The sequence below is a fragment of the Idiotropiscis lumnitzeri genome, chromosome 17 (assembly GCF_059441095.1).
Source record: "Idiotropiscis lumnitzeri isolate Australia: NSW breed Sydney's pygmy pipehorse chromosome 17, RoL_Ilum_1.0, whole genome shotgun sequence".
Classification (NCBI taxonomy): Eukaryota; Metazoa; Chordata; class Actinopteri; order Syngnathiformes; family Syngnathidae; genus Idiotropiscis; species Idiotropiscis lumnitzeri.
Window position 1 is genome coordinate 5,236,912 of NC_142407.1, and position 65,556 is coordinate 5,302,467.

The following is a 65,556-nucleotide window of genomic DNA, read 5'->3' on the forward strand; positions in this document are numbered from 1 at the left end:
AAGCAGAAAAACACACATTTTTAATCATCACAGAGGGCGGCCATTTTGCCTTGTCCTGACACATGCTAGTGACTAAAAATGACATCAGCGTGTTCAAGGAATTACCTGGTGAACATCACATGACCAAACCCAGAAAAGTGAGCCTTGGGCCCAATCCCAATACACACAATTGCACCCTTGGGCCCCTCAATTGCGCGTTTCTGGCGAGGCTACGTGTGTGTCGGTGTCCCAATTGTCAAAGTGCTGTGGCCACGCCCCCTTTTGCCCTTATTCCTCACTTGGACTGAGCCCACATCCTCGACCCCTTTACTGAAGCATATTTCACACAATTCATTGCCGATTTGACCAAAATAGGAGGAACTGGAAACAGTGGATTTCCTTTACCTGTGCCAAGAAATGTTTTTTCAAGAGTAAATAGCACCGTAGATCGCGCTGGAGCCTCAAATAGTACAAATAATGACGCCATAGCTCCCATCAATTGGAAGACTGAGCCAGAATTTTTATTTTACTACTACTTTACTGAAGTTTTAATGTAAGTTTAAACAGCATAATTACAACATTACAGCATTATTAGTGTGGGGACTGGGATTTGGCCTTTGATGTGCGTTACCTGAACATCGAGCAACTGTGATGACATTTTCAGTCGACAGCAAGTGGCAAAATGGCCGCCCCTGAGATGGCAAAAAACAAGCTAATTTTTCAAATTCCACAAATGCGTTATTAGTCAAAATACATTGTTTAGACTCATTTACTTTTGCTATTGTCAAGCATATTTTTATTTGACTTCCCCTTTTAATTAAAGCATGAAGAAGATAGATATATAAAGAAAAATATAAATAAATTGTTAAATCTGTAAATTGAAATGTTGCCCCACAGTTTCTTCTTGACTGAAACAATGGTAATTTTAATGTTCATGCCAGAAGAAACGGTCTTAAACAGTGATCATGAAGCTGTTCTTTTACGAGTATGTTTCATAAAAATTTGAAACTTCTGACAAATTTGATCTGTACGAGGCAGCAGAGACTTTGTGCGAGGTCATGTAACTGCGTGGCTGAAGGTGCAGCTCTCTCTGACAGACCCAAATATGAACATTTAGAAGTGTTAAGTGAATTACTTTTTTTCATTTCGACTGTCTGCGAGGCCATGAAAGTATCTGAATGTACGTAACTGGATGAAGAACAGGACAAATGAGGGTGAGTGAGTAAGATCTTCACACATTGACACCATTCAACCTCTGTTATGTCTGTGTTACGACCAGAAGGTTGCCAGGTGACCTTTAATTAAGAGAGAAAGATGGAAAAGATGACAAATTTACCATGCAGGTAGTGTCAAGCCAGGCTGTTGTTCTCAAAGCTTTAAGCTGCAAAATAGAGAGCCATGTGTAAATTAAGGCACTAAAAAATGGTGAACGGTAACTTAAAAAAAAAAAAAAGCACTTTCTAACAATACCAAAATACAAATTTCTTCATTTGTAAATCAAACAGCCTAACTCCATCCATCTACAACACGTTTCTCTTTCCTTCCGTTGTCCGCTGTTATGATCACTGTTATATATTTTTTTTAATTTGGGTTTTCAAGGTACGTTAAAACTGTGCAAATGCTATTGTTGCAAAAACGTGATAATTTGAAGACCTGAATTGAACAGTCGTCTGTGATGCTAGCTTTTTACGTTGGCTACCGCTTGGAAAATGTAGTTTGTAAACACTGTGATTCATATTTTAATTCATTTTATTGCTCATGTTGTTCAGACGCTACCCGGTTGCAATAGGTTCCACTTTCCCGTTCTGCAGTTATCACACCATCATTTTGTACTCTTCTACGAGGTCACACGCAATTGAACTCCCAAGTTAAATTTGCATAGTTTTCTACATAATTTGGATTGAATTCCATTTTTTTTTTCTTTTTAATTTTGGGAGTTCCACTCAAATAAATGTTCAACTTCCAGGGTTCCACTTAAATGATTGTTCAAATTCCGGAGTTCCACTGTCAGAAATGAGATTTCACCCCCTTTGTCCGTTGGTTACTTGATACTTGAACTATAGATATTGACAAAACTTTAGTGACTCACAGAATTCCATCATGTTTAACCTCCACAAATGTTGGAGCCAACACGTCAGATTTCTTTTTTCTTTTTTTTTAAACCAGCGATGATGTTCAATATCCATGAACATGGAGTGCGTTTGTGTGTGAGAATGTAGTGTGTATGTAGATGTTTTTGCTGTGGTAGTTTTTCTACTATATTCATGTTTGTCATGAACAAATCTGAACTCTGATCGTCCCTCAGGAAATGACCTGAAAAGAAAACACATCTGATGTGTGCTGTCTGTGGACTATTTTGTATCATATATTTATGTTTTAATTCAAGGTTGTGGTTGAAGCCACAAAATGGATTCCGCTTCCCCTCCAGCTAGTTTCCTTGTGGCTTTCTTCTTTTTCTTCTTCAATGTTGCCTTTCTTGAAGAGGCAGCGACAGTTCACACAATTTGATGACATCAGAGATGTTTTTTTTCCCCACCCCAGCTAAGTCACACGTGCCTGTTTGGAGTTGTAAATTCCACTTTGTCTTACTGTCAATAAATTAAGAACATTTACCTTTGAACGACAATAATAATTGTCTCGTGATTTATATTTTTCATTTGGGACTTTTTGGGGGTGTAGTTAAGCAGTTAAGAGCCTGAGAGCTTTTGAGGATTATTGAGGTCTTGTGCGCCCTCTGCTGGCACTGCAACACATTGACACAGAATTTAAAAAATAAAAATGTAAATGATATGAAATGTAATTTAGCAAAATAAAACAAAATACATGAAATTGGATGTATAGAATAACAATTGTAAAATTTTGTTATAGTAATGTTAATTTTCCATGGATAATTATTTCAACAATGGCTATGATTTAATGTTAATCAGCGTCAACAACCCCTTAATAAAAAATATAGAATAAAGAAAACTAGACAACCTAATGCATCTTCTTCTTATTCATATAAATTGTGACCAAAATGTTTATGTATACCTCTAGCTTCTTCCTCGTTCCGATGGCCCAACAACATAGTGACACTCCAACGGATTCATTTCATCATTATTATTATTATTAAGATTAATATTATTATCACACTGCTCCAGGGTGTTGGTGCCTTCAGGGACAGTGAGTAATTGTAAAATAATCATGTGAATCACTTCTGAATCACATTCACATGCAACATGCGCATACCGCAAAGGTGCAAAAAAAAAAAGTGGTTACACTACTTCCTTGTTTCAATATTTTGTCACACCGCTAAAAATCAAATGCTGGTTTTATCTAACTCATCGATCTTTTGACAAAACTCGATACTATACCCAAACAAATGACCATTAAAAATTTGCTTGATTGCATGCAATTATTTGTCGATTAAACAGGTTACAGACCCAGATAGAGGTTTCTCACAGAACTTCAGTTCAACATAGTTCTTCGGCAAAATCATATCACAAGATTGCACTGACTCAATATTTTTATATCAGAGATGGCTTTGGTCGCAGCACAGAAATTCAAATTTGTGATTGCTGAATCATGACAATACATGATGTCATTGTATTTAATTTATTTATGACTATTTACATGGCTACAAGAACTAATTAGACAAAAGCATCCGAAGGGAGTCGTTGCCTGAAGGCTCCGTCATGTCGTTGGTCTTGGGGCTCATCCCTCAGCGAGTAGAACGCAGGCCTTTGCTTGTGCTTCCGCCGTTGGCCCGATTGATGCGGCTGGAAGAGGCGACTTATGGAATGCAGACCTTTAGGCAGGTCGAAGATCTCAGCCTCCTCCTGCCTCTCGGGTGTTTTCTGGGATATGGGTTGTCCTAGCATCTCCCTGATGCTCTGCGCGGTATCCCGGGGTAGGTAGTGGTACGCCCTTTTCCCACCGTTGTCCCGGACCGTCACGTCTGCGCCGTACTCACTCACCAGCATGGCCACCACGTAGTACTGCTGGTGCAGGGCGGCTACATGTAAGGGTGTGTAGCCGCCGTGGGTCTTGGTGTTAATGTCCACGTCTGTGCCGGATCTGTCCAGGATCTTCACCAACATGTCGGTGTTTCCACACTTGGCCGCCCAGTGCAGGGCGGTGAACCCCGACATGAAGTCTCGCTTCTCGGCCAGCTGGCCGTCCCTCAGAAGAAGTCCGTAGACTTGACTCCAGTGGCCCGCAGCGCACTTGACCAACCACTCATGCTCCGATGGCTCCAGCGGCACCACCGAGGGGATTCTGGACTCGTCAGACACCTTGGCGGTCTTTGCTTTGCATTGGAAAGGATCCGCTTTGAGGGGCGAGTCCTGGTCCACTTTTGGTTTGGGGACCTCAGGCCTTTTTGTTGGGGGCATCCTCAGGGGCAAAGCGTACGGTTTGGGATTCACCTCTACATTGAGCGTCGGCTTGATTCTCATGTCGTAACATTGGCTCCTCTGCAGGGCTAGTTGAAAAGGAGAGAGATGCTCTGTGTGTTCCCGTTCCTGTTTGGCTCGGCTCTGTGAGTCCCCCGCAATCTCAGGTGGATCCTGTCCCAGCTCACCTGCCTCCAGGCTCGCTTCATCTTCTTCTCCAGCACAACTTGTGGAGTCTTGCGCTTTCTGTTCATTTTCCAGTTCCTGTCCAACACATCTCTTTGTGTTCACAGAACTCTGCTCCACAACACCTGTCTGATGACAGTAGTCCTGTTCCAGTTCAGCATGGGTCCTGAAGTCCACTCCAGTTTTAGCCAAGCTCTCTTCCTCTTTCTGTCCAGCACAATTCTTGGAGTCTTGCTCCTGCTGCTCATCTTGTTTCTGTCCAGCATTTCTTTTTGAGTTCCCAACCGTCTCAGGTTGACTCAGTTCCAGCTGCTCACCTTCCTGCTCTTGTTCAGCGTGGCTCTTCTTCTCCTCCTGCGGTGTCCATGTGCGGTAGACCTTCTTGAGCAGCACGTACGGCAGACCGTCGTCCCCGCGTTTGACGTAGGCGACGCTGTTAACTAGGCTCTTGAAAAGTTCCCTGTTGCGAGCCTTCTCGTCAAGGTCGTCACACTCGAGCGCGCCTTGAAAGGTCGCCAGTAGCTTGGCTTTGCTAACACGGCCGCCCTCGGACAGAAGTACTGACACAACGCGCTCCCGGGTCAACGACATCTTATTTTTTCAGGAAATAAATGAAGGAAAAGACGAAGCTTCCTCTCCAGTGGAGCTGTCAGTGCACCTTGACCGGCTCCTCCTCCTGCCTACCTGCGTCTTTGTCTGACGTAATTTGCATAAGTACATTGTTACAACAAACAGTAACTACTGTACAACTTTTTTCTACCACATTATAAATTTAATTCTTCGAAAGATATAAAAATAAAATATAGAACTAACCTTCTAAACTTGTGTATGAAGTGAAAAGGGGAAAAAAATCTTGCTTCCTAAGGTGTATTAATGTGTAATAAGAGTAATGTAATAAATTACAGGTGTATCCAAGCCAAAGTTTATTCATCAATACAAATAAAAATGATACTTAATGTTGAATTTGAAAATAAATTAAAAATTTGAAAATAGCTTGCCATAAGATGTATTGAAATGACGACTTTCTCTTTTTGGAAAACAAAATACAATTCGAACTAACATTTCTAATTTACAAGACGTTTCCAGACCAAACTGGTAAATGGCCATTTGAAATCAACAAATTGATGCGTAAATACCTAAAACTGACCTTTCAAATCCTGGAGATGAAGTAAATGTAATTAAGGCTGCTTTTTATCTCAACTGACAAAACGAACCTTCCATATATAGTTAAGAAAAAAAATCATGAAAATAAAATAAAAAAACGTTAAAATATCAAATTTGAAATAAATATATATGGATCGTTTCAAACCATAAGACGGACACAAGAAAATTGAAAAAAAAATTTTTATTGATAAAACAAAAAATACCTTTCAACTGTGAATGGCGCAGCGTCGTTTTTTTATTTGCAAAAATAATTTGAATCTACACCAATACAACGCGAGGAAATAGTTACACATGTTTTTTTCCCATCCATCCATTTTCAACACCGCTAAACCTGCTGTACCGTCAAATGAGTTCCAACACGAGAACTGAAAATAAGTTTGCAAAGGATACTATAAGAAACATCAGTTTGAAAACATTACAAAAAAACAATAGTTCAAGAATGCCTATTGTCTATCAAAACATTGTTCAACTGGACTTGTGTTACATTTTTACATTGCTAATACTTTGCAAAACCAACGCATTCTGCCAAAAGTCCTGAGTTGCTCAAATGTCCCCTCAGTGACACAGATTTCTCCAGCTCCTGTCGTGGCTTGCAGCAGGCAGCTTCTTTCACATTCTTTTTGGACGAGGAGTGGGAGGTTGCTGACGTATGACGCCATGTTGGGACGGACCACGGACGATAACGAAAGGATGTTCCCGTCGTGCACTGCTTCGCCAAAGACGAATCAGAAAAAAATATTTGTATATTGTTTCAAATGAAATATTATGCAACGAAAGAAGGCTGATGCAAGATCTGTCTGAGTTCCATTTCGAATGAATTGTTTTTATTGTGAATAAATGACTTGAAGACGAATATGTGACACTCAACGCGGAAGGACAGACAATAAGCCTGTCGAAGCGACGCGACCGTGACGCGTACGTGAGTGCTCTTGTCCCTCTTTTCTCTTGTATTATCAGCAGCAGGCGAGCATTAGCGAGAGACGAGGGCAGCGCTCCTTTCGCCCCCCACTTCTCACTCAGTCCGGCTTAGCAGCACGCCCAAACACCGCACGTTCCGCACTATGGCTGCTACGGACGTGGACGTGTTTTCGGTGAGTGAACCCCACTCCCGTCTGAGGGTGGCATTTTCTCATTTTAATCCCCCTTAAAAAACGGTCGCGATAGAGATTTACGGAGAGTGTTAGCGGGTGTGTGGCTAAGCCTCTCCCCCGCTTTAGGAGCCTCCAATGTGGGCTGTCTGTGGGGGCTCAGCCCACCACACGGTTGGAAGTGGTCTGTGGAAGCAGGTTAATCCAAACAAATGACTCCTCTTTAAAGTTATTTTTTGGTGAAGTTTTGCATGTTAGTGTCGCGCTATACTCAACACCGCGCGTGTGTGTTATTGGCGTGGGTGTTTTTTTTTTTTTTTTAAATAAACGACTGCATTAGAAACAGGACAAATGGGAGCTAGCTTGCAGGTAATGCTCCAAATTTTGCATGTGCCTGCTGCTGAAGCGCATCATAAAGATGCCTCCGCATGTCAACTTCTTGACTAAAAGCTGTCAACATGTATTTCATCCTGGAATGTATTTGAAATATTTCATATAATTGGGGGCTATAAATCAACTGCAGTTTTTGTGGTGCATGGAAGATTCGTGGACTTGATTGAACGCTTACAGCTCTGTGATTATGACTTGTTGATATTCAATAGACAATTGTATAGTGTATTAGAGTTCTTGTAAAAATAACTTGTTGTAATATTTTCACCTCGTGCATCTAACCTTATGACTATATTCCCGTAATATTAAGAATTTATTCTGATATTAAATTCTTGTAGGATTCAAAATACATTCTCATATCCTTAAACTACATTATCATAACATTCTGACTTTGTTCTGATCACATTAGGACAGACTTTTGTGATTTTCATAACATTGCTCAGCCCCCCCCCCCACACACATGATTCTGACTTTATTCTGGTAACATTCTGACATGTTTGCACCTAATGTAATTTTATTCTTATAACGTAACCAAATTATTCTTGTAATACTACTTTGCAACGTTATTTTGTAACATTGGTACTCAAGATTTTTTTCATGTAATGATACTATTTTGTAACATTTGCACTTTTTTGTCAAGTCAATTTTATTTGTATAGCCCTTAATCACAGACAGTCTCAAAGGGCTTTACATAACCACAATCGACATCCCCGATCTTAACCCCCAGGAGGGCAAGGAAAAACTCAAAACCCCATTAGGGGAAAAGTGAGAAACCTTGAGAAGGGACCACAGATGGGGGAATCCCCCTTCCAGGTTGACCAGGCTGCAATTGTGAGTTTATTCACATAGATTGATTAAGATCAATCAAGATTAATTCTCGTAATATTTCAATTTTATTTTCATTTCACAAAATGCTCTATATTAATAAAGTTGTATTGTATTATTGTAACTTTTGACTTAATTGCCTTAACATTGTGTGACAGTATTCTGGTAACACTGCGCTTTTTTCGCAATGTAATAGTATGATGTCATTTATGTAAAATTCTAACTTTTTCCCAATATTGAAATTTTATTCTCATTATGACTTTGTTCTAATAACATTATGAATGCAATAAATTAACATTATGACAAAGTATTTGTGTAATTTTACAACTTTTTCTAATGAGGAACAAAACTGAATTCACATTGTGACTTTTTGAATAGAGTAATATTGCAACTACTCCTCTAAATGAACTTTCCCCCCCAACTTTCTGTAATTTGGAGCAATTTGTATCAATTCTGTGTGCCTATTAAGTCTTGTTACTTCGGGGCTTCTTAAAAGTTTTAATGCATTTTGTGAAGTGGACACTCGGCAGGAGTGCGTTAGAAGGATAAAGGGATTAACAGGAAGCTCTGGGCTACTCCTTGTTTGTGCAACACACGTCTGTAAAAAAAAAAGAAAAAGAAAGCAACGGGATCAAAAGCAGTTTGTGCTGCTGAGCTTCTAGCACACACACAAAGTTGTACTGCTGACTGGGTTTTTGGCATAAAAAAATGGGGCATTGATTATGGGGGAAAAATGCTGAGAATGCAGAGCAGCAGGGCCAGCGCAGCGGTAGCGCCTGCACAGCTGGGGCCTGCCTGACTTCCTGTCTGTTTTTGGGAACTAAGTGAGACCATATTGAACAAACCGACCCCGTTGGTGTAAAGGCCACACGGCTATTGATACGGCTGTGTCACTGGCACACGTCGCGGAGTGAGCGGAGCTTCTGCATATATAGGCCAGGCCAGGCGATCAATGCAGCCAATTACCCTGCAACTGTTGTTTTCTCTCATCGAACCCAGGCCAATGCATCACGGCACACCGCTCGTTTAAAGAAGCCCTCCAGTGATGTTTGAACCCACGTGCGTGTCAAGTTTGCAGAATAATTTGCATCTGTTTTGTCGATGAATAATGATCAAATCAAGCAGTTGTGTTGTCCTCAAAGTAAGTGCAGGTGATGTACGCTGGCACAGTTGAATTAGTGGTTGCTCGCAATTTGAATTCAGCAAAGGTTTACATTAATAGTAACGTTTATTATTTTGACACAAATAAAAAAAATATTGTGTGTAATTGATGCAAACCTTTGTAATTGCCTTTTCTTATTTCAAACATTTGATATAACATTATCTATGATCCTGACACAGTTTAATATCACTTCAAACCCATCTTACAAAAGTAATATTAAATGGATAATAGATGATATAATGAAGTGTGCATGTACTGGACATGCAGCAACGACTGTTTGCAATGTCCGCTAACAACGCTGGCTAAACGTAGCTCCTCCCCATCATACACACCTTGTCCCTCAGTGGAGATGGTTAACTTCAGCGCACTTCCTTGACACCAATCTGTGCGAGGAGTTAAACAGATTAGCCGACTTTACTACTCCACATCGCCGTTCGAAGCTTGAAACCAATCACATTTTTGGCATCTCATCTTCCAGTCGTCCAATTTGCATACACTCACCAAAAAATGTTAACCATCCATCCATCCATCTTCTGTACCGCTACTCCTCACTAGGGTCGCGGGGGGTGCTGGAGCCTATCCCAGATATCTGCGAGCAGGAGGCGGGGGACACCCTGAACTGGTTGCCAGCCAATTGCAGAAATGTTAACCAATGAATAACCATTTTGGTGTATGTCATCGATAAATAATTGTCACGGGGCTGAAGTTATGCGAGATTCACTGATGATTGTTTAAATTTTTACTTTTTTTTTTTGTTAGTTTTTTTGGGGGGGCATGATCTGTCCTGAAAACGTTACATCAACATTTGACTTGTGGTTTGGTCCATGGTGGGTGTTGTACCAGCCACACTCTCTGGTCCCCAAGCATACTGCGCCGCTGTTATATAAGGAAAAGCCCTACAACATCGTCACCATGTAGGGTGCTTACTGACCTCGAAGACCATTGTCACCCCCCCACCCCCCACCCCATCCCGTTAGGCCTGCATGCAATCTGGAATTATCATCATGAACAACTCAAGGCAAGAGACCGTGCAGTCATGCCATGCCACAAGATTCTTGCAACGCTCCTTTGCTTATATGGACTGTACAGCAATGAGAAATTCTCAGACGCATTCACGGACTGAATTATTTAACACATTCGGGTCAGACGGTATGCGCTGAATGCAGGATGTAGTTTGTCATCGTTGATGTATTGCGGTGCTTATGGAGTTACCTTCCCACGAGCACCTCGAGGCGAGGTTGTCAGTCAATGTTGTGCATGAAGAATGGCATCAGCGTTGGCGCCGCTGTGTGAATGAGTCGATATCTATGTATAGAAGAGGTCAGAGGCTCTCAAAATCTGAGACGTAGACCTCAAGTGATTGAGGTTCTTTAAAAAAAAAAATGTTATGCGGTGCTCCACGACAGCGTCACGCATTCCGATTTATTTAGAATGCATTGTTCCTTTTAGAAAAAAACCCCAAAGATGCATAAATCTGTTGTGAGGTACAACTGTGGTTTTAATAAAATGTGTCGAAATACATTTTTAATATTAAAAAAAACAACATGCGTTAACTTAAAACTCTTGCGCAGCGATCCCGCAAAATGGTCTCGTCCTGCTCAGTGTGCTTCTCTCACAAATTGTCTGGTTTGGCGGATAAAATGCATGTCAGACCACGACAATTGCTTTCAAAACAACAGGCCGGGATGACAATTCCGACAAATAGTTGTGCAAATGTTTGATAAAAGGAAAAAAAAGGGAGGCTGCACTGTGGAGTTGAAGACTGTTTTCATGGTGGATTCCTTCACTGGCCTAGATCATTCAAATATTTGATCTGGCATTTGGATATGAATGGTTTTTTTTCTGTTCATTACTGAGGACAAGTGGAAAGCTGCATGCACTTGCATATTTTCACGTTCAATCTTTTCCACATGCTTTTCTGGCTTCTGAACTGTGCAATCTCATCTTCTCCAGTCAATCAATCCTGTCCCTTGTGCTCCAATAAATCACTGGAAAACCAAATTGTAGTGTGTCCACGGTGAAAAAAAAGGCGCCATAATCTGCTTAATTGACAGTTTCATAGATTCACACTATTATTTCTTTTTGTATGCTGCTTCAAATGCATTCTTTAGGTGAGCAGTGAGCGATTCTGCATTTTTCTCACGATTTGTATGTTTTCTTCTGAGTTTCGCGTTAGTGTCAGCAAAGTCTCACGAAGATAAACATGTCTGGTTAAACAATTCCCTCATTTATTTTGTCTTTCCTGTGGGCTGTAGATGAGTGAGGGGGCGGGGCTACCGCGGCGCGTGAGAATTGCGGAACAGGAAGGGAGGACACTTGAGTCATTTAACAGAGAAAAATATTTTCGTGTCATCACTGTCACTCGAAAAACTGTAAGAACTCACAAGTGCAGGTTGATGGCGCTTAACTTTCGCCATCTTCTGGGCGGGGTGGACATTTCTACCGTCATCCTTTACTAACACGACTTGAAAATGTCCACTTGATGATATGTGGCACCGAAAGGTTGCTTGACTAAATCTGCATGATGGAACTTGGATGAGAAGCGAGCCCTCTCATCTGAGGACGTGCATGTGCGTTTGTCATCGAGGTTATCAGGTGGTGTCCTGCCCTCACACGTTTGAATTACGTCCTGAGGGTCTCCAGAACCCCCCCCCGCCCCCACCAATCCGACATCTGTTCTCGACACCTCATGCTGCGGTCCAGTTGGGCCTCATTTTCCACGTGGCTTAGCAGCCACATCAGACTGCTCTGGAGTTAGTCTTGGAAAAAAAATAATTGCTAGTTATATAATAGATGTAAAGGGGGCATTTTTGAACATCTCAACTGATTTTTATGTTTTGGGACCCCACAAACAGGTGTACGGCTACGCAAAAGTTTAATACGCATGCACACACACATGATTCTATGACCAATAAAAGAAATGTATTTAGTGCTGAACACCATTTGGGGGTTGTTAGGGGAAGCCTTGAGAAGGGACCACGGAGGAAGGGAAACCCCCTTCCAGGATAACCAGGCCAGAATGGATGCTGAGTGGGCAACATTTGTCACACAGTATGTTGCTGTAAAATATTCTTCACAACTGCATGAGTTAATTTAAGAGTAAGAATAAGTCTGAAATCAGATTTAAACAGTTCTAGCCACTCTCCTGTGGGGGGGCATTACACAATACTGGAGCCTATGCTTTTGACCTCACCGACTTCTTTTGAGCTTCCGGAGCTACCATGGGACCAGTATGATGAGGATGTAGGTTTTGGGATGGAACATACGGTACCAGCGAGTCAGCAAGTTGGCCATGTAATATTTTACGAGCGGGTAACGAAACTTTTAAATCACTTTTCAAGCCAAGGAGGAGTCAGTGCAAGCTGGAAGTTTGAGATTTCTTTTCACTTTGGGTAATAGTAGTTGTTGCGTAGAGCCAATATTCCACTTTTAAGTTTTCTCAGTTTTAAGACGCAAAAAGTTACAGGGATTTCTTTGTCTAATCTCAATGGGACATTCCTCCACATAATGACAATCACATGGTTGGTTAGTTTTAAAGGCATGTGTAGTTGGGAATCATCGACGTAACAGAGAAAGTTCAGCTTCTTCCTGTCTTTCAGTCATGGCACAATGTGTATCTTACTAGCCCGAATGTAAAAATGCACAGCAACACTTGCAAGTTCGCAACAGCCCCTGCGACGTTCCATGACAAGTTAAAGCAAATCACCCAGGCAACGTCAGAACTTGCTAAATGTGTGTGTGTGCGTGTTTGGTGGAGGGGAGAGTATGACCGCCTGTGGTAACACCCCGGTTCGTCCTTCTGCTTTTGTCACGTTTTGTCATCACGTTTATTCAACTCCAAATGCTGTCTGGATGTTAGTCATGCTACTCTGCATTTACACCCTTGAAATAAATATTTTAGCAACCAGCAACCTTGGCAGCTTACTATCTTTACAAAGTCTGATAAAGGCTTGCAAAAGGTCTGTAGTGACTTTTGGCAAACAGGAGATTTTGCATTTAGTGGTTGTCGGAATGAATGGGGCCAATAAAATAGAGCAAAGAAAACCACACCTAATCAAATGTCGATTTGCCTGGTCAGAAAAAAAACATTAGATGTAGAAACAAGACCAAAGAACCAAACCTATATTAAAGGAAATCTGATATCCTCTCCTTATTGTGTCTCATACTGTTTTTCTTTTTTTTCCGGGACCCACCGCGGCCACTCCCTGCAGCCATTTCCTGTTGTCCTTCGCAACACATTGGCCTGGGAACTGTTGTTTTCTCAGGGATGGATGACCTTTGACCATTCACTCCAGTCAATGCTTCCTCTCATAAACCTTTCGTCTGTTATGTTTCAAAACCAATCACCATGTACCTGAATACACGACTCGGAGTTCAAGGTTTATGATAAATGTGGGGCGGCGTCATGTATGCGAAGGTTGCTGATGCGGTCACGTCTAGCCGAGCTCAGCTCTCAGGCTGACATCAGCCTTCAAGAATGCGGCCGTTTGGTGACTCGGCCAGATTAGCAGCGCTTAGCTTGTAGCCTCTTTCATCTCAAGGTTCTCATCTGCGGCTTCGACACGTTCTCTTTGTGCTCACTTACTGACTGTCTCGATGGTGACGTTCGTGTTCACATCATTAACAGTCTGTGATCCAATATAAGAGCTGTATCAAAAATCTCCAAAAATAGTTTTTCGTCCCTCACATATATATATATTTCTTTGTGTATGTATGTGTGCGTGTGTGTGTGTGTGTGTGTGCTGCAGAACGAAGAGAAGCGCAGCCTCAATCTGGGTGGCCATGTCGGATTCGACAGCCTCCCCGACCAACTGGTCAGCAAATCGGTCACACAGGGTTTTTGCTTTAACATCCTCTGTGTAGGTAAGTAAATACAGTTGTACCGTGACGTGTGTGTTTTAGTTATGTGTCCAAGCTTGCAAATATTTTTGGGGGGTATATTAAATCAATTTTTATCCCTGTGAAATGAATTTAATGCCAGCCACACAAAAAACAAAACAAAAGAAACCAACTCATAAACATTTGGTGCCGTTGTTCAGATAATTTGCTCCTGAGCGTCTCTGCGTGAGTTTGTTTTGGAAAATAAAAGTTGCGTCTTAAACATGTCTTAAACACCAGAGTGACCCCTTCTTCTTCATTATGTATTTTCTCGACTAGTGCAACTTGTACTCTGGAGCGACTTGTCATTCAAAAAAATATGGTATATGTACGATAAAATGTCATATTGTTTATTATAATGCAGTTCCCAATTTTGATGGGGGGGGAAATTATTATAATTATTATAATTATTATTTTTCAAATTCATTCAGTCTAGTCGGTACTAAAAAAAATTACGAAACCCTGACAAAGATGAAACTGACCATGTCATTTTGTCATTGAGGTCTCCTATCTTTTTCAGTCCACCATTTTAAAAAAACTGTTTTGGGTATTTTGCAATGTAATGGAGTAGCTCATTTGCTTTCAGAGAAATGGTGACGCAATCACAAACATTTTACACTGTTAGCATTTTTGTTTCACTATACCAATTAGTATGACTGCCTGACTCTCAGCATTCACCCAATATGCTGCACAGAGGCTCATATTTCTTTCGTCCGTTACAACACCAACAGTGCACTAGGCATTGAGCATTTTGCATAACATTAAACACCAAGTCTGAGTCGTGTTTGTGAAAGTAAAAGCAGCGTTTAAAAGCAGACGTATTGATCTCGTGTGAGCTGTTGAACGCACCACGCACTCCATGTTGCTCCGTCTTACCTTTACGTTACTTCCGATCGTCCTCAGGGGAGACGGGCATCGGCAAGTCGACGCTAATGAACACGCTCTTCAACACCATGTTTGAGAATGAGGAGGCCAGCCACTACCAGAACGGCGTCTACCTGCGTCCTCGGACGTACGACCTCCAGGAGAGCAACGTCCACCTCAAACTCACCATTGTGGACACCGTCGGCTTTGGGGACCAGATCAACAAAGATGACAGGTAAGGGTGTAGTAATAATCAGAGCTTGGGGCGGAACAGTCCGTCCGTCCGGGGATGTTGGAGGGGAAGTGGGTGGTGGAAACAGGGTCGGAGGCCGACAATTTTTATGAATAAGGCCAGAGGTTTGAGGCCGGAACGGTACCGAGATCATGGCCGGAGGGTGGGGGACAGAGTAAAAAAGAGTCAAGAGCCCAACTCTGGGAATAATGAGATACCATTTTCAAAGAAATGAGCTCCAATGTTGGAATGCTCCAAAAGTGGTCTTGAACATATGTTTTTTATGGGGGGAAAAAAAGCCTCAATAGTCCAACAAAACTTATATTTCAATCTTTAAGTAAATATGTATTAGTTTGGAAAATAATTTAAAGGGGAAGTCAACCGCCAGGAATTTGTCCAATGCAGGCCCCACAAGTCAAAGCATGGCATTCTCCTTAATATTTCGTTTGTGGAATATGAGTTAAGGTGTAAAATCCACGGATTTTTGTCCACCTCAGAGGCGGCCATTTTTTCCACTTTTATTGACTAAAAATGACAACACAGTTGCTCAGGGCTCAGCTAACGACCAGTCATGGCTCAGCATCAGAAAACAGGTGAGCCGTGATTGATCATTAGCTGAGCCCCGCACAACTGTAATGTCATTGTCAACCGACAGAAAGTGACACAATGGCCCACCCCGAGATGGCTAAAAAAAACGGTGAATTTTTCTGCTTAACTCATATTCCGCAAACACAATATTCATAAGAATGCTGTGTTCAGACTAGTGAAGGTAGAATTTTTTGGGGATTGACTTCCCCTTTAAGTATTTAAAAAATATTCTATCATTTCCCCTCTAGTAAACTGCATAGTAAGGACGAATCTGGTATCGTACTTGGGCATGAAAGTGATGGATATCGACACGTTTTAATTCGTTCAGCAACTATTTTTCTTGAGTGGTTGCCACGTTAGGTTCATGTTGTTCTGCATTCAGATGTGAAAAGCAGACATCAAATTTGTGCACGTTCCCGCACATTTTTCTTTCCCCATCGGGACTGAAAATAATACAGAGAAAGCGGCGGTGAGGAAGTCTTTACATTGAGTCGAGGAACCAAGTCCTCTGCTAAGAGTTGGAGCCCGACCAACAAGCGGCATTCTCACGCCCTTTGAGAGCAGCCTCCTCAGTAGGCCACGTTAAAGTGGCCCACTAAAGGCCAGACCCCGCAGCGCTTTGCAAATGCACGTTCAAAGGTCAGCGATGGCACATTCCATAAAAGAAGATTGAAGATTCGTTCAGAGGGATATCTGTGAAGATGGTGTTTAGAAGTAATTGAATCAAATACTGCATTTGATAGGGCACATTTTTTTACTGAGAATGTTGATCAAATTCCAAAATGCTCAACGCCAGGCTGTTCCATTGTCCTGAGGCAGATTTTTGGTTCAGCTCTTGTGACTTATGAAAACGAGTAAATAAGCCCAATTGGACTGACTGTGGTCACTGGTGTGACTTCAAGTCCTCCACTGGCCTTGCGAGAGAAGGCTCAGAGGGTGCAACAACTCAACACAAGTCTCTTACAACACTCAGCTATGTAGCCTCTAGCTAAGATCTTGGCAAAGAACCGGCTCACAAAAAAACAACCAAGCTTTTACCCTAGTGACAAGCTTCTTAAATGCTTGCATTCAGCACCAGCACATATTAGCAGACACGTGTTTCTGCTTTTACTGAAAAACATGAAACCTTTTGTTTTTGTCCTGCCGCACAGTTACAAGCCTATCGTGGATTACATCGACACTCAGTTTGAAAACTACCTGCAAGAAGAGCTGAAGATTAAACGCTCGCTCTTCAACTACCACGACACCAGGATCCACATCTGCTTGTACTTCATCGCCCCAACAGGACACTCGCTTAAGTCCCTGGACCTGGTGACAATGAAGAAACTCGACAGCAAGGTAACCTCACCAAACCAGTCTTAGTCACTGTTAGCCCATTGTTAAGCAAGTAATAGTATCAGGAGAGTCAAATCCTGATACGCTTTCACTAAGAACGGTGTAACTTTCATCCCCTTGAGCGCTTTTGCCCAGGTGTTGTTTTCATTCTCGCAGTTTAAAGGAGTTTGAGTCAAACTGCAAGATTCCACCTCCATTTTGTAGGACAGGGGTGGGGAATGTAATATTTGAGCCAACACGACAATTCTAAAAAACATATAAAAGCTCAGAGGATGTTATAAACAGTCCCAAAGTCATTTGTTTGATTTGTGCATCATATTTTTTCATGAATTTAATGTGTCTCTTGGAAGTATATATAAAAGTGGCGCCTTACAGGAAAGATGTTTCCTACCCCTGATATAGGATTTCTTTTATTTGCTTTTTCTGACTGACCCATTTCTGCATAGGAAAAAGTTTATTTTGGCATTTAAGAGCTTCTGTCGCTGGGGAGTTTTGGGAAAGACCTGTTGGTGTCCCTCTTGAAGCCAACATGTTTCTTTTATTACAATGATGAATTTCAATCTGTCTCTTGACCACCACAGCCACAGAGAATGCAGCATGGAAAAATGGAAGGAAGAAAAAAACAAAATGAAAAAAGAAAACATCTGTATAATTCAAGGAACATGTTCATGTTTTTCCACACCATCCGACACTTCACTGCTGGAAACTGATATACAGCACAGAATGGTAACTTAAGCGCGTACATATATAATCTAACGTTGATTTACGTTATTGTAAAGTGGTAGATTTATCCCTTTGTGCCTGGAGATGCAGTGCAAATAAATCAAGATGAAAGCAGATGGTCAGCTTGTGACCAAAACCTGCTGGCGTACTTCAGCTATCAACGCATGGCTGCACTCCCCTGCCAAATGTCTTCTGTTGCTATTTAAAACAATGACTAGTTTCCATAGCCAAACTTTGTCCTTTGTGGGAGAGAAGAAAGAAATGCAGACTACTCAGGCATTTTTTTGTTTATTAGTTCCAGAATTGCCAAACCGCCGAGTGTTGTATTGAGCACAACAAATTAGGTGTTGTGCTATAGTGAAGGTGTGTGTTGATGTTGCTTAACCTTCAGTTACAGATGAATGAAACATGAATTAACAGTGCCTCTGTTGGTTGAATTGATTATTACTTCCATTCTTTGTGCACAAACGCGGGCTAAATGTGTCAAGTGATCCCAAGCTTGCTGTGGATTGTCAAACGTGAGTGTGCCCTTATTGTTTCTGGACAATGTGGTTGTCCACAGAGACCCTCCACTCTTGATTTCAGCATCCCCGTCACACAATTCTCACCACAATGTGAAAGATAAATATTGTTTCATGTGAAAGCGAGTCGCTGTTGAGTGAACTCGGCGGGGCTGTGATACTTGGACCCATTCATCACATTGGTTAAGACATATTTTGACCTATGATTATAAAGAGACATTTTTTTTCTGGCGATCTATCACCACGCGTCATTGTAAGCATTGCTGTTGTTGCGTGAGCCACAATGGAGTTGGAGGTGCCACTGACCACAAGTTTGACGAAAATTCATTCTTGAATGCTGGTCAGCTTCGGATTAGTTCAGATTTGGAAGCTAATTCGGTGAATTTTGTTGTAGATGTGCTTCACCTTTTCTATTTCTTTATTTTGTTTATAAACGATCTTAACACCTGCGATTCGCTGGCAACCAGTTCAGGGTGTACCCCGCCTACTGCCCGAAGACAGCTGGGTGAGGCACCAGCACCCCCCGCGACCCTGGTGAGGAGAAGCGGTATAGATAATGGATGGATGGATAATTTTAACACATGTGAAACAACAAAACAAGAAACAAAAAAAAACCCGCCTTTCATAGCAATGCATATAACAGCTAGCCAGTCGACATCACTGCTTGGACTTCAGTCTGAGCTGTAGTACATGGAAAGTTGCGAAAACCCCCCCAAAAAAAACAAGTTTTGATTTAGAGGTTTCATTGTCGTATGTTTCCCTTGTAGTGATTATGTGCTTGAATGTAGAAGCTAAGCAGACACGGATCTCCTGTCAAGCCAGGAAGTGCTGTCACGAGAAGAACAGGGAACGTGGACCAGAAACAGCTTTTCCCTCGTGGTGTGTACAATTTGCTGTCAACGCAAGACAATGGTGTTTTTTCCCCTCATTAGCGGAGTGTAAAAATTGCACCTCCCTCGCATGCAGGCACACACGCATACACACTCTTCCCTTGCATCATGAGCCGAGTGCGCTGCTTGGAGGCACGAACACAGATCATCTTTTTGTTTTTCAATGGGCCTATTTTTGTTCTTAAATGACGGGGAATCTTTTCGAGGGAAGCGTCTCAGTACACAGATTCCTTCCTCTACTAACCTTTAAGATCGCTCTTTCCCGATGCATTCAACTTTCTTGTGTTTTAGGATGAAATCAGAGACGGTTTACTGGTTTTGGTTGAACCAAGCCCGTTTATTTTTGGTGACTCAGGAAATCTTGACTGTGTGCCTGCCTACCCAGAATCCAGAATCTGTGTTTAAATTTGACAGTAGATACAGTATTTATCCACCAATGCCTTTTTTATAGAAGCCAGGGTAGGATGGCGTCCCGCCTCTGTCACACCTCTCAAATTGGTGTTGCAGTTTTCTCGTAACCTGACCCCACAATGAACAGCAAGGAATTTTCCCCTGTCAACGTTGGGATAATACCAAATATCTTAACTCAGTTTTTCCACTTGAGGACTATTCTACAAACAAAATTATGACTGTAGATGCTTTCTGATATTCCACAAATGTCCTCAAATAATCACCTCTAATGGATGCTAAAATTATGATCCACTTGATTAAATGAACACCACACCTCAAATAGAAATTATGAGGAAAGAAAATAGGTTGATGTTATTTTCTGTGATGACTCATGACATTACACGCACTGCCACTTTCTGAGGCAAGTCTGGAAATATACACTTCTAATTCAACACGCCATTTCCTTTTGGTTGGTTTCATACCGTAAGAGCGTCATGGGTGAAACGTGGGAATTGCTGGGTTAATTTGTCCCCTCCGTTTGATGTCACGCTGTTTTATACAGAAGTGTGACACAAAAACAAGATGGAAAAATGACAAGAATGAGGAACCTTGTTTGGCCAGCTGGGAAGTGTACAAGTGTACTTCCGGTTCGCTTCAAGAAATGTGACCTTCTAGTATCGGTCACAATCTTAAGGTTTTTTTTTTTGTTTTTTTTTTAACCGTCATAGTATAAATAAAGTTTTTCAAGTCCCTTAATGAGTTTGCAGTGCTTATAATGTGACTCACGAGAAGCATTTGTTGTTGTTCCGAGGCGCACTGATGTGCGACTGTGGGAATCTTTGCCGTCCTCCCAGTGGGGAAATTTGAGGAGCATGTGATGTACATCGGAGATGATGCCCTGTTTGTTTTTACAGTCGGGTTTGTTTTGGTGTGTGTGACGAGCTTGTTTACTGCATATCACTGCACATTTGTGACCTAGGGAAGTCAATTTATGTTCTTTGTCATTCACTTCAAGTAAGTTGCCTTTGCAGTGAAGGTCGATGCATGCAAACATCATGTCAGACATGATAATCGTCAGATGTAAGAATGCATGTCAGACGTAACTCATTGCTGTGTGGGATGCTGCACTGCGGCCACCTTGTTGACATTTTTTTGTGCGATGCGGTCTTCGTATGTCTAATCTTCCTTCCTCCCTCTTAGGTCAGCATCATTCCCATCATTGCTAAAGCTGATACGATCTCCAAGAGCGAACTCCACAAATTCAAAATCAAGATTATGAGCGAGCTAGTGAGCAACGGCGTCCAGATATACCAATTCCCAACAGACGACGAAGCCGTCAGCGAGATCAACTCCTCCATGAATGTAAGTGGTTGTGAAAAGTGAGGCAAGCATATTCCCACATTATCATTTATCTGTGAAAATCTCGTATTCCATTGCCCGCCTTTTAAAAGCTTGAACTCTTAAGAGTAAAGAAAACATTTGGAAAAACTCCACCCCCCCTTTGGATAAATAAAGCTGCGTTTGGTTTGACATCTGGCTCATCCTCGCCTACTTTCCCCATCTATTCGCATCGGCTGACATCACTACCATTTTATTCCGCTATATCAAAACCAGGCATCCAGCGGGCATCAACTCGCCACCTAATTTTTGGGGTTGTGGGTTGGGCACATCTACCCGACGAAGCATAGCTTTCTGAAAGTGTGTGTTGAATCAGAACACCAAAATAGGCCCATCAGCGCCCCCTGAGCCACATGTTGAACAAGTTACAGAGCTGCGGTGCAGCTCACATGACCACATGCTTGCACATCTTTCTCATGTGAACTAAATGAGAGATGTCGTCTGTTGTTAAACAGCCTCCATATTGTTTCTTCTTTCTTTTTTTCCCCCCGCCACTGTGTTGCTGCACAAGACACGAGTAGTACATGTGATTGATGGCTTAGGCATGATGTCAGCGACACTGTGACATCTGTTGTGTCTGCAGGCTCATCTGCCCTTTGCCGTGGTGGGAAGCGTGGAAGAAGTTAAAGTTGGGAACAAAACAGTGCGGGCCAGGCAGTACCCCTGGGGTGTCGTGCAAGGTGAGTGTACACAAGCATTGTGTCTGTGGATTTGAGGAGGTTGCGTTTCTGGGTTCGTGAAGGAGTCGGCGGCCCCTTTTACACTGCTTGTAAAAGTCTGCATTTTTTTTTCATTTGGCACAGACAGGAAATGGAGTTGAGTCAGCAAATTGTTGTCCTTGTGAGTAGTACCATATAGGGAATGTCGCAATGCTGTGACAGGGGTTTAAAGTTTCACACTTCTCCCACCCTGACGTGTTGTAAACAACCGTCGTTGTTTGACAACTATTTTATGCATCACAACAGACTGGCAAGGATAATTATCTGTTTGTGGTGGGCTGTGGAAAAGCTTGATTCTGCAAAGGTTTCTGCTATGATGGCGATGTACCTCGAATGTGGAAAATGTCTGAATGCGGCGTATTCCATTACTACTTTATGTGAATGCAGTATTAAAGAATCAGTTTTATTGGTTGTTTCCATTTTCCACTCACAATTAAAAAAAATATACTGATATGATATGTGAGTGAAATGATGGGATTTTGTTTTGCATCATCCATACATCCAATATCTGTACCGCTTCTCCTCACAAGGGTCACGGGGGGTGCTGTAACCTATCCAGCTATCTTCGTACACATCGAACTTGTTGCCAATCGCAGGGCACACAAAGACAAACAACGATCTGCTTTCACACTCACACTCGGGATAATTTAGTGTTTAATCAACCTGCCATGCATGTTTTTGGAATGTGGGAGGAAGCACACCGGGAGGGAGTACCCGGAGAAAACCCACGCAGGCACGAGGGGGAAAACATGCAAACTCCACACAGGCAGGCCGGAATCATACTTTGCATCGGTGCACTGTGAGGCCATCGTGCTAACCAGTCGGCCATCGTGCCGCTCTATGCGCGGATCAAAACTATGAAATCGAAAATTCGCCACAGGACCACAAATTGGCCATTCCTAACTTGGAAATGTTTTATGTCTGTTAATTTTGCATTGTCTTTATGAAAGTGGCTTCACTTGAACACTACATTGGGTTCATGAAGGAGTCTGGAGCCTCTTGATCACAGATGCCGCAAAATCGCAACATTACAGCCATGCGGAAAAGCCAGTATTTACCCGTTTGTGCCTTTTAATTCAGAACCCAGCAAAGACGGGATATTAGTGCAACACGGTGAAACAGCATCCTATACTTTGATAATTAGATCCTTTCAGGTGCAATTGCGGGAGAAGTGTACAATTTCACAACCGTGTCCTGCCATTGTCATTCCCTTATACACGACTGTCCTGCCTCGATTACGGTGCTGATACTTAAGTTTTTGTGTTCCATGTTTCCAGCATTAATCAAGAAAACTTGAAACCCAATATACTACAGCACTAAACTAATAAAGTCAGCATTTTCCTTTTTGCCAGCCTTGACAGAGATGTGCACTTAGTAGCAGTCTTGACTCCTCCCTGCTGCTATCAATTTTGGTTTTCTTGTTGTCATGACTACTCTGACAACTAAATGAAAAATGTGGTAATTATAGAATTATGCAGCGCAAATCATTTCTGCTTGTCAAGAGGCGGTGGTGCAGATCCCAAACCACGGCACACTACGACCACAATAATAAACGTGTTAAATTTGTAGCTCAATGACAGTGTCAGTCAAAACATTATCTTTGTCAAGGTGTTTTTTTATTTTTTTATTTTTATGTCAAAACAGCTCTTGTATTGGATCTCATTGCATTGGGCTGTGTTTCACAGGGTGTCCTAAAAAAAAAGAAAAACTATTTTCATTTATATATCATCTCCGCCCCACCACCAGTATAATTTCTCCTCTTACAGTTTACATGGATAAACTAAAGATACTAACACTAATTTAGCGATCCCCCCCCCCCATTGTTTATTAAATCAATAATGTATAGAAAATATAGCACAACGGGGGCGCTAAATTTTGACGTTCCACTGTACAAGTCCAAAAGCATGGGATGTGCACTCGCAAGGCCAACTAGAGCGCTTCTGGTGTAAACCTTATATATTATTAGCAGAGGACATTATCATCTGAAGGATATTTTTACACAACGCCTGCAGCTGTGACTTTGACTTCATGCTGAGTGACAGGCGCAACACTCATCAGGAGATGAGCAAAGGGGACATTTTGTGCAGATGCCATGAGTCTTTTGCCCGCTTCCATTGAACTGCAGTGAAGTCAGTAGTGAGCTGTCAAATTTGAAAACCAATTTGTTCACCTTTAAAAATAAAATTCCCCTTCAATAATATTTGAGTTCTTGGCTCCACAGTCCATTTTGGGTCTTCATTAGGGTGATCTAAAGCCATTCCTATTTCCTCAGTAATAGTCCAATAATGTCAGCAACAATGACCATACTGGTCTGCTGCCAACACCATCGTCCTCGTCCACCAATTTGGGCATACCTGTGGACAATTTAGTCTTCAAGTAGCCTAACAGGATTGTTTTGGAATGTGGGAGGAAGCTGGAGAAGCACCGGGAGAACATGCAAACACCACCCTGGAAGGTGGCAACTGAGATTTAAACCCTGAACTTCTGCAGTATGAGTCACATGTGCTAAAAATCCAAACCGCTGTTCACAAAAAGCTGGTCAAAATATTGGCTCTGACTGCAAGTCCCATTACGTCCATGGCAGGAGGAACAAAAACAGGAAGTCCAGACTTAACCACTATGTGTAAAAGAGCTTCATCAGTTGAATTTCCCAAATTTCTATGACATTTTTTTCCTCATTGAAAATCATTAAGATGTTGCAAGCTTACCACTGTAAATGGAATCTTGTCTGCAAAAAGTCATTAATTAGAATATTTTTTTGATTTTTTTATGTAGCAAGCAAACTGATGACTCAGCCCCCATGAAACACATTTTATACACAGCAAGCTCATGTGAAAGGAGGCTCTGCGCGAGTGGAAACAATGTGTGCAAGGCAAATGTCATATAGATGCGTTATGCTAACCTCTGCAAGAAGCCATGAGAAATTTTCCCGGAGGAAAGGAAGGACAGAAGGACTGCTGACTGGAGAACAGGCTTTTGGGCTTTCGGGGTGTGTGCGTGTGTGGGGGTGCGTGTGGGGGGGGGTGTGGGTGTGTGTGTGTGTGTGTTTTCCTTAAAGAATGTTATCTCTGAGCTCCAGATGTTTTCTCAGCTATTTGTCCACCCGTACTTGAGTGTCTTGTATGCAAACGTGGAAACTATTAAGCACTTAGCTGCCATTCGGTTTCTTGGCAGACCACTGTTTTTTTTTCCTGTGAAACTGAACTGCAAGACCAATCTCTTTCTCTCTACTGTCTGTGTTTGCATGCTTCTGTTTTCCGTTTGTGTGTGCGTGCAAGCCTGTGGTCAGCACAAATAGAATGATATAAATGAAGAGCGCTTGCTCGGTACCCCAAGTCAATCCGCCGCAGAACACATCCTGTCTGTTTCTGAACGCGTTTGCTGCATCAACACACCATTCGTGAGAACAAAGTCACCCTTACGCCGTCTTGGCAATTCAACTTAATCCGGTTGTACTTCAAATATGATGCCAAAGAATTGGTCCAGTCTGGTTCCTCGTTATGTTTTTCTTTGGCCAGAAAAGAACAATCAAGGTCTTTAGAAGGCACATAGATTTAAAGATTTGAACCACCATTAAAAAACTTTTTTTTTTTTTAATCTTCTTAAAATGATTCATAACACTGTGGCATATATTTGTTTTATGCTCAAGCTCAGTAAAAAGCATGTATCTCCAGATTTTGTTTGTTTGTTTTTCGGGGTAACGCATTTGAAGATGCCTGCTTTTTATATGAGGGGTATATCATTTTTATAGATCTAGACAAATATAGGTTTGAAAATCTTTTAGTTTTTAATTAATGAATTTCCAAGTACCATTATTCTTTTAATTCCGGTTATTTATATCGAGATCGGATGGATGATAGCATTATATGATTGTAAATATTTGTATTTAGTGGTGCATTTCTTCACAATTGCTTGCCAGCCCACTCTCTGGTTTCCATGTTGGTTACACCTCTAACCCCATTGTTATTAGTCAACAGCCATTTTGTCTGTCAAGCAATTGATCTCATTTTTGTAATCGGGGAGCATATACACACACACATCCATTTGTAGGTGCTCTTGAATAGGCCCGTTAGTTCTTCCTTTTTTTTTTTTTTTTTAATGTTATCTCACCTCACATCGGAGGTTGTCCTGTACCGTTCATAAATCACCCCACAAATTCCTGTCGTTATGTGGTAGGGCCACATGCCACCATGTCGCATTTGTCCTAGACCAAACAGCAGATATGATGTGACAAAGAAGCTCTTTGATAACATCTCGCTGATTTATTTATTGATTTATTTTTCTGACTGGCTGATTGAATTACCGCCTCACATTTTTTTCGCTTACTTCATTGACAAATGTTCAAGACAAAACATTGCCTCGATACTTGGCTGCTGTTGTGATGCAGTCGCTCCACTTAAGCTTTTTCTCTCCACGTATGTATTAGCATTGAGTACTCCTGCACAATCAACCATCATTATAACTACAAATTAGATTAGAAATGTATCCCAGCAGACCTCTGCATTTTGTCATTTTCTTTTCTTTTTTTTTTAATTGGCAAGATTTAGGCGGATTTCAGTCATTAAGCACATCTGAGTAAATAATACAATTGTGAAATATTTCCCCCCATTATGGATTTTTTTTATGAATTACACAGGATGTTGTCTTCACATTCCTTTTGGAAATGTTATTAGAATGATGTTCTTTTTTGTTTTTTGACTGGGACGCAGAGGAAGGGAGGGCCACAGCGTGACAGATGGACTGTTGGAATGCGATGGAAAATGCAAGCCGGGAGCAAAGGCCTGGCAATAAAACCATGGTGTTATATCACATTTGTTGCGCCAAGGTGCTGGTTAGCAGATACAGGGACTGTATTTACCACAAACTCCTTTTTTTTTTTTTTTTTCGGAAGGATAAGAAACCGTGTTATCCATTCTTCACGATAGTACACAAAAAGTGTGGAGTTTAAAACCCAATGTGAAGGGGTGATCTGGAGGAGGATTGCCGTGAAGCAGCAAGTACCACGGCAGAACTAGAGCTCCGTTGCACATAAAAATGGACCCACACAATCTTGTGGACTGAGCGCATTGCAAACATTTGTAACACTGGCTGTTCCTTCCTGGTGTCGACAACCTGAATTTGTACACAAGTCAGAACTCCCTCTAGTGCAACATTAACCTACGCTAGCACAGTAATAAAGTCATGCTATACAGTATCACAAGTGATAAAATTCTGCAAGAGAATCACCTTTAGGCCATTAATATGAAAGTGTTGCAGGTCAATGAATAAGTCCAGCAGTAACCAAGTGTGGCATCTTAAACCAAGGACAACTTGCACTTCCCAAATAGCCTCACTTGGATTAATCTTAAAAACTGTTGACTTACAGGTGCTGCTGTTTTGCTTTGCAAAACTTAAACAGGCTCAGCAATGAACTCTTTAGCATCAGTGTGTGAACAATATCATTCACAAACTGAGATAATTAGTCAAGAATGGCATCTACCTTAGAGACAGCCACCATTTGAGGAGGCATGGTAAAATAATAAAAGGCCAATGGTAAAGCGTAGCGTGCCATGTCTTTTTCTTCAAGTGGAGAACGAGAGCCACTGCGACTTCGTCAAGCTGCGGGAGATGCTGATTCGAGTCAACATGGAGGATTTGAGGGAGCAGACGCACGCCCGTCACTACGAGCTGTACCGGCGCTGCAAGCTGGAAGAGATGGGCTTCAAAGACACCGACCCAGACAGCCAGCCCTTCAGGTACTGGGAGGAGGAAGCCAGGGCATCACGGCAAGCTCCAAAACCTTCGAGGCGAGATCTAATTGATTTCCACTGTGTTGTCTTTGCAGTCTTCAGGAGACTTATGAAGCCAAGAGGAAAGAGTTCTTGGGAGACCTGCAGCGTAAAGAGGAAGAAATGCGACAAATGTTTGTCAACAAAGTCAAGGAGACAGAAGCGGAGCTGAAAGAGAAGGAGAGAGAGGTCAGTGTCCACATTATTAATGTCAGGTGCACAACATCCTCTTTTTCAGAGATTCTGCCACATAGCAACAACGGTCACTCGCGTGACTAAATGACATCATCACCGGTGTCAGGTGTGATGATGGACACAAATTGTGAGCACACAATTTTTGTGTCCATATCGTATCACTTCCCCCCAGTGAACTCATTTCATAAATTGATTTTCTTGCCCCCCCGCAGCTTCATGACAAGTTTGAGCAGCTGAAGCGCATGCACCAGGAGGAAAAGAGGAAAGTGGAGGAGAAGCGACGGGATCTGGAGGAGGAGATGAATGCCTTCAACAGGAAGAAGGTGGCCGCCGAGACACTTTCCCTATCCCAGCCGCTCAAGAAAGACAAGGATAAGAAAAAGTAAGCACGCTCGCTCCCCTCGCTCTCTTCATAACACTTCTACTTTTCTTTTCTTTCCTCCTTTCCTATCCATCATCATCCCATCCCACAGTAGAAGCTCCCAGTTTGAAAGCTGAGAGACGAGCATTCAAAACGAGATTTTCTGATAGTAACACCTTTTAGCGCTACCTGCTCGCAGCACTGCCGTATGGAAATCTTAGGAGCTACCTATGCCCGTGACATTGGTGGGGAGCATACGGCGAGGGGCCCATATACTGTATGACTAGTCAAGACATGGCCGTTATTAAATTATAAAGGGCCCAAAGTTAAGTGGGATAGGCTCCAGCTCATTTGCGACCGTAGTAAGGAGAAGGGGTGCAAGAAATATGTGAAGGGATGGATTCATATTTATTAGTGTTTCATGCTGTACATGAAACAAACTGCTGCAATACACTGTGTATACAGTATGTACGTATATAATTTACACGTTCAAAGAAAGCATAGCGCCACATAAATACTCACCCAGCAAAAACACTCAAAGGCGCAAAGTAGTGATGTCATGGCATCTTCCAAATGTCCAATCGGATTGCTTTTTTATCAATTGTTTGCATTGTATCAAGGAATTAACCTGTTATCCTGTGAGGTATCCCCCTGGGATCTAGTGCTCGATCCATTTCTTTCTTTGCCATTTGGGCTCAACATCTTAGCATTCATAGAGTGGCCTGTACAAGTCGACCAGACATTTGAATTTCTGTAGAAGGCCTCCTGGCAATGTGCAAAGGGAAGCTGTCACTGTTGTGACCCTCGCTGGACACTTCCTGTCCTCTCGCTCTTTCCTTCCTCGCTCAAGTTATTAGGAGATTGGCCCGCTCCTCTCAAACTTTGCACACAGTGTGAAAGTGCCTTTGACGACGCGTGACGTGGCGCTTATCATATGTCCACACACAACGACCAGACAGGATTTTCTTGTTTTAGATCATAATCGCGTTTCCAGTGAGGCGCTAGTTGTTGCTTTGTGACCTTGCTGCCAGCTATAACTGTTCATTGGAGTCTGACAGTCATCTTAAAGGGACAGACGGCGCGTCTGTCATCCAGGCGTCACCACGCTTAGGCAGTGCCCCCAAACGAAAATACACATCATAATGACTTGTGTTTTGTAAGACTGTTTTAATTTTTAAGTGCAGTTCAGTTTTTATATTAGACGGTGATGTTTTGGCCGGGGTGCATGACGGACAATGGATCTCATTTGCTTGCAAGCATGTAGACTTCACAAGTGATGGTGAGCTTTCCATAAAGACGGAGGTTTATCTGGCTTTAGATCAGCGTCTAATCTCTTGCAGTTAATAACAGCTGACGCCTCAACCATGCACAATATGTGGTAGCTTGTGGCTCCCTCTAGTGAGCTTCCATTTTCTCACCCATCCTTTTCATGATTTTGTTTCATGCTTTCCCTTCCACCTCCTCACAATTTGATTTCTCCCTCTCAATGGGTGTTTTTTTTTTTCTTTTTTTAAATGTAATCACTTTTATGTTTTTTTTTTTTCAGTTAATTTATGGTCGCCGTTTTCCCCTCCCCACACACGACCATGGATTTGTCCTCCATAACAACATCATCGACAACGAGAACACCATTTTTCTTTGTGTTTTGACATTCCATCTTGACATTGTGCACATGGACCAATGATGATGGTGAAGCATGGTGAGAGTGTTCACTTTGACAACAATGGCCATCATTTATTCAGGATTTTCTCCTCTTTATTATTATAATTATTTTTGGACACTATATGAATATTTTGTGATTTTGTTTTGTCTTTTTTTTTTTTTTAATCAACACACCAGAGATTCATACCCACTCATGAACAGCTTGAGGCTGTTTGGTACTGCAGTGTAACTCTAACAAAGTAGGTGTGTGCTTATTATAATAATTATTGTTATTTTCATATTAGCTCAGTGTATGTGAATATTGTTAGAGCTTACTCAACCTACTATGCAAAATTGTCTTGGGAGTATTATATTGTAACAAGTCCATAAGCGATATTACTCAAACATTATTGTAAACAGTAGAGAAAGGCAGTGGATACACACGCACACACATTCAGGAAAACCTCAAAGCCTCAGCTTGCCGAAGAACGAGAGCAGCTGTGTTTACTGTCGTTGGAAATAAATGCAAACATTAAACTCCCCCCTCCTCCACCCGCTGTCCCACTATGTTGCATGTCTTAGTTAGCACAGTATTCTTCATGTTTCCACCCCGTGGTGCAGACTTCAGCTCCATGTGTTTGCCACAAGTGGGGTGGAAAAAAAAAATCCCACCCACTGTCTGCAGAGAAAGCGTGTGACGGGAGAAGATTATGGTTCGTTGACAATATTCCGGCTGCATTTGTGAACAGCACCTGCAGCTGGCTGTAAACAACCCCCCCCCCCTTTCTGCTAAACTTCCTTATTTGAAGAATCCACTTGTATGTACACACACCCGGCATTTCACCAGGTATTCAAATTTAGCCTTTGCATTTTTGATCAGCACTGTTTGAGAGCATTTAGTCAGAATTGTACTTATATTACTGGGTGTACCCCTGAAAAAAACCCGTAAAAATGAAGTAACAATAACATGTCCAAGACAAACTACATTAAATAGGGATTTGTGTTAAAAAGCAAAAGTTTGATTGAAGTTCCAACAACATATTGAAGCAGATAATTTATAACCGTGTTGCAACTTGCGTCTCTTGGTATTTATTTTGACAAAGGCATTTTCCCCAAAATGTAATAAGAAATTTGAAAATGTTTGAAATGGTGAAAAAAAATGTCTCCTTTAAAATTGATTTTTAAAAATCACATTAAAAAAATGTAGATCTTTTGAGTCAGAATTGGCTGTTAGACTATGATGTGAATTTTTGGGAAACCTTGTAAATGATGTAGTTAAGTTGTTTAAAAAAAACATGCTTTAACAATACTATAATATCAACTCAAAAGAAACTGTCAACTGTAATCCGGAAAGATGAATAAATATGTACAAATAATAAAAAATTCCAAATAATATAATACATTTACCGAAATATGAACATTACAATTTTTTTTTCAAATCAAGTAATGGCTTAAAAAAATGTCTTTTCCTTATAGTTCATATCACCTAACATTTTAAATAAAAAATGTGAGCACTTAGCTAACAAGGAAAACCAGAAAACAAAATACACCCATTTATTACTCCATGTTGGCTGATATCTTCGTTGTATATATTTTGTATCCAGTTTACTATAACTTTAACTAAATTGTCTTATTTTGTGCTTTGGTGGTGTTACTCCAATCAACTGAGGAGCGTGACAAATATTTTACTAGGAGAAAAGTGTCTTTTTTTTTTTCTTTGTCGGACATTCATTAGAACACTCTGCGAGGAAACAAAATAGTGAGCACCAACCTTTGTAGAGGCCCTCGGTGCCAACGCTGCCATTATTATTCTGCATGCACACCACCAGCAGGGCTCTCTGGAGCTCATCCAGCATTACAATCTGCTCCCACCACATAACTGAGTGGCGTTTACAGTGCGTTTTGGACCACAGTCTGTCCAAACACCATACATGACATTACAACTAAAAAAAAACAAAATACATTTGACTTGTGAAGTCGGAGCTTTATTTTGTGGTACAGTCAAAACAAAGAGAGTATAGCTGCCTGGAGAGGTGAGGAAGAACACTGGGAGCTAGTTTAGCTCCGCTGTGAGTACAGTAACTTATTCATACTCAAAAATAACCAGGTGAGTAAATTGTGAGATTTTAGTACACATTTTTTTTTTGGTGTGTGTAAGTAACAAGCTTAAGAGTGGAAGCATGATTAGTGTAGCAGTTGAAAATCACCTGATCTTGCTCTGGTGGTGAAGAAAATGAGAGGAATAATGAATTAAAATCAGTTGCAACATTTAAGTTATAAAATTAAAGCTTTTTTTTTTAAAGAAATGGTTGACATCACTCAAAATAAATGTAATTAAATAAAAACATCTTTTGAAAAGTGCTTCTTGAACAAATAAAATCAGGATTAAAACTCCCAAAAAGCATAAAAAAAATAACATTCCTGAACTCAAACACATGACTACCTCAAGTTTATCCTTCACACAAAGCAAAATCTTTTTGTGGCAAACGCGAACAAAAAACGTCTGTTAAAAAAGTACAAAATAGTAAATGAGAACTTAAATGGACCACTCTTCAGTCAACCAGCTGCTTATTGCATCACATACGATTTCACGTGGAAGTGAAGGTGAAGAAGGACCAAAACGGTAACTCAATACAGCGTGGAGTCAAAGTGTAAAACTTGATTTCAAAAGTAGAAGTTTGTTGCACCTACATCTTCAATGTGGTGAACTCTGAAAATGATAGGAGTTACAGTATGCTTGGCCCTAATGTGCTGTGACTTAACCTGGGGGGTGAAGTGGTGGGCAGGGCGAGGCGCTCTCCTGCGCCTGCAGGGAATTGAACGGCGACCCCTCTACGCAGCCGCCCTCCGCTTTCGAGCTCAATTCTTCGCCGTACAAACGCCTTAAACCGTCATAATACTCATCCGAGTCCCGGAGCTGGTCCGCCGATCGCACCTTCCTGATCTTCCGTCGGAGGCGGCGCGAGGTGGGCCGGACTTTGTCTACCTCCCACTCGTGGATGTTGGCGCTGTCAAAGATGTAGACTGCGTTGGTGGGCAGGGAGAACTCCAGGCTGCGGAGATGCTCGTCCACCGTTTCTTTGCAGTGGATGAACTCGACGCTGTCCACCTGGATGGGAAGTCCGCAGGATTCAAAATGAATATCTCAGGCAAACTAATTTGCTGCACAAGTCGAGATAAAGCACTATTTGTTCTTGAATGCATCATTTCACCCCTGCATGTACCATCTCCATTGGATGTCGCTTCAGTTATAGACTCTCATAAGCAGAAAGATAAATGTCGACAAAGGATGGAAAAAAAAAAAATCATCATTGCAGGTAAAGTATTGTAGCGTCATTAAGTCATCTGAAGTCATTCTAGGGGAATGTTTCCACCAATGAGCGCACTTCAGTTTAGTTTTTCATTGTGCACACCAGTCTCGCTTTCTGCGACTCTGAACACTTATAGAAAAAATCATGTTGGTTCTAGATCAGGGGTGGGCAAACTTTTCGCTTGGTGGGTTCTAAAATTTGTTCGAGGGGCCGGAGCAGGAGCAGATGGATGGAGTTTTGGTAACCTCACCTTATCGGAGAAAAAAAAATACATTTAATTTTAAAAGCAAAACAAAAGCATGACAACAAAATATTTGTCTTTGACACACCCCTGTATTTACAAAATAAAACATAAACAAGGTTTATTCATTTACATTTTTTTCCAAGTTCAATGGGTCGGATTAAAATGTTTAACGGGCCGCATGTGGCCCCCGGGCCGTAGCATGCCCACACCTGTTCTAGAGCATTCTCTATTCAGGCTGAAGAGTTCTACACTCAACTCGGATAATAGCATGGCTCCCTCTGTAGAAATGTTTAGTTGGACTTAAGACTTATTTCTAGTTTTTTTTTGTTAAACTTGAAATGTTATTAGTATTTTTTTCCCGGCCTTACGTTTGGATTTTGGCCAGTTTTAATGCCACTTCTCTGTTTTTGTTTGGTGGTGTTTTGTGACTAAATATGTCAAATATGTGCCTTGGCTCAGTAAAGGTAGGGAAACGCTGATTAAGCCTTATGTTACGCTAGCTTTTCTGGTTATTTATTTATCTAGAAAGTTGTTGCTACCTTCAGCGCATAATTCCGTTGAGGGAAGAGCCACATCATGTAGTTGAGAGGCGACAAGATCCCTTGTTGTTAATAATGATTTCATAGTGTCAGTTGCGAGGTAGTCTAGCTTGTTTGCAGTGTTATTTCCGCAAAAGGTTTTGGTCCCTCAGGTTTGACATATGTGACAAATATGGCCATCAATGTGCTTATTGCTACGAAGCAGACAGACTGCAACGTGTCTCGCTGTTAGAGTCTGTAAGAGGGCCAAGAAGGCTACGGATCAGAGTATCAAACTGAACAGAAGTGTCTTGCTTGGTGGAAACTGTCCATGTTGAGTCACAGGCAGTTTTTTTTTTTCTTACTTGTGCTTTCTTCAGCAGGTCCGTAAAGACGGAGAACCAGTCAGGCGTGAGCGCCTCCAGCTCTAAGGTGATGATGGCCAAGGCCAACGTGGAGCCCTTGAACTGCCAAAGCTGGTGGCAGGCCATACAATGCTGCACCTGCCTGGTCCACAGCGCCACCTGGAAGCCTGGAGGCCTCTTTTGACGGCCCATGGACGGAATGAGGTGAGGGTGGCCGTTGACCAGCAGGGCGTGGAACTGCCACGAGAAACGAGGGGAAGACGAACATTAACGCGCATGATGTCATTGTCGTGTCTTTGTAATCATCCTGGACCTCTCCCGAACATTGTCAGTGTAACAAATTGGACAACCGATCGTCACCTCATCACACCTTCACGCACACGTTAGTATTGTATTGTATGTGCAGTGCTTTTCTGTAATCTGACCGTAGGCATCAAACCCAACTTGAGTCAGGCCTAAACGGTATGAAAATACTTTCACTGGAGCGGCCATTCATACATTCTGGACATTTACTGGGTGCAAGGATGGATAAGGTACAAGGTGTTCATCTCTTTCGGAGCTGCGTTGTAATAAGCCATGTTTACTTTGTACTCTCAAGTGGAATTTAGGGGTTTTGATTGAAAATCTGGATTCTTTTTGTTGAATTTTGCCTCTTCAAGATGGCCCACACGTAACAGAATCTCACTATTGACATGGTGATGTGTCCGTGACAAATTATCCAGAGATTTTATTGACAATGAAAGAAATTTAGGAAAAGATATTGTTCGGTCTGAGTCGAGAGTATTTATTTAAAAAGATTTATTTAAACAGTATATATATAAAAAGAAATGTCTTTATTTTTTATTATTATTTTTTCAATTATTATATTGTCTCTTTATATTGAAGTCTTTGTAATAACTAAAGAGAAGTGTTGTGAGATGCCCGTAAGAATATAATGCCACTTTTCTACTGGACTGGACTGTTTTGCTTTGCTTCCCCCCCCCAGATACACTAAAGCATTTTTTTCCACTTAGTTCTCACCAAGACACAGAAACTGTGCACGATAATACAGCAGCAACAGGGTGATCTAACTTTTTGCGTGTTTATTTTTGTCACTTCTAGCCGTATGATACTTAACCCACCAGCAGTGGTAGTTTCTCTTTAGCTATGGAGAAAAAAACATTTAATAAAGCAGAGCAGAGTCTGTACCATGCGGTGGGAAAGGGGCATTATTTTAATCCAAGATGGGGAAAAGTGTGATTTGTTCTGGCGAGGTTGTGGCTTTAAGAACTTCCCATCTGCACGCTGTTGATTCTTAGGGAGGAAATGTAGGTTGACGAGATCAACAGCTCTTCGGGATGCACGGCGGCGAGATTAGACACATCAGATGGTAAATCTGTTTAAACCATCACCGTCTGATGTGACAAGAATGCGTGTGAAAAATCTTTGCTGGAAATAAAACTGGTCTGAAGCTGAATAAAATGATTTCTTTTTTTTTTTTTTAAAAGTTCATGATGATCTTACAATGTGAATGAAGTCGACTGGCGTGGATGTGTACAAATCCCAGTGCAGTTTATCCAGAATGATGCGCTCCATCCGAACGATCTCCGCCGTCGAAAAGCTGCAGCCGCTCTGTGCAACCAAGTCGCTGACCGAACCTATGACCTGTTTTCCAATGCAAGCCCAATAACAAATAAAAGTGTTGTTCGGAAGTAGCGCCAAAGTGTGTGTGTGTGTGTGTGTGTGTGTTTAAGTGCCTCATTACCTCATCTTCCTCATTGATTTTGGCAGCCAAGACCAGTGAAGTAAAAGCGATACATTTTAAGTATTTTGGCTGCGCCTAAAAGCAAAATGGACAGAAAATTAGTATTGTAAAGCTGGGAGAATTATTTTTGGGGGGGGATAATGTAATTCTTATACTTTGACAGTGAAGAGCATCCTATTGAGGACGCACACGCCCAATGCGAAGGTCTCAGGGCAGAAGTGGAAACGTCTGTTCATGCCACCAAGCCACACGATCATGTCTTGGTGTTGTGATGACGAGATGTCAGCACCCTAAGGAGACACAAAGTCAGAAAGGGTTTTAAGTTCTGGTTTCATTTAGTGTTATGGTGCACGACTTCCTGAGCAGGTCCTTGAACGGCAAACGCACCTGGACACATCCGCCCTTGAAGACGGGGGGCTTCCAGAGACGCGCCTCGCGCACCTGAGCCGCCTTCAGCAGGTCGAGCAGGCGGCGGTTCTCTGCGACGCCAGGACCCTTCATGGCCAGCAGCGCCCGAGCCACAATGCAGTCGAGGCCCACGCACCTGGGGGAGTGGTAAAAAAAAATAAATAAATAACTAAAATCAGCATCAATTCAGCAAGCGTCAGAAGCATAATTCACTTTTTTTTTTCTTGGAACCAAAGTTAAGGCACATGGGGGTCCTCGGTTTACTTACTTGGATTTCACTGATTTACATTTGTGGCTTAGAAGGTTTTTTTTGGGACAATATGTGTAATTCTACTATGATCCCAAAACTAGTCTTTACACAATCGGGATTTTAAAAATGACGTTACCGATCGGATGATGGCCAAATCTATTTAAACAACTTTACTGTTCAGTTCAGTCCCCGCTATTCTCAAGCCCGGCCCACAAATAGCCGACATTTGCATGAAATTGACACCAATTGAAATGCACTGTGGGAAAAATAACAAACCCTAAAAATTCTCCCCAAAATGCTGAAAACATTCAATACGTGGAAAAAAAACACACACCCACCCAAAATTATTAAAAAATTTTGCAAAAATACAGAGCAAAAAATATGACTGGATATTCTAAGAAAACTTGGATTATTAATGATGGTAGCACAGAACATCCATGAAGTAGAAGAGTTTGAGTTTGCTATAGTGTCTTATTTAGCACATCCGATCAAATACCTTATTAATCAATTGGAAAATGATCAGAATCTGAATGCCCTTCATTGTTATTATACTCAGTGTACATTCAACGAGATTGGCGACATTACAACCAATCTTTGATTCATGCATAAAAATGCTAAATATCTGCAGATCAAATCCAGGCAATCAGATCTGTGTAAAGCCCAAAATACTTTAATATTATGTCAGACTAATCTTACAACATTGCCCTTAAAATATTTAGTTTATCTATTTGATTTAAAAAAAGAAAACATGTACTGGACAGCGGACACCCAAGTATATATACACATGCCGCAAAGACTCAGAGGAACTAAAACTACAAACCTAGGCTAAACTTAGTTTTCTGTAGTCTCTCAGTTGAGAAATGTCACTTAAATATACTTCCTTGACACCAAATACTACTTTCCCGTTAGTCAGGGCTTTGGTGCCATCTTGCGGCATTATAGAAAGAGCACAAAATGCTAATGGTTGAAAACGATAGGGAATAAAATGCAAACCCCTAATCCCAATTGAAATATTTGCCATTTTCCCACAAATATTAGTGGCCACAACAAAAGTAATTTAGATGCCATAACGTTTATCCAGGCCGCCAAGGAACGCACAGGAACTTATGAATCTACTGAAAACGCCAATATTAATGTGGCTTGTAATGATTTATGTTTCGAAAGACAGGAAAAACAATGTCGAATGTGTTTGTGAATTACGTTTCAAAATATTTACGGAAGCAAGGGGATAGCGTTGCTGCGGGAAATTCAGCGCAAACCATTTTGAGATGTCGCGGGCAGACGATGAACAAACAATCCAGACTTAACAAAAGCTAATCAACGTGCAAAAGGGACACAATTTGTCGAGTGTACACTGTGGAAAGGCAATGGACGCGAAAGAATCGAAGCGGGACGATTAGCTGCAACTGCTGCGCAGTTCCTGCAAGCAGGCACGTACACAACAAAAATACTGCGACTTTTCTGCACGTTACAACAATCTTACCTCTTTTAGATGAAATGAACAATTTCTCCTCGATGGCGGGTGCATTTATACGTCTTTTCGAATTAGTCCATGGTCCTAAAAAAAATTAACAAGCAAACCGAGGCTGGACGCTGCAAATAAAGGCGATGCTTGGATGTAAATATCGTGCGTAGTAATTCGTAGTGAGCAGCCACATTCTATGTTCGATAATCGCTTAGTTTGAAAGGAAACAAAACGCGTCAGAGAGCGCGATTAAACCAGGCAGCTGCAAGGAAACAAGCGCAAAAACAAGACAGGAAGCAGAAAAAAATCCGAGGGTTTGAGAGAAGGCAGTGGCGAGCGCCGCCCTCGTGTGACGTCACGGCAACAGAGAACTATGTTACTGGGTCACACATCCGGGGCTCCTGCGCACTAAATGGACAAAAACACACACTGAAAATGGAAAATATTTTGCTCTGTCAATGAACACAAGCAAAATGTTAATTATTAATATATTATCTTGAGCTACAGCATCTAATGACCAAACCTGACTGCTTGTTATATCATTCCCAGGTTGAGGCAAGATTTTTCCCCCCCTCTGTAAAACTATCAAACAATAACAATCACTTACATAACAATGGTTATGTCCAGGCTTGGCCTACATCATGGCCTGATTTCTGGATTTCTTGGTAAAAACGTCGTACAAAAAAAAGGCAACAGATGACACAAAATGTAAACCAATTCCATCAAGCCAACAAACTAGAACAGTGATCCAATTAAGCTTTTATAAAAATACAGCAAGAAAAAAGTACACTTCTTACTTTTTCTTGCTAATATTATTGTGTTTGGTCAGCAATGCTTTGTCTGTTTGACTATCAGAAGCACTGACCAACACGGACAACGTCAATTGTAGCATTTGCTCCATAAAATTGAACTACTTTTATCCAAATAGTCTATTCTCTTCATTTTGTAACATTCTTTCTTGGCTGCACTGCATCCAGGATGTGTATGTGTGTGTTAGCTTTTTCATCCCCTCATATTTCCAGCCTGTATGTGCTGCCGTGTCAATCAAACCTGCAGAGTCTTTGGATAAATAGTGCTGTCTGATATAATTTAAACTATATAAGATTGTTTAACCAATCAGCTTTTCATTTTTTCTTCCCATCTGCTGATTGATTGGTCAGAGCAATCCACTGGCTCCCACTGTGGGCTTTGTCAATGTGGGAAGGTTCCCATGATGACCAGGGGTGGAGCTACATTTTGGGGCTAGAGCAGGGCTGGGCAAACTTTTTGATAGGCGGGCCACAATGGGTTCTAAAATTTGACAGAGGGGCCGGACCAGGAGCAGATGGATGGAGTGTTTTGGTAACCTCACCTCATCGGAGAAAAAAAAAAACATTTCATTTTAAATGAAAATGAACAAAAGCATTACAACAATATATATGTCTTTAAAAAAACACAGTATTTACAAAATAAAACATTAGCATGGTTTATTCATTTCATTTCAAGTTCGGCGGGCCGGATTAAAACGCTTAATGGGCTGCATGTGGCCCCCGGGCCTTAGTTTGCCCACGCCTGGTCTAGAGTAATGAAAGCTGCAACGTGCACACCAGCTCGAATAACAAGCATAAATTGTCATTTCACTCAGGGAGGTAGCACTTCATCACTAAACTGTCAAATTTACACTTGTGGATTAGTGTCGACAAGTGCATGTTGAAAACGTTGCGGGCACATCGCCAAACACAAATAAACGCACCGCCATGTTGACAACTTCAACGATCAATGATGGGCCACTTAGCAGAACTTAAAGCTGTTAGTAGGTCTTCGGGTTCTGACCAGAACAAAAAGATCGGAACTCATTACTCCAGTCTTAAAGGCTTTGCGCCGGCGCCCAAATAGCTGTAGAATAGATTTTAAACCTCCTCTACTCATCGATAAATCGCTGAATGGTTTGGGTCCAGAATACGTTCAAGAAATGCTGATTAAATACAAACCCAGAAGGGCTCTGAGGTCTGCAGACGCAGGTCATTTAGTGGGGCCCAGATTTCAAAGTAAACATGGTGAAGCTGCATTTAGCCATCATCTGCACACAAATGGACTAAGCTGCCAACAGAAGGGAAGTCAGCCCAGAGTACAAATGCTTTTAAATCCACGTTAAAAACTTTGCTTTTTTCTCAAACTTTTGATTCAGGTCCTCCGAACAATTTCATCTTTTTTTCATTTAGATATTTTAGTAAACCACTTTTATGTCTTCACTTTACTTCTAAATGTTTTTTTAAGTTTTCTGTTGTGTTCAAATGTTGTCACTGTACATTTTAGTAATTTTTGTAAGATACTTTTGTTGTGTGCTTTGCTTTTGAATGTTGTTAACTGCTGTGTTTGTAATTGCTTGTAGGTGCGTCTCTGCTTTTCTAAAGCACATTGAGTTGCCTTGCGTATAAAATGTGTTATATAAATACAACTGCCTTGCCTTGCCATGTATGTTTTTGGAATGTGGGGGGAAACCCATGCAGGCATGGGGAGATGGGCGGGTGGATGGGGGGCCACGCCCCCCTCTCTCCATGTTTCATCGAGAGTTACTGAAGAGACAGATTGCAAACTCTCCATTGGAAATCTTTGTAGTTTCATTGCTTAAAATGTCCAAAAATGGTGATCAATTGGCATCAAAATTCATGTGGACATCCTAACTATGACCACTTCAACGTATCAAAAGGATTAACCTCTCTGTGGCTGATAAATATGAGAATGGGGAACTGTGGAAGTGAGCAGAGGTACATAGATTATGCTGTAGACTGCTTCTTTGCTGATCATGGTGAGGATGCAAGGCATAAAAGCACCAGTCGGGATATTTACAGAGACTGAAGTGGGAATGAGTAGACATGTATTTGGCTGAGGATTTTTTTTCGATTGTAGGTGACAAAACTACAACGCGTCGATTTATTCTTTGGAACATAACAGTTGCAGGCTATGCGAATGGAGCGTTCCAATTCCACACTTGGCGCCTCTCTGAAATTTTTTGCTCACATTGACGCTTTGGAAACGGCCCCAAGAAGCCCACCTCCAGGGTTCATTGATGAGGAGTTTATCCAAAATTGACGCCGACTCCCGCTGCGATGCTGACAGCTTCATGAATTGGCTGCAAGCAGTGGTGGACGTGAACGTGGATGAGTGACAACAGTCACCGGTAACAAGCTCATTTTGTCACGCTAACGTCATCCAAACTATTGAGCAAAAATGCTTTTATACTTTCACAAGTTGAAGTGGACAAGAGTAGTAATGTGCATTTGCATTTTGGGGGCGATCCGTTGCCGTTTTAGAAAACAAAACTGACAATTGGAGCAATACAACGCTTGCCTCCCGGCTGTGACGTAGACGCTGAGACCGGAAAAAAATAACTTGCCAATACCCAAAAGGGGGCGTGCCAATTTGTAATCAATCTCATCACCAAAAAAAAACCTAACTTAAATTACTGCACAATGTTTTGGATGGGGGGGGGGGGCATTTTAGTTCTGTACCTATCATATATGTGCCAATGTTAACGTGAGTGAAGTGTCCCTTTAATAAGTGGACTAAGATTCCATAGCATATTGTAAGTACACAGTTATACAGAAATACGATCACAAATTTCCCACGGGGAGTTTGTGTTTGTACATTAGCTGCATTGCGAATATGAAGGAGAATTTTAGCCCACAATGAAAAGTAAAAACAAAAGCTAACGAGAAATGGCCACAATCTAAAATTAATTCTTCTTCCTATATATTCAAGAAAATTAGATTTGTTTGAACAACTAAAGTTTTTCATTTTTTTTCTGCGTGCAAACTGAAATGGAAAAGCTTACTATAACTCTGGTATCAAATCTAGACATAAAGTAGTGTGACAACTTGTTCAGGATGAAAACACTTACATATGGAGAGTCTCAGGGGGTCCGTAAGGCTTCAGTGTTGCAGTTTATACATAAAGTAAAACAAAACTTATGCATGTGTCTTAATGCTTTGCTCTGATCTCTTTCACAAGACTTTGCAAAGTGTGAACGGAACCCCGTCTGCATCCACGGTCGCCAAAGAATGCTCCAGCACCAATCAATGTCAAGCTGTCAGGAGCACTCGGTCCACTTGACTGCGCACATTATGGCTCCAAAGTCGTATGTGAGCCGCCCGCTTTTGATCCTGGTCAGAGATGCTGCATATGCTTGTCTTGCCCAAACTCTTTAGGCAATGCTGCCTAAACATGTACAGTAAATGTTCACGCGTTCACTTCACAGTTAACCATTTTGCCATTGTGGCTGTTCACTTGGTGGATTAGCATCACAGGATTATTTTATTCTTCCTTTATGATCGGAATTGCCGATTGCAGGATGACATCTAAATTGTTCTAATCTCAAAGTCTTGACCTCATATGGACTAATGCAAAGTTAATTTACATGTTCCAGGGTTTAAGTAAACATTTTAACATTCTTAACTCGTCATGCATGTGGAAAGGCAAGTTAAGCGCTGTTTAATAGCGCTAAATCTGACTAAAATTAAGTAAAATATTTTTAGATAGACCGAGTACTCTACTCCCTGATAATTTCTAATGCCATTGCATTTTACAATTGTTCATGAAAATGTTTTATTTTAATCAAATGTTCAAAAACACTAACTTTTCTTGAATGCTAACTGGGCAGGGGGGACATTTTCATAGTCCTACGGCCAGACTAAATTTATGGAAAAGTGTCATACGATTGAGTAAAAGATTATTATTGTGTGCATTTGTGGGTTAAATATTTTAGGGTTCGAGGAGTTCATGGAGATGTTGTCTGACAAGCATCACACATGATTTTGTTGACAATTGAGGTATATTTTGGAGCATCTGTCGTTAGCCTTTCCCATAATCAGTTTGGGTTATTCAGCAAGAGCACGAGGTCAAAATATTTAGGGACACCTCTCAGTAATCATGACCTTTATTTCATTATTTTGTGGATATTATTATTGATTTATTGTATTTTATATTATTATTATTATTATTATTATTATTATTATCATCATCCATCCATCCATCATCTGTACCGCTACACCTCACTAGGGTCGTGGGGGGTGCTGGAGCCTATCCCATCTGTCTTGGGGCAGTAGGCGAGGGACACCCTGAACTGGTTGCCTGCCAATCGCAGGACACACAGAGACAAACAACCATCCGCGCTCATACCTAGGGGCAATTTTAAAGTCTGCAATCAACCTGCCAAGCATGTTCTTGGCATGTGGGAGGAAACCCACGCAGGCACGGGGAGAACATGCAAACTCCACACTGGAAGGCCGGAAGGAATCAAACCCACGACCTCTGCATTGTGAGGCCATCGTGCTAACCAGTCGTTCACCGTGCCGCCCGTGCATATTATTATTATTATTATTATTATTATTATTATTATTATTATTATTATTATTGGGATTCCTAGCCAGAATGCTGTGATGACATAGTAATTCAAATGTTTAACATCTGCTATACAAATGCAAATAAAGCTCGAATAAGCACATCATCATGTGCTTGCTGATTTAATGGACCTGGCCTGTTTGTTTTCTACATATACTGTGTACTTATGAAGAAATATAAATAGATGATTTGCATTGTAAGGATTATTGATGTTGACCAAATGGAAAAGCTTGAAAACAGTCTCGTCACCGCTAGAGGGAGACAGATTCCAGCTCATAGATGTTAAAAACGCAGAGGTTAAAAACCTCTCACCATGAATTCAATCTCACTTCAACTGTTTTAAAAATAAAATAAAATAAACTAATTTTATTAAATAAAAACACCAATCAACCTGCCTACATTTATTTGGGAATGCGGGAAGAAGCTGCAGAAAATTCAAACCTAGGAACATGAGTAAGATGTTCCAAAACCACTCTACCTTGTTACCTTAAAAATATTCAACGCTAAAAATATTTACACGCTCACCCTTCTGAGGACGAGAGAAATATTTCCCGTACAGCGTCAGAGTTCTGAAGTTTAGAGTTCGAAACTCCACTGGGCCTTCCCGTGTGGCGTGTTCGTTTTCTTTTGTGGGTCTTTTTTCACATTCCAAAAACATGCATGTTGTGTTTATTACAGATTCTAAATTGTCCATAGGTTTAAAAAAAATGGATGAGGAAGATTTTCCCTTTGCAGCAATAGTGCGTAGTGTTTCCAGTCAATCAATAGGGGGCAGTGTGGCTACACAAAAGGCACTGTCACAGTTTATCAAGCGAGGAAACGATTATATAATAAAAAATATATATCTTTGGAGCCGAGAAAGAAGTCACCAAGGAATTTGTGGAGGCTCAATATCTCCCACTTACGTCTGCAGTTTAAGTGTTTTATTATTCCAAACTACATTCACACTTCAGGGAAGAAAACAATCATTTTCACTCTGATATAGATTTTCACCATAAATAGATATTTATTTGAATGAATCCAGTTGCAATCATGTAGGTGTAATATTTGCTTTACGGCAAATTGCAGAACAATTCTCATCATCAGCATATGTGTGAAGTTGCTACTTAGAAAGCACATAAGCACATTTGCACTCAAATATCTCCGCAGGTGAACAATTCAAAATGATCAGCGTTGACATCGGGCGTGAAACGAATGAAAATGAAAAGCACCCACTGCGTCATCATCATTAGCGCCCGGCTTAGTGTCCAACATTGGACACCTTGAGTTTAAACACTGTTCAATTTAGATAAGGGAGGGCCTTCAAGTCCCCTGCTGGGATTTGGTTTTCAATTCATGCATGTGGTCTTATTACTTGGTTGAATTGGGACAAAATAATAATAATAATTAAAAAAGAAAAACTTGTAGGAGAAACCATATTGAGAAGCAGTAATGAGACAGCGGCTTCATAACCTGAATGTTTTGTTTTTTTCTTGAGCCATTCCTGTTGGATTTTTGCTGAGCAAATGAGGAACATGGTTTTCAACTCCTTGCGTGACTGGGGAGGCTGTTCTTGGATCATTCCTTTTTATTTTTTCATCCTCCAACCATCGTGTACGAGCCATTTCTGTTACGGTGATTTATGTTTTGGATTTTAACCTGCCACCTCCTGGGTATGGAGGACTGAAAGTGACAAATTTAGATAAATCAAGACACAATGAAATGGTTAATTAAAATTGTCATTAATTAATGAATTGTGTCATTCATTCAGTATAGGTGGAATCAAATGAACCAGATAAATAAATTAATGCTCCATTAAATAATTAAATAAAAGTGTCGTTTGTCAATTACATCTGGAATTAAATAAATAAGTGTGCCATTAATTAATTAAATTACCAATCATAATATGTAAAAAAAATGAATATAATTATTTTTGTATTTATCCAGTTAGGTTGAGTGCACTTTGCATTGATGTCATGAGATCAGGAGTTTTATTGAATTTTTGTCTTTTTTTTTTTCTTGTGGTTGTTTTTTTTTATTTTTTTTATTGCATTTTTAACTTATAGTCGGTCTATACTGAGCCCCTCAAGTGACAAGTGGGGTAAAAAAAAAAAAAAAAAAAGTGAAACTTATTTCTCATTTGGACTACAAACTTTCTGGTTAGGATGAGAAATGCCTTTACCTGCGAGCGTGAGCTTATTTAGCCATCTACAAAACATCAAATATTTTAAATGTCTCTCAGACACAACATAATGGTGATGACTTGCAAGTAAAGCAGCAATGTCCTTATAATAAAGTCCCAGGTGAAAATATACCCAAACTCGGCCCAGCACTGTCATTTTTACTCAGATACAAACCGAAATGTCTCCTATGCATGCACACATGCCATGGACTATAGTTTCTCATTCTAATGAGAAACTCTCGCCCTAACAAGCAAACTTTCTCTGCTTCACAAGAAACTTTGGAGTTAGGATGCCAAACGTTCTCATCCAAATGAGGATCATTCATTTTTTTTCTCCACACTGAAGACTTTATTTGCGCTGATTCCGAATCAGCCCTAATTTTTCTCCCCTCGAACAAATATAATATAATATCGTAATATATACTCAGTATGAATTAGGTTCAGGTGGATTTTGTTATTTTTGTTCTTTAACTTGTTTTTATAAATCAAGGTAAAAAATAGATATAAAGCCATCTCTGATTAAAATTTGATGTCGACCAATGTATAGCTAAGCAACCATGACAATTAGAGATTGTACACACACACACACACGCACGCACCCCCCCATATATATATATATATATATATATATACATTTCACATGTGCGCATTCAAATAAAAGGGAAGCCTCCTCCTGTGCCTTGAAGGCCTGAAGCTGTGTCAGAGATACGAGCGGCTGGTTTGTTCAGACCACTTTCTAATTCGACTTTACGCTGCCACCATTGCTCCTCGTCTCAACGGCAAGCCCAACAACACCTGTCCTCCTGCCTGCGAGCTTTTGCTTCCTAATGAGCATGCACGCGCACACACTCATCGTTTCTACTTTTATTTACTTGGATGTTTTTTTTTTTTTTTTTTTTGCTTTGCGAAATCAGGACAGCTTTTTAACAGCTGTGAGATAACGCCTGCCCCCGGCACACAGAGCATAACTCACGCACATGGAGACAAAAAGCTAATTAATGTTTTGAAGTGAGTTTACAGGATGCTATCGTGCAACACTGATTGCCTCTGTTTTCTCATCCTTTGCCATTTTCGTGTGCACCATAATGTACACGTGACACAGTACACGTGTGGCATACATTCATATTCAATATTATTGTATTTGGAATTGTATTGTTTTCACAGATATTTTGCTTTGATTCCTAGTGCAAGCCATGTTAAGATGGTAATAGTTTCATGTTATTGCGTATTTGTACATTAGTTGCAATGACTAGCTCTGACCACTAGAGGACAGCGTTCGCTGCTTGCGTGTGTGTGGCAAAAGGGGACCAGCGCATTCTAGAGCGAAGAAGAGCCACACGTAAGCTGGAAACAGCAGTACAGAGCGAACGTTGTGAATAAATGTTAATATTTTGTGTTTCAGGTAAGACAATCGAGATCAAATACCATATATTGATGTGTGAATGTGTTTATTGAGAGTAAGTGTGATAGATTGAAATTAAGTGTTTTACTGACGTTTTGTTGTTCGAGATGTAACTTTGTAATTGAAGTAAGGTTGCCGTTGAAATAGCGAGAGAGCGTCGTGTACAATGCTGTGAAATATGTTTGTATTGAGTACATGTGTAAGTTTGAGGCATTGTGTATATGATACAGATGTGAAGTATTTTTGCATTGTGTGCATGTGTAAGTATATTGAGGTTTATTGATTGAAATATTGGTTAAATCATTTATATTAGTCGCGCATTCTAGCGCGAAGAAGAGCCACACGTAAGCTGGAAACAGCAGTACAGAGCGAACGTTGTGAATAAATGTTAATATTTTGTGTTTCAGCAACCCAAAATAAAACCCTTCAAAAATTAAATGTGTAGCAACAGACTGATAAGGACAAGTGATTCTGCACCCCGCTACACACGCAATATACACAAAGACATAAGTCATTCATAATCCAAACCCAGCATGCAAAGCATTTGTTGCCCATTTGTGCCACTCATTTTAGTCAACTTTAAATAATTAAATAAAATATTAAGAAAGAAGGAAGTTTTTATGAGTACGGGGAAGTAAAATTCAAATGTAACTCTAAAATAAAAAATATTAGAAGACATTTTAAAATTTTAATAGGAAAAATATTGAGGGAAAAAGTTGTACTATGATATACAGAAAGTTGGAAATTGCTGTCGAAATATGAGAGTTAAGTGAGACATTAAAACTTTTTATCTTTTCACAAATCTATATCGTTGGTCAGTCCACACGTGCGTGTGATATTTTTTACAAATTAATCACCAATATAAAGTGTTGAATATGGAAAACGGTTATTCGACTGACAACATACAATTCTTCCAGTTTTGATACATTAGCTCAAGCCAGAAACGCTTCGGCTAAATCGGATTGCAAGTTGTGTGATTCGATGCGTTCAACCGAGCACTTCTTAGTAAAAAAAGCAAAAACAAAAAAAAATCAAAAACACACAGAAACTGGTGATAATGATGCTGTCTTTGAGGAGCCTGGGTGGTCTAAGTCTTAAAAAAGCGGCAAATCTTTTTTCTGTACGCAGCGTTTCACGTTTTCACCCTATCGAGTGCGTCTTCCATGACATGGATATCAAATGACTAATGCATTACTGTTTAATGGCTTTGAACCAAATGAATCATTTAAGAAGGCCGCTATCCGCTCCGCCATCAAAGCCATAGTACCCTTTGAACCAAGATTTGGAAGCGTGAAAAATTTGCATTGGAGTTAGGGGTTTGCAATGCTTAGTGGCTCAGAGTGAGCGTTCGGCTCTCCTTGGGCTGACGAAATGTAAGCGTTTTTCATATTTTGAGTTATTTAAAGTGCTGTTTTGAATATATAATTAATTCAGAGCAGTGATTCCAAATTTGAATGCATTATGGGTAAATATATATTGTCATAGGAGTGCTGTTTGTTGTAGGTAAATTTTGGTATTGACGCCCCCTCTTATACAGTAGCAGGTGGGAGGCACGAGTTACGTGATGTCAGAATAAGGAAATACAGGCACGCTTGAACGCAAGCGTCTCTTCATACACAAACAGTTGGTTGTGGCGCTTTTGATGCATTCGGAAGCAATTTTTGTCGTTGCCCTTTTCGCGAGTAGGTTCGTCACACGCACGAGGGCCGATTCGTGGGTCGGACTAAAATCAACATCGGGCCTTTGTTAATCGAACAATTTAAAAAAAAATTGTCACCTTGTAAGATAAGCTGAAGATCATAATAACCTCAAGTTACCTTATATAATCAGTTTGTGTATTTCTAATCATGTTTTTATACACTAATTGCATTAATGATTGCACACACACCTACATTTTTGCTCCCGAGTTAAGTTTCTGTTGTCTAATCTAAACTTTCGTTATGAGTTAAGTTTCTATTTCCTTGCTTTCGTTGTAAGCCATGATGAGCTAGTTTCTGTTTCGTTATGAGTCTGCTTCAAGCTCTAATAAAAGCGGAGGCGGCGGGGCGGGAAGACAGGGAGTCCTACGGAGCTGCGAGCGGGTCAGCTGCGAGCTCTCTGTCCCTCCCCCCTGCCGGCCGGTAAAATGAACAACCTTGCCTGGTTCCTTCTGGCCTCGGCCACCTTTAGAAAGAAAGCTCTCCCAAACGGCGTCAGGGCATTTAAACCTGACACACCTCCTGCCCCAAAAATGGGCTTCTGGCCAGGCCGGAGGGCCGGACCGTTCCACCCCACGGACAGACTGTCCAGATCTGAGTATTAGTATTATTTATTAAACAACAGAGAAAACAATGTTAAAAATCGGCCAATTTTATTTTATTTATTTATTTATTTTTTTAGGAAGACTGTGTTAATGTCATTATTTTTGTTATCCGCCGGCTGATAGTGATTCAAATGTGAAAGTGGATAGATATATTTTCTCATCAGCCCTTCTCTGAAGTGCTGTTTTACATGTACCGTTTCCAGAGAGTATTCATTCAAATGTGAAAGCATCTTGGGTAAATATATTTGCCTCATCACTCATTCATAGCAGACGTGTAAGAAAAAGCCTACTAGAAGAACAGAGCTTTTCGAGGGCTATTCATTGGCACTTTATTTGGCACCAGGTGTGTGCTGATGAATTTGGGTTTGATTGGTTAATACTGAAATCAGCCACAATCCTTGTTATAAGAGGGTGTGTACACTTGTGCAACCACATTCACATTCTCAACATACTTTAAGTCATTGCTGTCACATTTTTAATGTACAGATTGGCTTTTGAGGCATAAATTCCAACAACATTTTAGCTTTACACTGTATCCGCATTTCTTTTGTGCTGTCGTCTACGCGAGTGGACTTCATACCCCCTTTGGAACGTCCTCTTTTATAAGACATCAGCAGCCCTATTTAACATTATGTGCGTTATAAGAACCTCAAGAGGGATAAAAAAAACTAAATAAATACATTTGTGAATCCAAATTTAATAAATGCCGGCTAAACGACATGCAACTGTATGTCTGCACATCCTCCATCCACTAGTATGAAAATTTATTGACATGACACGTCTGCAATGTGTACATTTAGAGCCAACATATGCACGTCTCCATTGCTTTTCCCCGCCAACTAAATGGCCCACATCGTTCAGGTCAAAAAGCCACTTCAGTTGGGTGATATGAATATTTGATGAACGCAGTGGCGGGCCGTGCATCTTCAGTGAAGATGTACTTAGTCCGACTTGAATATATTCCCCTCGTAATAGCATCATTTATGACACCACGGCTGGACAAATATTATACAGAAACACACTTTCATAGTACTAAGTGCTCTTGAAAGGTCCGTCTTGAAAATGGCCTGGCAAGTGTATCTGAAATTAAATTCACACTTTTCCCTCCTTCAGCCATTGTGGTTTAAAAAAGCAAGAATATATTTGAGATTTTCGAACAGTCACCAATTACGAATTTCCGGTGTGTTGATTCCGCGCTGCCCCTGTCATGACCCATGTCGGGCAGGTCGGTGTTTTGTTATTGTTTTCATCACCTTCCTGCCATGTGCCCTATGTTTATGTTTGTCAGCTGAGTAGGGGCGTTTCCCCTCAGCACTCCGTCTCCACCAGCCACGCACCTGTTCCCCATTAGCCGCGCACACCTGACTCCCATCTGCTCCCCTAATCATGGACTATTTAAGCACCCCTTGCCGACAGCTCAGGGTTGGAACATTTCTCCTGCTACTCCATACCAGGACTGTAACGGACGCTTCCCGATCTTGTTCTTGCTCTCGTTCACGTTGTCCCTCAGTATTTGTCACTCTCTTTGTTCCTCGTTCTCGACCCAGTTTAGTCATGTTTTAGTTTGCCCGTTATTTGTTGCACCCTGCCACGTTGTTTGTCTTTGTTTAACTCAGTTAATAAATTCCCTTTAAGTTACCCTTATCCCTGCTTCCTCGCACCTTGGGTCCTTCCCCACCTCGCCTACCGGCGAACCTGACAGCCCCCTCTTAAGTGAGTATCCAATCACAAGCCGCGTTCATCACCTTCAGCGTAAGGCCAGCAAGAAGGCCTTACTGTCATCAACTCGTGATCTGATTGGCTATCGCAACTGTCCATGAACTCTGAAAGCTCATTGACTTTGACAGAACAGATGCCCGCACGATTGTATCTGAAGACCTCGGACGAATAGTGCGTGTTACTGGTGTTATGAAATCTGCCTGGCAACACAAGCTAGCTGAATTTTGATTGGATAAAAACTCTTAACCTAAAAATTCAAAATTAGGATATAACACCATTGTGAAGAATATGATCATGATTTCTTGATTATGTTAGGCCAGCAGAGAAGGCCTTTATGGCCAATCACTGGATGAACGGTTTTCATGATTCAAGAACCACCGTGGAATGTTATGCTCTTTTGAAGTAATACTGATTGGGTGAATCACTGGCTACGACTTTAGCTTAGTTGTTTATTAAGCTTAGTCTAGTTGGAATGTTGTTTTTTCACGTCTATCTGTCTTCCTCACAGATCAATGTTAGTTTTGTTTTATTCTTTTTTTTTTCTCTGTTGCTGTTTTAAATTATACTTGCTGAGTCCTAATGCCTACTTTAATTCCATTTACGCCGTTTAAATCAAGTTCTTGCCTGCTGGGTGTTGGCTTTCACTGTTTGTTCTTGTCGTATTTATGAGTGTTTGCCATCACTGCGATATTTCCAATTACCTGATGGAATAACATAGTAACTCACATGGAGTGAATACATAGATCATGCTGTTTGCCGAAATCACTACGGGTCCCGAAAACAATGTGAGAAGCAAATGAAAGAGCCGCCGAATGACAGGTAAGTATATTTGAATAGACAATGTGCTCCAAGATAAAACTGCTGCATTGTTGCGAAGTTCCCTTTGCAATTTTCTCACGCATCTCACAAAGTAGGGGGGCAAAAACAACTAACAAACTCCTGCAGTCACTTTATATGCTAATAGTGTGTGTGTTATTTATTCGAGTCCATGCAAGGCTCATTTATTGAGGCAATTACAGGTTTACAGACGTGTTCAAGGGCACTGGGACACCAGAGCCTAACGATGAGTAAAAGGGCTCTTTGCTGTCCAATATTTGAAACTGAATAGACATCCAATTTTCCTCATTATGTCTTTTATACAAATACTATTAATAATAATAATAGTAGACATGTGTAGCCTGCTAGTGGAATATAGCCAACTATATAGAAAGTTCCATGAGAAATAAATGGGGAACCGTCTGGAATTATTCCCTTTTGGCCAGTCATGCTGATTTGACATACGGTAATTTACAAACCTATTTGTCTGTTACCAGCATCTTGATGAAGGCTGATATGTGTTGGTCTTCTCTTTTCTAATGATTTGAGGCTTTTAAATAAAGGTTCTCCACACGAACAGTATCCAGCTGAGTGCCTCAAACTTTCAAATTACTTTATGATGAATGTTTGACCCCGTGCAAGAGTACAGGGGGATAGCAGCAGCACCATTTTGTGACCAAATAATCATGTTTTTGGGATGTGAGCAAGAAGGAGAAAATCCAGCTTCAAATCCAGAACCTTTCTGCTTTAGCGGCAGCTCCAGCGTTGGTGGCTAGCAGCTAGCTCCTACAGCTAGCCGCTATAGGCTGACAAGAGCAGACGTACTACTTTACGCACACAATTTCTGTGTGATCTATATCTTTGCTGCTGTAACACTGCAAATTTCCCCAATGTGGGACTATTAAAAGACATCTTTATCTTTATCTTTACATGTCGAACATGACTCTGCACATTTTGATGCTTGACACATTGCTTTCTACTGATCACTTTTTAACAAACCAGACTTACTCAAATGTGCTGTTTGTTTAACCACTACTGTGTTTCAGTACGTGACTTTGTCACACAGCCCAAAATCTATTGGGGGCGATTTGTCTAAATCCTCACTTAATGTTTCTAAGAGGAAAAATAGTGTCGGGGTAAGCACAGTTTAAAATTAAAGAAGAAGTCAACCCCAAAATATTCTGTGCAATTATATGTTCTGTGTTTCTTCATTAGTCTAAACATGGCATCCTGATGAATCATGCACTTGTGGACCATGAGTTAAGCAGCAAAATTTCCCCGCGTTTAGCCATCTCAGCGGGCGGCCATTTTGTCAATCAATTTTTTAGGTCAACTGAAAATGACATCATAGTTGCTCAGTGCTCAGATAAGAACAATCACAGCTCACCTATTTTCGGAAGCTGAGCAGTAATTGGTCGTCATCTGAGCCTTGAGACACTGTGATGTCATTTAGGTTGACAGTAGTGGCAAAAATGGCCGCCTCCTGAGAGTTACCAAATTTTACTGCTTAACTCATATTCCACAAACTCAATACTAATCAGAAAGCCGTGTTTCGGCTGCATAGAATATATTAAGAATTTTTTGGGGTTGACTTCCTCTTTAAGTAAAATATTTTGAGGATCCATAAATCTAGTAGTATGAGGCCACTGCACTCCCTTAGACGATGTAATCGGGTCTCCTAAAAAGTGATGATTTTGGAGATAGGATGGTTTGGCCCAGTGCAAGCGTGATAAAATAAAATAAAATACGTGCCTTGGTTCAATAGAGGTTGAGGAAACACTGTGGCAGGTTTGTCCACTTTTTCCATTCCAGTACAGCAAATAAACGTCAGAAGACAAAGAGAGGCATTATACACAATTAGCCTGTCCTGATTTTAAGCGAGTCCTTGACAATGAAAAGCTGTGCAACGGCCATAAAGCGAGGAGTCATTGAGATGTATAGCGGCGTTTATTGCGTGCGAGCGCGCAATGGTCGACTGGGTAACACTCAGGGCGAGAGCTACGACGTTCTCCGTGCGTTTACAGCGCTGCCGACGTGTTTATCGCGCCAAGTTAATATAGCGCGGGGAGAAAATGCGCCGTGAATTTGTCATGCAGCCGCATCGGACGTTGGCATGCAGAGGGTACGCCGCCGCTCATTGGTGGCCCGGAGCACATCGTGGCCTCCATCCCACCTGCAAGGTCACGGATTGAAAAGGCTGCTGGTTTCCCAGGAAGGCAGCATCGCTTTCAGTTCGGAAGGCAAGCTGTGCAAAGAACCTGGAAAGAAAACAAATATGTTGACAGAAGTTTCTGTCCATGTTTACTTTCCTTCTCTTGTAATGCCGAACACTGAAACTTCTGTGAGTTATATTTCTTTTTTAAAGAGTGAGAGAAAACATCTATCGGAATAGACATTTCCTTTATCTTTATTTATTCTTATCATTTTTTTATGTGCTGTTTGACAGAAAATAGGCCTGTATGATGACACTCACAAGCCTTCATATCAACAAATATGAAAGACTTGTGCATTTTGCTTTTTGTTGGGATTTATTTGACACTTTGGAGGAGAAATAAAAGCTCTTTTTACACAAATTTAGAATATGAATATCTAAGTAAATACATCTCCAAGGCAAAAAAATCGGATACAGATTTTATGATCAATTTCACAAAACTATTTCATGAAATGTAAAAATACCTTTTTAATTTTTTTTCATGCCTTGACCAAAGATGTATTTTTATTGACCTCCCTCAGAAATGCGAGCTCTTGTCTGACCGTGTCCAAGCATATTCTAACATACAAAATGCTCGTGAATCTCCGTCTTCACCCTTAATGCTAATTGAGTCTTCGGACTCAGCCAGGTTTTAAAGCAAACATGGAGAGGCAGCATTTAGCTGTTATGCTGCACGCAAATGGAATCAATAAGTTGTCAATGCTTTTAAATCAATTTTAAAATAGGTTGTTTTCCCAGGCGCACCTTTTAATTAAGGCCTTTTAAACATTTTAAATTAATTTTACTGTCTAATTTCAGAAAGCTTCTTTAGTTAATTTTTGTTCCCTTTTGCTTTAGCTGTGGTTGTCACTGTTTTTGTTTGTGAAGCACAATGAGTTGCCCGTATGAAATGCAATGTATAAATAAAACTGCCTTGCCTTTGAGTAAGACATTAAATGTAAGTTTAACATCTAATTTAGTTATTTCTCCCACATCGTTTGAGCAAGAATTCTGTTAGGCTATGAAATGCTTTTGACATTTTTTTACAACACTTCTTTATCCTAGAAGTTACTGTCAAGTAGACCCATTCAAATTGGGGCTGCAACTTATGATTATTTTAATAATCAAATTGTTGATTTTGTTCATTAATCACTGAATTGGATTAAAAAACATTGCATCTCTTTGTTGAAAAATCTGAATTGTCAAATTAACATCGCAGAAAAGATAAATATAGATACAAGATATTTGTTAATAATTTAGTTACTGTCAAATGTCAAACGGGCAAAAATGTTGATCAATTTTTTCCAAAGTAAATGTGTTATTTTATTCAACCCGAGTATGTGTTCATGAATGACTCCGGAAATTACTGTTGAAGCTGAAATTCGTAGGATTTGGGTAATGTTAAATTAAAAAATGTATCAGAACAATTCACCGTTGATAAAAAATGCTTATTGATTTATTAATCGATTAATCATTGTTTAAATAAATAAATAGTTTAAATAAATCGCCACAGTGATGTACAACATTTTTGTCCAGTGAAAGCAAGCGAGCGAACGAGGCTGACTCATCTGGAGGCTGAAAGGCGTAAAGTTTCATTGCAGTTCGTATTCAGCACAGCTGCCAGGATGTTCCCTTGTTACTTTGAAAGTAGTAGAGCACTATACAAGTGAAAGTCGTTTCTCCATTTATCATTCCATCTGTTGACAAGTTCTGCTGATTGTCACTTGCTTCTGACCTCTGGTCAAAGGTCAAGTGTTAAAGACACATCTTTCTACTTTACAGGTCTGACTTGCAACCTCAAACCTGCCGGCACACCTACGTGCCAATAGATTGATTTGTGGTGTGAATGACCTTGTGCGAGTCAAAATTTTAATGTTTGACCTCACCATCCATTTGATTTCAAGCGATTCTTCGTGTGGATTCACTGCACTTTCAAAAGCGACCCCAAATAAAAGTGAACATCTGCAGCCTCTCGAATGGGGATCACGTTTTGTCTGCTTTCGTCAATTGATTGGATTGAACATCAGTGTGTCTCCATGACGTGCATGCTGAGAGTATTTGTTGCTAGGTTACCGGACGAGCTTATCCACATGAATATGCTGCGACTGTAGGAATGATAGAAACCCGACTGCAGTGCTGCATGACCATTTTAGACAGGCACTTGGTCAGTGAATGCTTGAGTCACACTCTGGAATTACATACTTTTTTAAATTTATTTTTATTATATAGTTTTATATTGTAAAATAAAAAACTATTGGAAAAGAGTTTGGACTTTATTCTCGAAAGACAGAGCAAACACATTATTGAGTACACGACTTCCTCACAAAAGCTGTTGCCACACTTGTACTAAACATTAAGCTGCCACATGATTTATCATTAAATCTAATAATTTATTATTTGAAACAACGTATTGACAAAAGACACATGCTGCTTCACCATTTCGAAAGCAGCCTGTTGTCGAATATTTCCATTACATGGCGTGTGCATTTTTTTTAAGTACGCAACAGTCACATTTGCATTCATCAATCTGACAGGGCACATCATATTAATGTTCGTGCTGTCAAGCAATTACATTTTTGTCACGAATTCATTCAAAGAAATTCCATAATTGCGATTAATCAAATATTTTCTACTACTACTTTTTGTGAAGCTTTTAACGGGTACTTACTTGAATAATATCTTGTAATTGATGTAAAATTACCAAGTATAAAGTGTGTTTTAAATCAACCTCTGTTCTAATAGCTTTCGTAGATTCTTGAAGACGTTCTAAATGGGGTCATCTTTACAGGAATTTTTCTTTGAAAAAATTCTAAAAAATTACACAGTACATTTAGTTGTAAGCACCACACTTCCGCAGTGTTGGTTTGCAAGGCCAGTGGTAACTTAAGCAGCATTGTTCTGAGATGTACCTCATATGGTAGAGTGTTTGAATTTGGCTTTGCAAGATATGCAAATACATTTTTGAAGTAAATAAAATGGAGTTAATAATAAGATAAAAGATTTACTAAATATTATATTTTATATAATAATTAATAAATAAAATTTGTTAAACTATTAACTCAGTTAACTAACAGTGTATTTAATCGCATGATTTTTTTAAAAATTAATCTTGCGTAAACGATTCACTTTTGCCAGTCCCAATTAGTATAATCAGTGAGTGTATCTTTGGACTGGTCCATTTCTCTAGTACCCACATTATATGTTTGACTGCGGTGTGGTTAACGCGACAACCCATCAAAGACTGTTTGTCTCACAAAATGCAGTTTTTAACTTGTCAGTGCCCAGTCGGCTGACCAGCGTAGATTCACAAATTTCTTTCTTATCTTTCCTTTTTTCATGCCACTGCAGGAGCACAAACCACATTTCATGAATGTTCATTCCTTACCGTGTGATTACAAGATTTGTACATTTGCATCCTGTTTCATTTTTTAAAATATTGCAGACAAAATTGCATTGCAGTTTTCATTTTGAACCATCCTGTAATGTGAAATCACAGATTTGTTTTTATATATATATGTGTCATGTCATGTCATTATCCACACCGCTTATCCTGTACAGGGTCACGGGAGGGTGCTGGAGCCTATCCCAGCTGACTACGGGCGAAAGGCGCACTACACCCTGAACTGGTCGCCAGCCAGTCACAGGGCATACATAGACACCGTCACTGAGTGGGAACTGAACCCACGCTGCCCGCACACAACTCGGGCGAGTGTACCACTACACCATCAGTGACATTTTATATATATGATACGTGTTTAAAGATCATTGCTGAAAGCATGCAAAGAATGAAAACTGTTTTCACCATTTCATCAGTGGCACACTTGAGAGACGGGTATGAGTCGCCCCTATAGATGAGAAAATGAAGCTTCAAATTTGCTTCATGAACCATTTCTTGTATCTTAGAGTCCTGTAGATAGTTGGTTTAAATTAGGGGTTTAAAACATGGCAAGTCAGTGTGCTTTCAGCCCAATATTCAACAGAGAGGTCCATCTTCTGGAGTCCAAAAATACTCCAACTGGTTTATGAAGCACATTTGAAGCTTCATTCACCCATCACTAGTCGCCCCTTCCCCACTATATAAAAACTCCTGTGCCTTCGTTCATATGAATGTCTTCCTGGCACAATTGTGACCTATTTATTATTTCTAGGCCAATTCCTACCATGACCACATGCAGTTAGCGAGGAAGCTATGCCTCACTCTGAAGTTGTGTCCTCTTAATTGTTAGGTTATAGAACAGCTGGATGGCATTTAAATTCTCGGACAAGCGGTACAGATAATGGATGGATGAAATAAGGAGGTGATGCCGTCCAAGAGGAGCATGTTAGCTTGCAAGCTAGCTGGTGGCTAGTACCTCTCGTTGCGGCTTGGAAAGCTCTACAATGACCTGGCGGGATATTTATTTTACTATACAAATTTGGCAAGATTGTTAAAAATTTTCTTATTTGTTGTCAAATTTATAATTTACTTTACTCTACAGTGACTTTAAATCTAAGATCATGTAGGGAAAGTTCTCATTTACATTAATGAGGCAAGAACACAGAAACAAAACAACAAAAGAGAAACTATTATTGACAGTTATATTCAAAACCAAAAGAGTTCCTTATCATATATTGAAATGGTACACAATAATAATTGAGCAGAAATGTTCTGTTTTAAAGTAGTCCTGTAAGATGGAGCAGAAATTTTGTGGAACTTTGAGCAGTAAATCCCACAACAAATTATAAACGCAACCAAAAACCAGCCAACTGTTATCTCTGTTATCGACTGTGGCTTACTTCTTTTAGGTGGATAACCGAGCTCCGGCAGAGTGTTGCTATTTGTTCTCATATTTCTGCTCTTTTTGAGTCAAAATCAGTCCTTGTCATGAAAAAAATAGGACTTATTCCAAAGGGGACCTGATATTTAGAGATACGCCTCGCGAATATAAATCCACTTTAAACGGCAATTGTAAACCAATAATGGCTCGTTGACCTAGCACCGCTGACATTTTGGTCCTCGGGCTGATCAGCTTTTCAGATTGTTGACATTTGGATCAAATTTGTATGCTTGCCACGTCCATTTTCAAAGTGAAACTGATGAGAATCTTAGTAGCTGAGAAATGCCTCCCTTATCTTTCGCCAGTGGTGACTTTATTTGTATATTTATTTGTGTGTGTGGTGACGGCTCGAGGCCAAGGCAGCAGCATGGATGGGAGGGCAGACTGGTTCAGGTCTCGGCGCTCAGAAGTTTCACACAAACACATCTGTCAAAACTGGCACACAAACCAGCCTTATTAGTGGGAGAGACTGCACTCGGCCACCCGGCGCGGAGACCTCGGAACATGTTTTAACGGCTAACCACTTTCTCTTGAGGTTAAAAGAAACAAACCACACACAAACAACAGAAAAGTTTGAATGATTAAATATTAAAAGGCTCCAGCTGCGGCAATGTTTGTGAGCTTTCAAAACTACTCGTAAGATTTTTGGCTGCTTCACAACAGAACCATCAAAGTTGAACGCAACTCGTTCCATGACTCTAGAGGTGACTTCTAAATTCAATTCAATGTACGATTACATTTATTAGATCTTAGTTTTAATTAGTTAGCTTAGATTAGCATAGAATCTCAATGGTACAAGCACTGCTTTTATGTATTAGTCAGTGTCTAATAAAAATAAATTCCAGCAAAACTACTTGATCTTTGGAGACACCTTGTATATAAAAATTGTTTGATGACAGGCCCATTTGGTCATTTTCATGCTACTCATTAGCCACTTGTTTGCCCAAATAAATAAAAAAATAAATTGGGTAAGAAATCAATTTTTCTTAATAATAATTAAGGCTGTCAAAATGAAAGCGTTAACTCATGAATTTTTCAAAAAAACAATTGCGATTAAATATTTTAACTCAGTTTGATTTACTGAAAAAATAATTTGCATACTTTGCAAATATAACACCATCTTAGCTATATATCTTTAGCACATTGTCTCAGAACAAAACATGGTACTTTAGTTACCACTCGGCCTTGCAAACCAACACTGCTGGAATGTGGTGCTTACAACTAAATATACGGTATAATTTTTTAGAACTGTTTCGAAGAAAAATGGCATTTAGATCGTATTCAAGGGTCAAAGAAAGCTATTAGAACAGTCTTGGATTCAAAATAGACTTCATATTTATTGATTTTGCCTAATTACAAGATATTATTAAAGTAAATACCTCTTAAAAGCTTACCAAAAATAGTAGTAGAAAAAATGTGATTAATCGCAATAAATTGATTTTTTGGGATTAATTAGTTTTAAAAAATTAATCGCTTGACGGCACTAAGTGAAAATTGCCATAAGCCAAAGTTCACCATTCACTCCACTCCCTGCAGTTTGCCTACCAGTGGATGATGCCATTGTGCACCTGCTTCCCAGGTTCCGCTCCTGCCAAGATTAATGGAGTGAATCTGTGAGAGTCATGTTCTTTGACTTTTCAAGCACATTCAACAACTTCCTGCTGAGGACCATGCAGACAGGAATGGGCATGGACTCGCATCCCGTCTCGCTGATCACAGACCACCTCACCGGGAGACCTCAAGAGCGTAGAGAAAAATCGGCGCTCCACAGGGGACTGTGCTTTCTCATGGGCTATTCACTCTGTACATCTCAGACTTTAAATGCAAGTTCTTGGCTGACACAGAAATGGTTGGTGTCCAAAATGTCCCTCTACACATCCTTTATTTTCCTTTTTTTGTTTCAAGTATCATTCGAACAGATGTGGCGCCAGCCACATTTGACAGTTTAGACTTTGCAGTTTTTTTCCATATCATTGTGGTAAGGTGACAGACTGGTTAGCATGTCCACCTCACAGATCAGAAGTGCAGGGTAGGATTCTGGGTCCGGCCTTCCTGTGTGGAGTTTGCATGTTATCCCAGTGTCTTTGTGGGTTTTCTCCTGGTAATCCGGTTTCCTCTCACATTCCAAAGACATGGATCGTAGCTTGATCGGACGCTCTCAATTGTCCTTTGGTGTGATTGTGAGTGTGATTTGTTGTTCGTCTTTGTGTTTCCGGCGACTGGCTGGCAACCAGTTCAGGGTGCACCCCACTTACTGTCTGTCCACAACTGGGATGGGCTCCAGCATGCCTGCGACCCTTGTGAGGTGAATTGAATGAATTCATGGATCTTGGCCATGGCTTTTCAATTGACATTGGAGCAGTGTTGCAAAATTGTTACCTGGCAAGATGTTTTACAGTCCCTGACTTCAGTTCTAGTTTTCAGTGTCAAGTTTCAGTGGTTGTGTTACCAGTTATATCGTGGAAGAAAATGGTCTAGAGTCAGTTGTCCGGTTACCACACCAGAGAAATGAAAGATAACGTATCGCTTAACCACACGTTTTCCCAAGAGCTGAAAGTAATGTTGGAGGAGTAATTCAAACATTTTCACATTAGAATCATAAACTTCCGATTGAAGCATTTGAAGTCGAAATTTGGATGTCTAATTACTGTACGAAGCAACCACTGAATCAATCTGAGTTCCAGTGCAGCTCTCTTCTTACACAAACGCCTACTGTTGGGTTTCCTGTTGTCATGACAGTAGTAGGAGGATTTGAAATAATTGCTATAGATTTGAAAATGTTTATGTAAATTGCATTAAATCAGACTAAATCAACAATAATTGCTTTAAACTGAAGACAAATCTATTTTGATTAGACACTTGAGGGCGGTGGAGTACCTAGCATTAGCGCCCAACTGATAGCTTGCTGGTAAACGGTAGCGGGATGAAAGATTCCATTCGAGGTCTGACCACGCTGGCAAAATCACGTTGCTTAATGTCACAGTTATCAAGTATGCGATAAAATGCTCTCTTTGTTTTCCTCGCGGTGTTATGAATAACATTTAAACCTCCATTTTCCGCTCTTCCGTGAGATAGCACAGCTGCTGTTGCAACAGCTAGTTTTGTGGGAGATGTGCATTTTGTTTCCAAATAAAACATTTGTAGTTAAAGGAGAACACAGTCAGGTGGAAGAAGAGTGGTTAAATTAGTCTACATTTGGAGGTGAAAACACACACGTAGAATAATTGGTAGAAGCAAGCGGCTGCCAAGTAGAAATGCAGCCCATGCCAATGTTCTACTCGTGCTTTTGTCCGCAGGCGGTCATGCCACGCTTAACAATTCACCATCCCTTTAGCGAGGCCAACTGTTCGGCCAATTAATTTCTGGTTCAAAGTTGTTTATTTACAAGTCGTGGGGGCAGTGGAAAAGCCTGCGTTCTTTCAATTGCATAATAGTCCCAGCAGAATGGAGTGTGAATTACAAATGTGTCAAGGTAGATGTTTTTTCCCAAATATCGGTGTAAAGGTCTGGAATCAGATTGGTTTTTGGTACATTTCTCCTTCTTGATCCGCCTCCAGCAACAAGTCATGCGCATTACGAGTCCTGTGATAAATTGACTATGTTAAAGCGCCTGCTACACCCCCTCCCCAATGAGCCAGAGGGCTGATGTGTTGTTACATTTCGAATTGGAAAAAATGCATTTCACCCAAGTAAGTTTCCATGCACATGTCTTGGTACATTTTTCTAGAGCTCGCACCATGCATTTGAACCAAAATCAACTTTGGAAGGTTTGAGTGAAATGTTCGTGCTTTGGTCCTAAATTGACCAGACTACTTTTTAGTTAATCAATACAAACACATGTATTGATTGCTTTTCGGAGACTTGACCTGCAGTGCATCCTACAACTCCCAAAAAACTATTTCAATTTGGATTTCAACCACAATGTTCTGGAAAAACTAACTTTGGAGATTTATTGACAGTGAGCAGATCGGAAATTTTTTATGTGTTTTTTCTATACAGTGGCTGACTGTAAAAAAGGTAATTAAAACGACAATTATGGACTTTGTATTATGTAACTGTAGAGAAATAGTTTTGAATTTGAAGGATCTGTGTCTCATGACAACTTCCACATTTCTCAACCAATTTAAATCATTGCAGCATCAAAATATGTATTTTTTTTTTTAATCATTTTTCCTATTGCCTGGATTCCCATCCCCCCAGAAAGCTATTCAAATTAATGGAGAAATGTAAAAAAATATTTGCAAATTCAATTTCCAAGCTGATTGAACATGGAATTTGTTCAACATTCCTACGACAAATTCCCTGGTTTCTTCATAAAATTCCCCAAGTTGTCAATATTCATCATTTCTCAACGGCTTGAAACCATTATACAATTTCACAGAACTCAAGATGACTTTTTCGCCAATGACTCTGCATCTTGGTTTTACACCCCACCACTGATGACCAGTAGATGGAAGCAAAGCAGCGTAGAACGAAAGGCACATTGGATAGTTTTTTTTTTTCTTCCCCACATGGTGTGGCACAGAGGAGCTTCTCTGGCTTCTCTTTTCCTTTGAGACGGGAGACGGGTCCTTTCAAGTCCCTTCAATCAGGTCCCCATAAAGGCAGATGGAGTGTATTGCTTACAGCGGGGATCTTGCTTCAGCTTCTTTTAACAGTGACAGACATTTCTCATGCAAGCCACTCGGACCAACATTACGGAGAGTAGAGCGTAGGCATTGAGATGCCGAGGTCTGATAGATGCAAGATAAAAAATAAATAAAAAATAGCATGACTTAAGGATTCTTCACAACTACCCCACCCTCGAATTGGCTGTGATCTGACATTGAACCAGCGTTTTTGAAACTTGGATTCTGATGTACGCTGTCTCACGTGCTGCATCGCTCGCTCTAATTAATGCTCAGCTGTGTGAAGCCGGGGATTAGATCAGGCCAGGGAAATCAATGGCTTTACAGCTCAAAAAGTGGAGCGAGAGCAATATGTGGGCAATCAAGCTAGGTGAGGATCAGGGGCACCGGCAAAAAAAAAAAAAAAAAAAACATTTCAAGGTTGAGTGTCAGTCACATGTGGGTATGTGCTGTGCGTGTCAACGGATCGGACGAGGGTGCCACATCCGTGGGATCGTTTAGACCGTGACGTTCACACCGAAGGACCGATGGACGCTTTGAAGTCTTGAGTCCTCCACTCCTGTGCTAACACTGCAGTCTCAGTTGCATGTGGAGGTTCTTCCGCTGGGTTTTCCCAAAGGAGGTCAGACCTTTGGAGAACCGATAGGAAAGCTTTGCAGTTTCACTACTGCTCTTCCAAAGGGCTTATGCTTAACAGTACTGATGGATTGTCAACATCACGGCTTGTTTTCTGGAATCGATACAGTAATTAAGATCCCTGATATCTTAATTCCATTTCCCTGTGGTGTCTGTGAAATGCACTCGCCGCGCCATCTCTGATTTGAAGGCGGATTTAAATGTAAATGAAATTGTCTGAGGAATTCTAGGGCTAATTATTAGCGCGAACAGCAACTGCGATAATGGCCAGAAACGGTCCCTTGTGGCAAAAGCCATTATTGGAACCACCGTGCACCGTTCCAGTGAAGACCCCTCTCCATCATCCGGCTCCAGGTCCGTTGCCTATATACTGTTGTCCATATGTTTATGTCATTGCCACAATGGCAAGTAACATTCACACTTTGCCTGGAAGAATATTCCCGCGCGTTGATGGGAACCAAAGCTGAAAACAATTGGTCAGGAAATGGAGCAAGTCATTATCTGATTTTATGGAATTTTAAATCCCGCCCCACTTACTTTTAAATTACTTTGCTTTTGCTTCATATTACAACATGTTTAGGGAGCAAAGTCGTCCCTAATTTATTTGCACACTCTCCTGGTTGATGCATCCAATTATATTTCCATTTGTTGCGTGGTTAAGGCGTGCGATGATCGTTTTTCAGAAATCAGTCGTCACGTGGCACATCACGTTTCAACTTTTTTTGGGATTGTTTCCTTTTTGCTGCTTCGAAGTCTTTACTATGCTTATCATGTCGAATCAAAGAGTGAGGAACCCTTGAAGTGACATTTGGATCAATTCTATTTTAAGAGTTAGTGACAAACCTTCCTCAACATTTAAAGGCATGATGATCTGGCCAAGGTATTCTGTACCTGGATTTCAGCCATCAGAACCTTCTAAAGCAACGAGGACAAATGCACTTAAAAGTAAACAAACTCTGTTGGTTATTCCTGCGCGGCTGAATGCGGTTTTCCTCCCTGAGCCAGATATTCATTACTGCCAGTTTCATTTTCCTGTGGAGACTCCCGAGAGGGATCACAGGCTTGCACTCGGCTTGCTAAGCAGCATCTTAACACTTTTTTAAAAAAAATGCAGTTCTGTGCATACAGCATGACCCCCCCCCCCCCCCCAAGCCCCTAGGACGTTAGTTAGAGGCAGAGCATCGTGCCGGAACAACAACAAAGATTTGCATTAATATTGCAGAGTTGCATGCAAATGATGGCAAATTTCTAAAGCAGGAAGTTGCTGCTCAAGACGGAAAGTTGACATCAGGTAGCTGGCAGAGAAAGAAAAGGGCTCCGGCAACACAATGTTTACTAGAATAGTCCAAGCCTCTCGAGCGTTTCTATTTTTCCAAAATGTAGATGAGCTGAATGTGCAGATTACGCAGTGTGAAAATACCTCACATTTCCCATATCAGCATTTGACAGAGCATTGCTTATGCCGTTTGATGTTGGAGGGAGTGATTCTTCTTCCGCAGCGTGATGCATTTGTACTCGCTGTGTAAACCA

General features: G+C 40.7%; 4 protein-coding genes across 10 annotated transcripts in view; 2 read left to right on the forward strand and 2 right to left on the reverse strand.

Annotated features, from left to right (window-relative positions):
- The window catches only part of shroom1 (shroom family member 1), a 32,482-nt gene extending 32,008 nt beyond the window's left edge, over positions 1-474 (forward strand). For all 3 annotated transcript variants that reach the window (XM_088279826.1, XM_088279828.1, XM_088279827.1), the window contains one exon: positions 1-474. This exon is cut by the window's left edge and continues 975 nt beyond it. The gene's annotated coding sequence lies outside the window, so the exon portion shown is untranslated.
- Positions 475-3,035: 2,561 nt separating this feature from the next.
- sowahaa (sosondowah ankyrin repeat domain family member Aa) lies at positions 3,036-5,209 on the reverse strand. Its single transcript, XM_088279864.1, has one exon. It carries the CDS (start codon positions 5,127-5,129, stop codon positions 3,609-3,611), a length of 1,521 nt encoding a protein of 506 aa, XP_088135990.1. The 5' UTR covers positions 5,130-5,209; the 3' UTR covers positions 3,036-3,608.
- Positions 5,210-6,491: 1,282 nt separating this feature from the next.
- septin8a (septin 8a) lies at positions 6,492-35,061 on the forward strand. Of its 4 annotated transcripts, none has more exons than XM_088278993.1 (10): positions 6,492-6,793; positions 13,916-14,030; positions 14,949-15,144; positions 16,881-17,067; positions 20,789-20,950; positions 21,570-21,666; positions 27,272-27,440; positions 27,530-27,662; positions 27,881-28,050; positions 34,124-35,061. In XM_088278993.1, the coding sequence occupies exons 1-10, from the start codon at positions 6,764-6,766 to the stop codon at positions 34,290-34,292; spliced, it is 1,428 nt and encodes a 475-aa protein (XP_088135119.1). In that variant the 5' UTR covers positions 6,492-6,763; the 3' UTR covers positions 34,293-35,061. The 4 variants fall into 4 exon arrangements, with proteins under 4 accessions (XP_088135119.1, XP_088135120.1, XP_088135122.1 ...); XM_088278994.1 differs by having other exon boundaries at positions 6,494-6,793; positions 34,127-35,061; XM_088278995.1 differs by lacking the exon at positions 34,124-35,061 and adding an exon at positions 29,576-30,222 and having other exon boundaries at positions 6,530-6,793.
- A 25-nt stretch (positions 35,062-35,086) lies between these two features.
- ccni2 (cyclin I family, member 2) lies at positions 35,087-38,326 on the reverse strand. Of its 2 annotated transcripts, XM_088278997.1 has the most exons (6): positions 37,994-38,326; positions 36,240-36,396; positions 36,008-36,142; positions 35,853-35,927; positions 35,612-35,752; positions 35,087-35,502 (listed from the first exon to the last, which is right to left on the reverse strand). In XM_088278997.1, exons 2-6 carry the CDS (start codon positions 36,351-36,353, stop codon positions 35,488-35,490), a joined length of 480 nt encoding a protein of 159 aa, XP_088135123.1. In that variant the 5' UTR covers positions 36,354-36,396; positions 37,994-38,326; the 3' UTR covers positions 35,087-35,487. The 2 variants fall into 2 exon arrangements, with proteins under 2 accessions (XP_088135123.1, XP_088135124.1); XM_088278998.1 differs by lacking the exons at positions 35,087-35,502; positions 37,994-38,326 and having other exon boundaries at positions 35,597-35,752; positions 36,240-36,392.
- Positions 38,327-65,556: the final 27,230 nt, after the last annotated feature.

Coding starts and splice junctions, on each gene's coding strand:
- septin8a (XM_088278993.1), top strand. CDS start 6,764: ATGGCTGCTACGGACGTGGACGTGTTTTCG. Junction 14,031..14,948: donor CTTTAACATCCTCTGTGTAG/GTAAGTAAATAC, acceptor GATCGTCCTCAG/GGGAGACGGGCATCGGCAAG. Junction 27,441..27,529: donor CCAGACAGCCAGCCCTTCAG/GTACTGGGAGGA, acceptor TTGTCTTTGCAG/TCTTCAGGAGACTTATGAAG.
- sowahaa (XM_088279864.1), bottom strand. CDS start 5,129: ATGTCGTTGACCCGGGAGCGCGTTGTGTCAGTACTTCTGTCCGAGGGC.
- ccni2 (XM_088278997.1), bottom strand. CDS start 36,353: ATGAAGGGTCCTGGCGTCGCAGAGAACCGCCGCCTGCTCGACCTGCTG. Junction 35,928..36,007: donor GGATGCTCTTCACTGTCAAA/GTATAAGAATTA, acceptor TTTTGCTTTTAG/GCGCAGCCAAAATACTTAAA. Junction 35,753..35,852: donor AAATCAATGAGGAAGATGAG/GTAATGAGGCAC, acceptor ATTGGAAAACAG/GTCATAGGTTCGGTCAGCGA.